General features: G+C 38.9%; 1 protein-coding gene, 1 long non-coding RNA gene and 1 other non-coding gene across 7 annotated transcripts; all 3 read right to left on the bottom strand.

The window, feature by feature from the left end:
- Positions 1-17,828: 17,828 nt before the first annotated feature.
- Positions 17,829-19,301, bottom strand: LOC104087477 (uncharacterized). The gene is made up of 2 exons (XR_011411776.1): positions 18,344-19,301; positions 17,829-18,263 (listed from the first exon to the last, which is right to left on the bottom strand). It is a non-coding gene; the product is annotated as an uncharacterized lncRNA (long non-coding RNA).
- A 28,639-nt stretch (positions 19,302-47,940) lies between these two features.
- Positions 47,941-59,706, bottom strand: LOC104106911 (mRNA export factor GLE1-like). Of its 5 annotated transcripts, none has more exons than XM_009615573.4 (8): positions 59,115-59,706; positions 58,642-58,809; positions 58,382-58,537; positions 57,868-57,988; positions 57,591-57,739; positions 56,669-56,840; positions 50,344-50,521; positions 47,941-48,446 (listed from the first exon to the last, which is right to left on the bottom strand). In XM_009615573.4, coding segments are annotated over exons 1-7 (900 nt in total). In that variant the 5' UTR covers positions 59,117-59,706; the 3' UTR covers positions 47,941-48,446; positions 50,344-50,389. The 5 variants fall into 5 exon arrangements, with proteins under 5 accessions (XP_009613868.2, XP_018629900.2, XP_009613864.2 ...); XM_018774384.3 differs by having other exon boundaries at positions 47,941-48,531; positions 50,344-50,527; positions 59,115-59,703; XM_009615569.4 differs by having other exon boundaries at positions 50,344-50,527; positions 59,115-59,703.
- On the bottom strand, positions 50,108-50,211 carry LOC117279343 (U6 spliceosomal RNA). The gene has a single exon (XR_004509756.1). It is a non-coding gene; the product is annotated as a U6 spliceosomal RNA (small nuclear RNA).
- Positions 59,707-72,089: the final 12,383 nt, after the last annotated feature.

Raw genomic sequence — 72,089 nt, 5'->3', positions numbered from 1 at the left:
GGCTTCAACCTAAGCATAGTAACTTAAAGAAGAAATGGTCTTGTAAAAGCAGTCTCACTACAACATTGTATGCACTCCATAAGGAAGTGGAACCTATCGTGGCTAATGAGCGGGAAGCAAACCAAAGATAATATTCGAGATCATATGAGTTGCACAAACATTCTGGCATACGTGGGAACTAAGATAAAGCCAGCTAAAAGAGTACCAGCATCATAAGAAGTTAGTATAAAGCTCCCACCGGATTGTGTATGCACCAGAAGTACAAGTATTACAGTGGAGCTTCAATTTGTGGATGTGAAGTATGCCTATGAGGAAGGGGGATTATGAAAGAGATAGAAGATACGACGTGAGATTTAAAGGTAAGTAAGGTAAAGGTGAACAACGTATGAGATACTCAGGTACAGAAGGTTGTGAATAATCCATACTTCCGATAGAGGTCTAGAAGAGCTGGGATTCAGTATCAAGGAATTATTGCGGTGTCATTAGTGGACATATCTTCTAGCCTATGGTTTCTAGGTATCGAAATGTCTAGTTAAGAGAATAAAGAAGAGTTTGAGATGATGTGATGTCTCGCTTGATGTTCCAAAATAACATAGGGAAATCTATGGTGCAAGCAAATTAAAGGAAGGTTGGGAGTAGTATAAATAGATATATGTAGGTCGTAAGCTAAAGTATGGTAGAGCGACAAGGTTTTAGGAAGACATGAGTAAGGATAAGGAAAGGCGAGTTAGAAGGTGACGAGAATGGATAAGTCTGCGGGATTAAGCCCATGAAAACAAGAGAGCTGATGGTTTCTCTAAGTTATAGAAAACTCAGTATAGCCTGAATGAACTCAAAGGAGTCTAAGACTTATAGCATTTAGAAGAGATGGAATGCTACTCTGGTAGTAGAATAAGGGTGTAATTATGATAGATAAAGGATGACGTTTGGGCCTTCGATTGAGTAATGATTTGAAAAAAAAAAGGATTTCATGGACGGCGCGAGATTAGAATACCCCCCCCCCAATAAGATGAATCACGTTGGGATGCTATGGAATATGGTTATTGAAGTATAGTGTCGCCCCTAGGTGGATCAGTCTAATCACTTCAAATGTTCATCGATGAGACTTGAGCCCTAGCGGCATTATTACATAGGAGGTCAAGTTATTAGTGGTAGATTATAGATCAACATTAAGGTGAATCAACAATAGATGGATAAAAGTTCAACAGTATAAGATGAGATCAGAGTACTGTCATTCTTAAGATGAACAGTAATAAGGAAGCATTAAAGGACTGAGATTTATACACATATGATAAGCAGCGAGAGAGAAACCTGGAGTTGGGTAGCAGACCTCGATAATAATAAATTGAAGTAAGAGTTAGGATATAGTATGACCTACCTAGATGTAGTAAATCTATAAGGATAGATAACCAAGGCTATGAAACAAGATATAGAAATAGTCGTAAATTCGACAAAGTACCGAGTAAAGAACATCAGTACAACCATAGACGCCCAGAGGGACAGATTTTCATAATTTTGTATATGTTTATAAAGTGAGGCCTGGAGATTGGCTAAAATCTATAAGAAAAAGGAGAGAAGAGTCGCATAGGTGCACTTACAAGGTCAGAGTCGTACAGGCTGCATGATAGAAGGTAGCAACAGTTACGAGATTGGAAGGATTCCGACCACAAGTCGTGGTGTAAGAAAGAGGCCTAAAGGGGGGATTGCCCTGGCCTTTGGATTTATTCACAGAACAGCTGCCTAAATGGCAAGGACAGTATTAAAACCATTCGTAAGAGCTATCCAGTTATGAGACCGATAAGTGCATCAGTCAACATTCGAGGATGGATGTTCCAAAGGGGGGCATGATGTTACACCTCACAATATTACATCGATGTTACGCTCCGCAGTATTTCGACGATGTTACACCCCGTAGTATTGTACGTTGGATTTGTCATAAGATAATTGACATCAGTTCAAGGATGAGATTATTTTTGAGGTTATAAGTATTTATGATATTTTTAACAGGTGATAAGTAAGTACCGTGAAGGTTAGAGGGTAAACAAATCAAAGAAAATAAGATTCGTTAAAGATTGTCAATTTGGGATAAAATATGGTCCAAGCTATAATACCCCGTATTTATGGACTAGTACCATACAAGGTACCACATGACCATGATAGTAAGGTATATAAAGTGTGTTAAAAGTGATTAGTATTTTAAGTAAATTAGGATATTAGTTAATTATGGGAAAAATTGGTTAATTATTGGTTTAATGGGAGATTAACCATGTAATTGGAAATTGGTGGAAAAGTTTGGAGGAAACATAACCCCCAACGTGGCTGCAAGGGATTTAATTGCTAAGACTAAGCAATGACTCTTGGTTCATAAGACTAGGTGGCATATTTAGGAAACTTTTTGGCTAAGTCATCACAATAGTGGGGCCCACAACCCATAATTTTATGAGACCTTCCTATATCATTACGAAGGAGATGTATGTTGCTAAGTAACGTATGTAGTCTCAAAAATGAATTCGTATGAAACTTCATAATACTATAGCAACCTAAGATTTGCGATTCTAAGGAAGTACAGTGCAATCTTTCTCAAGAATATCATAAGGATTTTTCCCTATTTCGATCTCGTCGTTATGTGTTTCATAGCGATTGGCGTGTGTTAGAGGGATTATCAAGAGAATTGGCTCAGGTATGTTAAGGCTATCCCTTCTTTATTTTTGGCATGATCCATATGATACAAATAAAACGACTAAACGCACAACTTTCATAAATGTCTCTATTCGTAGAAGCACTGGGGTGCCTATGTTCTTGATTCTCCATATGTCTTATTATTATATCTTCTGTTCATGGGTCTCAGAAAAATACGTAGTTGATAAAGTTTATCCGAAGGCATGTTGATCTTATGACATTCCCAGAAATCTTATTAACTTACTTTTTATGCATTTCATTCATTTATGCATGTATATTGACCCATGACCAGATGGCGTTATATACGCATATATTATATGTATATGGGATATGGGGAAAGGTTACGACGTTATATACGCATCACCACCTGATCAGTTGGTATCCGTTGATGATTTTGCCCATAGTGGCCGAGATGATATGATGGGATGCCCTTAGAGGTTTGATGATATAATGTACGCATATACCTATACATGGTATGACATTTATACACATATGCTTGACATTATAAATAATTCATGATTCACAGAGTTATTCATACTTACAAGTTGAGTCCTTTACTGCATGTTTCTTTCATGTTTATTGTATACGGTTTTTCCTGCCTTACATACTCGGTACTTTATTTGTACTGACGTCCCTTTTGCCTGGGGATGCTTTGTTTCATGCCCGCAGGTCCCGATAGATAGGTTGAGAGTCCTCCAAGTAGGCTATTAGCTGAGCGGATGGTGGTTGTGCGCTCCATTTGCTCCGGAGTTGCTCATTTGGTCAGTATGATTTGGACATGTATTGATTGGTATGGCAGGGCCCTGTCCCGACCTTTATGGTATTTATCTACTCTTAGAGGCTTGTAGACATATGTCATGTATATGGATACTTGTATGGCCTTGTCGGCCTATGTTTTGAGTATTTAAAGGATCATGATGGCCTTATAGGCCCGTATGTCATATGTATAAGTCGGTATATCATGTTAGGTCATCCTATGTCTAGTATTTCCCTCATGTTTTATTTTAGTTATCTCACGATAGCCTTTTCGGCTCATTTACCAATGATAGTATGATATGATAGATATGTTACGTTGGTACTCAGTTTAGTTAGGCACTGGGTGCCCGTCACGGCCCATTGGTTTGGGTCGTGACAAAAGTGGTATCAGAGCAGTTCTGTCCTAGGGAGTCTACAAGTCGTGTCTAGTAGAGTCTTGTTTATGGGTGTGCTGTGCACCATACTTATAAGCAGGAGGCTATAGGGCATTTAGGACTGTCACTCTTTCTTCTTACTCTAGATCGTGTGGTAGAGCTCACTTGTAAGAATTCAAACTCCTAAATTCTATTTTATTCATAATAAGACAATACCTACATCCAAAAGACAGTTGGTAAGAGATTGCATGTGGTTGTGGAAGAGTTGAGATAGAGAAACTAGATTTTGCATCATTCTTACGATGGATAAATGTGAGGTCTTCAGCAGAATATGTATGTACTAAGACGTGTAAGCTTCTTGATAATGAGCCTTAAGGCAAGAATATCTATCCACCCATATGGTGAAAAGCAATGAGAGATTCAAAAGATAGATACAAGTTTCAAAAATAAAAAGAAGCAAGGTGAAGAAGGGTACGAGGTGCCCAGTTAACTAGTTAATGAATATTATCACTATTTACAATTCAGGTAGAGAGATATAAGCATTTTGAGTTACCTTCAACAATAACAGATGTATGTACAATCGGACACACCTATCTCAGTTATGACTTATGGGAGCTAACAGATATAGTTTAAGTGAAGGACGGGATATCAGGATCCGACTGGGGTTAGAGTAACCCAAAATGGTGGATAGATTGTCTGTGTTAGTTCACATTTTCGAAGGATATTGTGAATGCGCTAATAGATCTCCTTGTGAGATACCCAGATGGTGCACTCTAGAATAGTATAGCTAGATATGCAAAGATAGGCACCGGAAGCCTGGAAGGGATAAATATTACCTTAGTGTGGCTCCCGTCCCTAGTAGAGAGAGAAAGTTAGGCAACCCAAAGAGCCAGTGGATGGAGCAAGGGGAGCTAAAAGGAAAAGAATGTCTTGTTGAAGTTTTCAGAATAAAATGATAGACAGAAATATTAGCAGGGAAATAAGAAGAGAGATAATGAAGCATTATGAGTAAGATGTGATACATGAATGACAACGGTAGATCAAAAAAATGATAGTATTACAGAGTCTATAGTCAAGTAAAGGAAAGATGAGAGGTGACAGGCCTTGAGACAACAAAAGAGTATAGGCCATCAACTTATATCCTCATTTCGAGAAATAAGTTCGTGACTCCAACGCGACTACCCGGACAAAAAGTTAGACACCAGAGTAATAGGAATCAGTATGGGCTGGTGAACAAGATAAACTAAACATGAATTAGGGACTGAGTGATTTGAAAATAGTCGGCATCATGAGAATTTCAGAGATTGCGTTCCGGCGATAATAGAATGAACGACAGAAGAATAACCTTTAAAGGTCATTCAAGTAAACGCTTCCCAAGAGCAAGCAATGTGAACAAAGTTAAGCTTAAGGGACTATGTGTGCCAATTACACTAGGTGTCTCCCTCGTGAGTAAGGAATTGCGTTATCCTTGGTACAGAAGGATTATCGCAAGGCGAGTAAGGGTCATCGATGATGTGAAAAGATGCTAAAGATGAAGAGGTAAAACATCTATAGGTAGATCGTCGCATCACTAAATCTTAGTACTCTCCTAAAGGGGGGGAATATGGAGTTATATGGCATTAAGTCAGAGTTAAGTGGTTTTAATAACTATGGAATGATAAAGAAAGAATGCGATAAAAATGAGAAAGGGAGGAGATTGCACTTATTCAAATCCTACAGATATGCTACGATTCAAGAACATTATGCAAACACGACGTCAAGGAGAGGAAGTAAGGGTTACTGCCCGAGATGTTATTGATAAATAAGGAGCCAGTGCGAGAGGTAAGTTAAGACAAATGAAATAACCTAAGAAAGATTACGCGGAATATTGATATGAGAATGGGCCAACGAGTAGTTAGTAGTTAATTCAGGAAGAGCCTATTTCTGGCTAGACAAGAGGATACAGACAAATCCGCAAATCGTGCAAGATAAACATAGTGAACCCCGACATAATGAATTCAGCCTTTCAGTTATGACATTGTAATCCTTGAGATATATTCAGATAGGAGTTGGGGTAGTTAAAGGTACTGTATGAGTGTAACGGAAATAAAAGACAGTGCCATTGGGAAGACAATCAAATTATCAGCTCAGAAACAACCCTACAAGCACAAGGGTGTGGAGGTAAGTAACTATGGACAATTATAGGCGAGGAAGAACATCAAAAAAAAATCCATCGAGTATACGCTGTGATAAGCTCGCAGCTTTACCAGAGTCAGAGGGTCCTCCCCCAAGTAATACAACAAAAGATTAGCTAAGGAAATAAAGGAAGAAGGCTTCAACCTAAGCATAGTAACTTGAAGAAGGAATGGTCTTGTAACAGCAGTCTCACAATAATATCGTATGCACTCCATAAGGAAGTGACACCTATCGTGGCTAATGAGCGGGAAGTGAAACCAAAGATAATATTCGAGACCATATGAGTTGCACAAAAATTCCGGCATGCGTGGGAAGTAAGATAAAGCCGGTTAAAAGAGTACCAGCCTCATAAGAAGTCAGTATATAGCTCCAACCGGATTGTGTATGCACCAGAAGTGCAAGTATTACAGTGGAGCATCAAGTTGTGGATGTGAATTATACCTATGTGGAAGGGGATTATGAAAGAGATAGAAGATACGATGTGAGATTTAAAGGTAAGTAAGGTAAAGGTGAACAACGTATGAGATACTCAGGTGCAGAAGGTTGTGAATAATCCATACTTCTGATAGAGGGCTAGAAATGCTGGGATTCAGTATCCAGGAATTATAGCGGTGTCATTAGTGGACATATCTTCCAGCCTATGGTTTCTAAGTACCGAGAAGTCCAGTTAAGAGAATAAAGAAGAGTTAGAGACGATGTGATGTCTCGCTTGATGTTCCAAAATAACATAGGGAAATCTATGGTGCAAGCAAATTGAAGGAAGGTTGCGAGCAGTATAAATATATATATGTAGGTCGTAAGCGAAAGTATGGCAGAGCGACAAGGTTTTAGGAAGACATGAGTAAGGATAAGGAAAGACGAGTGAGAAGGGGATAAGAATGGATAAGTCTGCGAGATTAAGCCCATGAAAATAAGAGAGCTGATGGTTTCTCTAAGTTATAGAATACTCAGTATAACCTGAATGAATTCAAAGGAGTCTAAGACTAATAGCATTTAGAAGAGATGAAATGTTGCCCTGGTAGTAGAATAAGGGTGTAAATGTGATAGATAAAGGATGACATTTAGGCCTTCGATTGAGTAGTGATTTGAAAAAAAAAAGGATTTCATGGACTCCACGGGATTAGAATACCCCCCCCCCCATAAGATGAATCACATTGGGATGCTATGAAATATGGTTATTTAAGTATAGTATCGCCCCTGGGTGGATCAGTCTAATCACTTCAGATGTTCCCCGATGAGACGTGAGCCCTAGCGGCAGTATTACATAGGAGGTCAAGTTATCAGTGGTAGATTATAGATCATCATTAAGGTGAATCAATAATAGATGGATAAACGTTCAACAGTATGAGATAAGATCAGACTGTCATTCTTAAGATGAACAGTAATGAGGAAGCATTAAAGGTACTTAGATTTATACACATATGCTAAGCAGCGAGAGAGTAACCTGGAGTTGGCTAGCAAACCTCGATAATAATAAATTGAAGTAAGAGTTAGGATATAGTATGACCTACCTAGATGTAGTAAATCTATAAGGATAGATAACCAAGGCTATGAAACAAGATATAGCAATAGTAGTAATTTCGACAAAGTACCGAGCAAAGAACTTCAGTACAACCATAGACTCCCAGAGGGATAGCTTTTCATAATTTTATAAATGTTTACAAAGTGAGGCCTGGAGATTGGCTAAAAGCTAAAGGAAAAAAGAGAGAAGAGTCGCATAGGCGTACTTACAAGGTCAGAGTCGTACAGGCTGCATGATAGAAGGTAGCAACATTTACGAGATTGGAAGGATTTCGACCACAAGTCGTGGTGTGAGAAAGAGGACTAAAGGGGGGATTGCCCTAGCCTTTGGATATATTCACAGAACAGTTGCCTAAATGGCAAGGATAGTATTAAAACCATTCGTAAGGGCTATCCAGTTATGAGACCGATAAATACATCAGCCAACATTAGAGGACAAATGTTCCAAAGGGGGGAATGATGTTACACCTCACAATATTACGTCGATATTACGCTCCGCAGTATTTCGACGATGTTACACCCCGTAGTATTGTATGTTGGATTTGTCATAAGATAATTGACATTAGTTCAAGGATGATATTATTTTTGAGTTTATAAGTATTTGTGCTATTTTTAACAAGTGATAAGTAAGTACCGTGAAGGTTAGAGGGTAAACAAATCATAGAAAATAAGATTCGTTAAAGATTGTCAATTTGGGATAAAATACGGTCCAAGCTATAATACCCCGTATTTATGGACTAGTGCCATACAAGGTACCATATGACATGACCATGATAGCTAAGTTACCAAGGCAATTCAATTTGTGTAAGATAATCAGTATTATGAACTAGAGATAGATTCATAGTATTTAAGCAATCAAGGGTTTTCAAACAAGCAATCAAAATATTTACACTTAAGAATCAATCAGGTACTTTCTTGTCAAACAGTTTTCTTCTTAAGCATTTTCTTATTACGCTCTTGACTTAGGGAATTATAAACTCAACTTAACTTAAAAAAACTATCCAACTTTTTTTCTCAACAACCTCGCATAGTTAACTCTTGGGAATCTATAATTTAAGCGGCTCAACATGTTAACCCAAATTATTCATTAATCCAATTACTTCATCAAAATCTCTTTTAGCTATTTAGGGCTCATGGTTGCTTCTACCCATGTTGCCCATCAATTCGTACATTCTATAGTCATAATATATCGTAAAGATCTAATTTTAATATTAAAAGTAACAGGAATTACCTTTTTGGAAAAATCCTAATTTTCACCTCTTGAATTCTTGAAGATAATCTAAGAATTTTAAGATGAAATCTTGTTAAAATCTATGTTGTGGAGCACTAATCCAACATCAATCATGTTAAAATCTCCCTTTAGGCATTGAAAAATGATCTTGGGTCAATACCTCCCTGAATAGAACAAATCCTAACTACTTGTGATGTTTCGAATGAGAAAAGAAACACATTTTTGGACCTTTTATAGGCCTAGGGTAAACTGTTTCCACCGTTTGGATCCGTGGCCACGGGTGGCCTGGTCCCTTAGGCCTTCCTTCGAAGCTACAAGCTGTAGTTCGCCATGGTTCAACCATGGCCACATTCGGCCTCCATTGTTTGAACCATTGGTTACTGTTGGCGCGAGGGTCAGGTTACTACTCTGCTGCCCTTCAGCAAAAAGGCCATAACCTTTTGTAGGAATGTCGGAATGACGAACAATTTAAAGTTTTCAAAACTAGACTCAGAGAGCTTTCATTTGGTATATGGCTAACGCACCAATAATAGTCATGAGCCTCTATGTACTAAAACTAAGAATAATATCTTCGGTGCATCCCCATGGAATGAAGTAAATGAAAGTTAAAAAATAGTCAACTACCGTTGGAAGGAATGAACGGAGTCTACCTATTGGATCTACAAGAAGTTAGAAATCTAGCCACAAGCTTTGTCACCTGCACACTCAACGCCTATCACACGATGTAGAAAGCGAAGGGCTAAGTACCTCCAAAGATACCCAATATGTCTTATTGACAACCCCGAAGGAGTGGACAAGACTGGCATGGGCTATACGTATGTATAATAAAAATGCAATAAGTATAGCAGACAATTCACATAACTACTATCAAATAATATGAAATCTGAAACTGATTCTGAGAACAAAACTTAAAACTAAAAGCTATAATTGAAACTAATTCATGAAATCTGAGGTATGCATTGAATCTGAATTTAGCTAAATTTAATTATTTCGAAGATCATGTCTGACCAAGAGTTGCACCTTCAAGTGTGAGGATGTTGTCACATACCTCAGCACTAGCGACCTTTACACTTGAAGAGGTTGGTCACTATTCCCAAATAGATAAATATAAACAATCAATGAAACCTGCAAGTGTGAGGATGGATGTCCCATTCCCTGGCCCTGGAAGCTTTTAAACTCGAGAAGGTTAACCATATTTTTCCTTTCTTAATCTGGATCTAAATGTGGAGCACATGTGAGTGTAAGGTACTTAACCCTGGCAACTACGCAACTCACACCCAAGAAGGTTGGCTACTTCTCACATACAGTATGTGATCACATTTATCTAAGCTGCAACTAAATGAAACAAGCAATGACATAACAATAATCAAATCATACAAGAGGTTCAATCACTTATGATACTCTGAGCTAGCTAAGTTACCAAGGTAATTCAATTTGTGTAAGATAATCAGTATTATGAACTAGAGATGGATTCATAGTATTTAAGCAATCAAGGATTTTCAAACAAGCAATCAAAATATTTACACTTAAGAATCAATCAGGTACTTTGTTGTCAAACAATTTTCTTCTTTAGCATTTTCTTATTAAGCTCTTAACTTAAAGAATTATAAACTCAACTTACCTTAAAATAACTATCCAACTTTTTTTATCAACAACCTTGCATAGTTAACTTTTCGGAATCTACAATTTAAGCGGCTAAACATGTTAACCCAAACTATTCATTAATCCAATTCCTTCATCAAAATCTCTTTTAGCTATTTAGGGCTTATGGTTGCTTCTACCCATGATGTCCATCAATTCGTACATTCTATAGTCATAATATATCGTAAAGATCTAATTTTAATATTAAAAGTAACGGGAATTACCTTTTTGGAAAAATCCTAGTTCTTTACCTCTTGAATTCTTGAAGATAATCTAAGAATTTCAAGATGAAATCTTGTTAAAATCTATGTTGTGGAGCACTAATCCAACATCAATCATGTTAAAATCTCCCTTTTGGCATTGAAAAATGATCTTGGGTCAATACCTCCCTGAATATAACAAATCCTAACTACTTGTGGTGTTACGAATGAGAAAATAAACACGTTTTTGGAACTTTTATAGGCCTAGGGTAAGTCGTTGCCACAGTTTGGATTTGTGGCCATTGTTGGCTTGGTCCCTTAGGCCTTCCTTCAAATCCACAAGCTGAAGTTCGCCACGGTTCAACAATAGCCACGATCGGCCACCATGGTTTGAACTGTTGGTCACTATTGGCTCGAGGTTCAGGTTACTACTCTGCTGTCCGTCAGATAAAAGGCCATAACCTTTTGTAGGAATTTCGGAATGATGAACAATTTGAAGTTTTCAAAACTAGACTCAAAGGTCTTTTATTTTGTATATGTATAACCCACCAATGATAGTCATGAGCCTCTAAGTACTAAAACTAAGAATAATATCTTCGGTGCATCCCCATGCAATGAAATAAATGAAAGTCAAAAAATAATCAACTATCGTTGGAAGGAATGAACGGAGTCTATCTATTGGATCTACAAGAAGTTTGAAATCCAGCCACGAGCTTTGTCACCTGCACACTGAACGCCTATCACACGATGTGGGAAGCGAAGGGCTAAGTACCTCCAAGGATACCCAATAAGTCTTATTGACAACCCCTAAGGAGTGGACAAGACTGGCATGGGCTATACATAAGTATAATAAAAATGCAATAAGTATAGCAGACAATTCACATAAATACTATTAAATAATATGAAATATGAAACATATTCTGAGAACAAAACTTAAAACTGAAAGCTATAATTGAAACTAATTCATGAAATCTGAGGTGTGCATTGAATCTGAATGTAGCTTAATTTAATTATTTTGAAGATCATGTCTGACCAAGAGTTGCACCTTCAAGTGTGAGGATGTTGTCACATACCTCAGCACTAGCAATTTTTACACTCGGAGAGGTTGGTCACTTTTCCCAAATAGATAAATCTGAACAATCAATGAAACCTACAAGTGTGAGGATGGATGTCTCATTCTCCGGCCCTGGAAGCTTTTAAACTCGAGAAGGTTAACCATATTTTTCCTTTCTTAATCTGGATCTAAACGTGGAGCACATGTGAGTGTAGGGTACTTAACCCTGTCAACTACGCAACTCACACCCAAGAAGGTTGGCTACTTCTCACATACAGTATGTGATCAAATTTATCTAAGCTGCAACTAAATGAATACAAGCAATGACATAACAATAATCAAATCATACAAACGTTTCAATCACTTATGATACTCTAAGCTAGCTAAGTTACCAAGGCAATTCAATTTGTGTAAGATAATTAGTATTATGAACTTGAGATAGATTCATAGTATTTAAGCAATCAAGGGTTTTCAAACAAGCAATCAAAATATTTACACTTAAGAATCAATCAGGTACTTTCTTGTCAAACAGTTTTCTTCTTAAGCACTTTCTTATTAAGCTATTGACTTAGGGAATTATAAACTCAACTTACCTTAAAATAACTATGCAACTTTTTTTCTCAACAACCTCGCATAGTTAACTCTTCGGAATCTATAATTTAAGCGGCTAAACATGTTAACCCAAACTATTCATTAATCCAATTCCTTCATCAAAATCTCTTTTAGCTATTTACGGCTTATGGTTGCTTCTACCCATGATGACCATCAATTCGTACATTCTATAGTCATAATATATCGTAAAGATCTAAATTTAATATTAAAAGTAACAAGAATTACCTTTTTGGAAAAATCCTAGTTCTTCACCTCTTGAATTCTTGAAGATAATCTAAGAATTTCAAGATGAAATCTTGTTAAAATCTATGTTGTGGAGCACTAATCCAACATCAATCACGTTAAAAGCTCCCTTTAGGCATTGAAAAATGATCTTGGGTCGATACCTCCTTGAATAGAATAAATCCTAACTAATTGTGGTGTTACGAATGAGAAATAAAACACGTTTTTGGATCTGTGGCCACTGTTCGCCTGGTCCCTTAGGCCTTCCTTCGAAGCCATAAGCTGAAGTTCGCCACGGTTCAACAATGGCCACGGTCGGCCATCATGGTTTGAACTGTTGGCCACTGATGGCTCAAGGTTCAGGTTACTACTCTGCTGTCCGTCAGCAAAAAGGCCATAACTTTTTGTAAGAATGTCGGAATGATGAACAATTTGAAGTTTTCAAAACTAGACTCAGAGAGCTTTCATTTTGTATATGGATAACCCCATCAATGATAGTCATGAGCCTCTAAGTACTAAAACTATGAATAATGTCTTTGTTGCATTCCCATGGAATGAAATAAATGAAAGTCAAAAAATAGTCAACTACCGCTGGAAGGAATGAACGGAGTCTATCTATTGGATTTACAAGAAGTTTGAAATCTGACCACGAACTTTGTCACTTGCACACTCAACGCCTATCACATGATGTGGGAAGCGAAGGGCTAAGTACCTCCAAGGATACCCAATAAGTCTTATTGACAACCCCTAAGGAGTGGACAAGACTGGCATAGGCTATACATAATTATAATAAAAATGCAATATGTATAGCAGACAATTCACATAACTACTATTAAATAATCTAAAATCTGAAGCTGATTCTGAGAACTAAACTTAAAACTGAATGCTACAATTGAAAGTAATTCATGAAATCTGAGGTATGCATTAAATCTGAATTTAGCTAAATTTAATTATTTTGAAGATCATGTCTGACCAAGAGTTGCACCTGCAAGTGTGAGGATGTTGTCCCATACCTCGGCACTAGCGACTTTTACACTCGGAGAGGTTTGTCACTTTTGCCAAATAGATAAATCTGAACAATCAATGAAAGCTGCAAGTGTGAGGATGTATGTCCCATTCCCTGGCCCTGGAAGCTTTTAAACTCGAGAAGGTTAATCATATTTTTCCTTTCTTAATCTGGATCTAAACTTGGAGCACATGTGAGTGTAGGGTACTTAACCCTGGCAACTGCGCAACTCACACCCAAGAAGGTTGGCTACTTCTCACATACAGTATGTGATCACATTTATCTAAGCTGCAACTAAATAAATACAAGCAATGACATAGCAAAAATTAAATCATACAAGAGGCTCAATCACTTATGATACTCTGAGCTAGCTAAGTTACCAAGGCAATTCAATTTGTGTAAGATAATCAGTATTACGAACTAGAGAGGGATTCATAGTATTTAAGCAATCAAGGGTTTTCAAACAAGCAATCAAAATATTTACACTTAAGAATCAATGAGGTACTTTCTTGTCAAACAGTTTTCTTCTTAAGCATTTTCTTATTAAGCTCTTGACTTAGGGAATTTAAACTCAACTTACCTTAAAATAACTATCCAAGTTTTTTCTCAACAACCTCACATAGTTAACTCTTCGGAATCTATAATTTAAGCGGCTAAACATGTTAACCCAAACAATTCATTAATCCAATTCCTTCATCAAAATCTCATTTAGCTATTTAGGGCTTATGGTTGCTTCTACCCTTGATGTCCATCAATTCGTACATTCTATAGTCATAATATATCATAAAGATCTAATTTTAATATTAAAAGTAATATGAATTACCTTTTGGGAAAAATCCTAGTTCTTCACCTCTTGAATTCTTGAAGATAATCTAAGAATTTCAAGATGAAATCTTGTTAAAATCTATGTTGTGGAGCACTAATCCAACATCAATCAATGTTAAAAGCTCCCTTTAGGCATTAAAAATGATCTTGGGTCAATACCTTCCTGGATAGAACAAATCCTAACTACTTGTGGTGTTACGAATGAGAAATAAAATACGTTTTTGGACCTTTTATAGGCCTAGGGTAAGTCGTTGCCACAGTTTGGATCTGTGGCCACTGTTCGCTTGGTCCCTTAGGCCTTCCTTCGAAGCCACAAGCTGAAGTTCGCCACGGTTCAACAATGGCCACGGTCGGCCACCATGGTTTGAACTGTTGGCCACTGTTGGCTCGAGGTTCAGGTTACTACTCTGTTGTCCGTCAGCAAAAAGGCCATAATCTTTTGTAGGAATTTCGGAATGACGAACAATTTGAAGTTTTTAAAACTAGACTCAGAGTGATTTCATTTGGTAACCAATGATAGTCATGAGCTTCTATGTTCTAAAACTAAGAATTATGTCTCTGGTGCATCCCCATGGAATGAAATAAATGAAAGTCCAAAAAATAACCAACTACCGCTGGAAGGAATGAACGGAGTCTATCTATTGGATCTACAAGAAGTTTGAAATCTAGCCACGTGCTTTGTCACCTGCACACTCAATGCCTATCACACGATGTGGCAAGCTAAGGGCTAAGTACCTCCAAGAATACCCAATAAGTCTTATTGACAACCCCTAAGTAGAGGACAAGACGGACATGCGTTATACATAAGTATAATAAAAAATGCAATAAGTAGAGCAGACAATTCACATAACTACTATTAAATAATCTGAAAGCCGAAACGGATTCTGAGAACTAAACTTAAAACTGAAACCTATAATTGAAACTAATTCATGAAATCTGAGGTGTGCATTAAATCTGAATTTAGCTGAATTTAATTATTTCGAAGATCATGTCTGACCAAGAGTTGCACCAGCAAGTGTGAGGATGTTGTCCCATATCTCAATACTAGCGAATTTTACACTTTGAGAGGTTGGTCATTTTTCCCAAATAGATAAATCTGAACAATCAATGAAACCTGCAAGTGTGAGGATGGATGTCCAATTCCCCGACCCTGATAGCTTTTAAACTCGAGAAGGTTAACGATATTTTTTCTATCTTAATCTGGATCTAAATGTGGAGCACATGTGAGTGTAGGGTAGTTAACCTTGGCAACTACGCAACTCACACCCAGGAAGGTTGCTTACTTCTCACATAGAGTATGTGATGACATTTATCTAAGTTGCAACTAAATGAATACAAGCAATGGCATAACAATAATCAAATCAAACAAGAGGTTCAATCACTTATGATACTCCAAGCTAGCTAAGTTAGCAAGGCAATTCAATTTGTAAGATAATCAGTATTATGAACTATAGATGGATTCATAGTATTTAAGCAATCAAGGGTTTTCAAACAAGCAATTTAAACATTTACATTTATGAATCAATCAAGTACTTTCTTGTCAAACAGTTTCCTTCTTATGCATTTTCTTATTAAGCTCTTGACTTAGGGAATTATAAACTCAACTTACCTTAAAATAACTATCCAAGTTTTTTCTCAACAACCTTGCATAGTTGACTCTTCGAAATCTACAATTTAAGCGGCTAAACATGTTAACCCAAACTATTCATTAATCTAATTCCTTCATCAAAATCTCATTTAGCCATTTAGGGCTTATGTTTACTTATACCCTTGATTTTCATCAATTCGTACATTCTATAGTCATAATATATCGTAAAGATCTAATTTTATTATTAAAAGTGACGGGAATTACCTTTTTGAAAAAATTCTAGTTCTTCACCTCTTGAGTTCTTGAAGATAATCTAAGGATTTCAAGATGAAATCTTGTTAAAATCTATGTTGGAGAGCACTAATCCAACTCAATCACGTTAAAAGATCCCTTTAGGCATTGAAAAATGATCTTGGATCGATACCTCCTTGAATAGAACAAATCCTAACTACTTGTGGTGTTACGAATGAGAAAAAAATATGTTTTTGGATCTTTTATAGGCCTAGGGTAAACCATTGCCACAATTTGGATATGTGGCCACAGTTGGCCTGGTCCCTTAGGCCTTCCTTTGAAGCCACAATCTAAAGTTCGTCATGGTTCAACCATGGCCACGGTCGGCTGCCATGGTTGGTCACTGTTGGCTCGAGGGTCAAGTTACTACTCTGCTGCCCTTCAGCAAAAAAGCCCTAACACTTTGTAGGAATGTCGGAATGACGAACAATTTGAAGTTTTCAAAACTAGACTCAGAGAGATTTTATTTGGTATATGGATCATAGTTCAATTCATTACACATTAGAATATATGATCCTTTAAAGTTGGGACATGTGCGATCATGTTCGCTTTCTTCTCTTGAACAAGTTCCAATTTATTTCATGATACCTCTTAGCTCTTCCAAACATTCATACTACCTTCCAAACTTAGATATTATACATCTTAAAAAATTTCTGAATACCCTTGTGTCCAACTTAAAGCTTGAACAAGAACGTAGCTAAAACAATTCTGATTCAAACTAAAAATGCTTTTAACTCAAAGGGGATAAAGTTACCACTCTTACTTCACATGTCTTCTTAATCGTTCATCAGGACTAACCAAGTCATTTACTCCATCACATGCAATTTGGATATTATTCAGTATTATCAAGGCCGTCCAAGGTAATACCTTTCAGTATCAAAATGAAAATCTGAATGAAGAAAAATAATTGACTCAAACAAAACATTTAGGACCCGTTTGGCCATAGATTTTGCCAAAATAAATTTAGATTTTATTTGGCAAACACGTGTTTGGACATAGATTTTACCTACATTTTGGCAAAATCCCAAATCCCAAATCTCAAATCCCAAAACCAGCTCAATAGCTGATTTTGGGACAAAATATCACTATTACATTTTTTTAAAATTGCCCAAACTTTTATATTTTATAAAAGAGCCCACCATTTATTATTTTGTAACAATGTTACTTCATCTTCTCGGTTACCTGATAGTGTATCATGTAGTTCATTATAAAAATGATAATTTTGTATCAAATATTTTTATGTTCAAGACTATGGTTTGCGATAATATAATGAATGTTATGGATAATGATATTGTTGGGTATTTGTGATAATTTTTAAAACTTGTGGGTATAAGTCATGTTTCATGTTTTTCCAAAATAAATTTGGGAAATATATTTTGAAAACTGATGTGTAAACACATTTTCATCTTCAAACCAAACTCCACCCAAATCAGATTTTTCAGAACAAATTTGGGAATCTATGGCCAAACGCTAGCTTAGTCTTTCTATCACCGCAGAAGGAAATGCAAAGAGCTTGATTATTAGTAAAACTTTATATAATAATCTTAAGTTAACTCTTATATCAACCAATCATAATTCTATGTTTTCCCTTACAGTGACTTGCCCTTGGCCTAAGATTCTATGGAGTGAAAAATGGAAGTGTAGAAATAGCGGTACAAAACTTCCTTTTACAATCGTTAACGATATACAAATGATACAGGAGTTACATATTCAAATTATGGGAACATAGCATCTTAATGATATCATTAGACTTGAAACAAATTTTCAGTAACTGAAGGAAAAGAAGAAGGGACCAAAGTTTTCTACAGTACGGAACTAGCAATAGTATCTATTCTGTTGGTAACCATACTGCTGTTGATGAGCCGACTCTGGAGTGAAATTGTGTGATTCCAAGTTACTCCTGAGGCGCCCGCCTTCAGGTTCCTTCAGGAACTGATTTGACTCTATATAGTTCCGGATATTCACAATCACCTTGTTCAACTTTGCATCACCTCGATCTTTCAATGCAGTTAGAAAATCTTTAGCAATGATATCCAATATCTTTCTGAATTGTGTCTTATATCTTTTGTGTAGAGCAAAACCTGCCATCTGGGTAACCAAGACATTTTCTTTTAACTCCAACCCCATTTCATTTACATAAAAAGAACTGAGAAAGAGCTTCAACTTACTTCAAGAAAATCCTGCAAGGCAGCTGCAGTATATAAATTTGTTGGGAGAACATTTAAGAATCTTGCTATCCATGCCCAACCTTCTCCGACGCCATGCAAGTTTTGGCAGCCTTCAACTTCAGTCTGCCACAAAATGCAGTTTACTACTAAATCAGTTACTATACGAATGAAGTAAGGGAAAAAAAATAATTTTGGTCCCTGTATTATTTGGCTGAGCACATCTGACCTCCAATTAAACAAAATGTGCAGTTTTAGTATCACAAAATAAATATAACATGATCGCATAGTCAACTAACAAATATTAGTTTGGAATTCTGTCACTTCTCCATCAAACTCAGGCCAAAGGAGCTCTGCACCAAGAACTCCCTCAACAAAATTCCTATACGTGGAATAACAAATATTAGTTTGGGCAAGCACAAACATATGGCTTTGATAATTTCTGGCAGCTTACTGCTTGGTTCACAACCTGTAGTACTGGTAACTAATATTGCAAAATGGACATCTTGTCTAGAATGTTTCCAACTCTGCTGATGAAATTGGTTCTGTTTGTGGACAATGATTCAGATACTGAACTGAATGCTAAACCATTTGAAATATTATTTTGTCAAACTGAAGGATTTCGACTAACCTGATGAGATAGTGGCTTTGCTGCTGTAACCTCGGATAAAATTCAGCACTTTCTATCATACAAAGCCCTTTTACTGGGTCGGAGAGCACCATATGTACTTCCCCAACCTAACATGAAGGCCGCTTCTGCACTAAAGGCTCTTGTTTGGATGAAGCACTAAATATTAAAAAGTTATTGTCAAAACTTTTACTACTTTTTATACAGTCAACTGGATGATATCCTTTTATCAAATAGTGTATGATACGCCAACCTCCAAGTGGCAAGATGAAACATTTAGATATTGTTTTTCTTTCTATTTCTAGTGCTTGTAAATATATGCGTAGATTTCAAGTTTGCAATTTTGGATATATCAGAAAATACAATCAGGGCGTCAGAAAATGCTCAAAAGCTGGAGGAGAAAAGATTGATGATTTACAATGAAATAGCTTCACAGAATGAAGCACTAGGATCGGGTTCTAACAAGGTAACCTTGCAAAACAATATTTGAAATTTCATTGCAGATTTATCAGATTATTATGCTTCTTGCTGCATAAAGTTAAGTGTTCTTTGCAGAGGCTCGGGAATGGGGTTTCCTAAACAGTTACTCCCTCTATCCTAATTTATGTGGCTTTCTTCCATTTGGATATCCCAAATGTTTGACACCATTTTATTAATATTGCTATTCTATTTGACTTGCACAGTTGCTAGAGTTAAAAGCCATTGAACTATATACATTGATGTGTTTTTGCTATATCAGACTAATTAGTTTTCATATTTTTCTTTCACCACTACTAATATATTAAAAAAAGTCAAAATAACATCTTAAACTCCGTGGTCGGTGAATAAAGTAGTCTCACATTTCATGTTACAGTGGAAGTATTGACTTTTAAAAGTTAACTCTTTCCCTACAAACATTATCATTTACCCATCCATTTGTGTTATAGGAGTTGCAGTTCCAAGTTATTGAAACTGCTTATATTTAACTATGCTATCCTTGCATGTTTGAAAAAGTTAGTGAGACATTTTGATAAGTTCATTTGAGTCTTCTTCTAGCTGAAATAAACAACAAAAACAACTATGTCTCAGTCCGAAACAAGTTGAGGTTGGCTATATGAATCCTCGTGACCATGTTTCTCCATTTAATCTCATCTCATGTCATCTTCATACCAAATAAAAATAAAAGTAAAAAATAAGTTAGGTATATATAAATAATAGTAATAATTATATTTTTACTGTTTTTGTTTTTTGGAAAGATAAGGTAGTGTTGTATATAAACAACCACAAAAGATGTGTTGCAACAGGTGAACAGTATTTACAGAAGCAAAAACAGCAAAAGTTTGCCCCTTCTAATCCTTTAAGGCTTCTAAAATTTGTAGGACTGATTCTGCATCATTTACATTCTCCATTCTACACCATGTGCAAAACAAAATAATACATCTGTATTTTATCCTAATGATAGAATTAGCAAGAGTCTTCAAAGAATCTTCTATTCCTTTCGGTCCAAATAATGCAGCAAATACAAGGTATCGTGTTACACCATCTAAGTTTGCCATTACTAAGGCCAATTATGTTCCAGCAGCTAAGCAAATCAGTTGTTGAACTAGGCATTACCCACTGCAGACCAATTATGTTCATAAAAGCTACCACAGTTGGACAGTAACTTGGCAATGCAAAACCAAATGACGAATACTCTAGAGTTGTTTCCCGCATAGGAAGCAATTACTGCATAGAGCCGACCCTCTTTTTTGTAAATTCTCGTAAGTAAGACAAGCTTCTTTGCTCACTATCCAGGTAAAACAAGCTACCCTGAGAGGGGCTTTTGTATTCCAGATTTGCTTCCCAGAAGACACAGTAAACATTCCATTACTGTTGTGATGCCATCTTCTGAATCAGTAAGTTGTTTGAATGTGCTTAAGTGGTTGTAAAATTTTGTAGCCCTGTCGATCTCCTTGTCATTGAACCTCTTTCTGAAGATTGTATTCCAAGTCCCATTTTCTCTATTTTCTGCCACAAAAGATAAAACGTTTGCTGCCAATAAAGATAGATCAAGAAATAAGTCTAATAAAGGCTCATTTCCAATCGTCATTGGAAATTCTGTCTCTCACTTGGTTATCTACTACACCGAGTACCGCTAAAAATGCTCCCAGACACAGATCCAGAGATCTTTCTCTCTCCTACTTTCTAGGACTATAGAACAACCTTTTCCGGTAGATTCTTTCACCGAAAATTAACTTTTTCTTCTTAAAATTCTTCCTATACTAGTCTTCACCCACTGTGAAGACTACTACTCCAACACCCTTTATTGTTCTTATAGCAAGAAATAAGACTTGTAATGGGGGAAAGCAGAATCTATTTTAATGCTGGTTTCAAATCCTTTGACATTACCAAATGGTATTCCAACAAAGACACATGGTTTGACTGGGTGGAGAGAAGTCGGAACAATGATGAAACGATCAACTATGAGCAAAAAGATTATGGAATGGATGTGTTTTGTACTCAAAGAGGCATCGAAAGACCAAAGAATATGGTAAGGAGATGGAAAACAAAAGACAGGATTTCAGAATACTTCTGTACCAGGAAGTACAATGAACACAGAAGGTATATGAGCATCTTGTCACTACAAGGGGTAGCTAGATCAGTTATTATCATACCTGAGTCAGTCATAAATGCGGGATGGAAGGATGTAGCATTCAAGATAGAAAGTTTTATTAAATGTGATTCTCAATTGAATATCCCAGTACCACCCAGAGTTACTGAAATAAACTACCCATATGCCAAAGCAGTCCAAGAGAGTAAATGGAAGTACAACACTCCTTGTGGAGTAAATGAAAACTCATTAAATGGAGTTATAAAGATTGCAGAAATATCTGGAGTGAAGGACACTGGACTTTTGAAAAGATGTATCATTGGATATTTTAGGAAGGAAGTCAAGGAGAGACCCACTTTAGCAGATATCAGGAAATGGGTCTCTGCCTCATGGAGCAAAGTCTTTGGGGTGAATATGTACGACATGACTGGAAATTCGAATCTTTTCGAATTCTCAAACAGGAACATGGCTGAACAGATCATCCAAGGAGAATGGAGATGGAAGAAACATAGGTTTTACCTGGAATGGTGGAACCCCATTGCTGAATGTATACCCAACTCCCTTTCAGTCAAGACCACCTGGATCAGAGCAATGGGAGTACCTCTGCATTTGTGGAAACAAAAGATCTTCAGAGAAATTAGAGAACTATACGGTGGGTAGATAGCTACAGAGGAAGAGACAGAACTTAAGAATCATCTGAAATGGGCTAGGATTGAAATAGCAGGCGATGGACGGAATATACCATCTGAGGTTACCATTGAGAGAGATGGGGTAAAATATTTTATCCCAATCTGGGCGGAAAAACAAACTCGTTTTGAATTAGGGTTGCCGAAGAAGACGAAGTTGTCGAAGATGCTGAAGACCAACGGAGAATACAATGGGTCGAAGATTCTTAAAAACCATAGGGCAAAGACTTCCTACGTAGTAGGGGAGCAGGACAGTCAGACAGCTGTGGACCACGTGGGGTGTAATGACATTTATTTTAAAATAAATGAGAAGGCATGTGCTAGGCATGCAGATGGATTGGGGGAAGGGAAATTATTGGGCTCCTTTAGTGAAACGAACGTTGGCTTTGTAACTCTAATTGGGCCAGATTTTTCGGCCCAAGTCATTTTTTATGACTTTCAACTAAGGCCCACAGAAGATAAAATGATTGACTCATGTTTAGAAGAACTGGGCAACTTCTTACTCGAACTAGAAGGAATATCTAAACAGTTTAACCACTAAACTTCGAGACAATCGAAAGAATTGGTAGTTACGCTGTGAATTCAATAATTTGCATGAGGCCAGAAGAAGAAATTAGGACAGGGATACAGGGAAAAAAGGCAGAAGATGCTATGGCCATAATCAAAGTGGGGGAAGACCAGCCAAGGGACGAACTTGGGCAACAACAACAATTGAGCCAATTCAACTCGGAGATTAATGGTGAAGATTAGAGAGTCGAAGTTGTTATTCCTATCTCAGTTCAGCATCACAATTCATTCCCTCAAAAGAGATGAATGCAATACTTTGGGTACACCAGAATTTACTCAGGTTGAGTAAGATGTTTGGGGTGGATTTTCAGGGTCATGAAGAAGAAGCTTTGGAGCTTCTTTTGCAAATCGATAGCTGCAAACAAATTAGAAGGATGGAACCGGAATCAGAAGTCAAAAAGACTAGATTCAAAGGTAAGAAAGAGTTGAAAGATTTAGTTTCTTTTGATGTCAAGTTCAAAAGTAATAGAAAAAGAAGAGTAGGGGGAACAATCTGCCAGCTATTGAATTATGACGATCAATTTAGTATCATGGAATGTTAGGAATTTGAACGATTTGGCTAAGAGGAAAATTATAAAAAGTTTAGTACTGGAGTGGAAGACAGATATTATTTGCTTTCAGGAAACAAAATTAGAGGGGGATATAAAGAAGGTTATTAGCCAGATTTGGGGAGGGAGACGAGTATGAATGCTTGGAAGCTAGTGGCACCAGATCGGGTATTGCAATGCTATGGAATTGTAGAGTTTGGAGAAGAGAGGTGCTACAGATAGGAGCCTATACTCTGACATGTAAATTTAAGGCTCTTTTGCATAATTTCACATGTCATGTCACAGGAGTATATGCTCCTAATTGCAACATTGAAATGAGAGCTGTTTGGGAGGAAATAGGAGCAGTAAGAGGATTAATGGAAGGGCCTTGGGATGTATGTGGTGATTTCAATGTCACTACGTTTCCTTTTGAAAAAAGGAATTGTAACAGAAGATCTAGAGCTATGGTGGAGTTCTCAAATTTTATAGAAGACATGGAGCTTATTGATCTCCAATTAGAAGGGGGGGCCTTTACTTGGTTCAAAGGAGACAATCAGGTCATTGACAGAATCCTAATTTCAGAAGATTGGGATGACAGATTCAGGAGCATAAAACAAGTTCTCCTCCAAAGACCGATATCATATCATGTTCCAGTCTCATTACAATGTGGTTCTTAGGAGCAAACCAAATCCTACTTTAAATTTGATAATTGATGGTTGCTGAACACTGAAGGGTTTGTAGACAGGATCAGAGAATGGTGGACATCATTTGAATTTTATGAGAGGCCAGACTATATATTAGCATGCAAATATAAAGCTCTAAAGCGCAAGCTCATAGAATGGAGCAGAAGTAGCCAGGGAAATTTGGGGGTACAAAATCCAACCTGCTAAAATAACTGGAAGCCTTTGATTCTACACAAGAAACAAGAGCATTGACAGAGGAGGAATCTGTGAGGAAGACATCTATACTCATGGATTATGAGGAACACCTGAAAAATGAAGAAATTGCACGGAGGCAAAGATTTTGGGCTCTTTGGCTTAAGGAAGGAGACAGAAACACTAAATTCGTTCACCAAACTGCTAATGCTCATAAGAGATGCAAAAACATTGATCAATTAGTGGTGAATGATGAAACAATTGAGGAACCAGGGAGAATCAAGTCTGAGATCATTGAATTCTACAAGAATCTTTATACAGAGGCTATGGAATGGAGACCTGAAGTTAACTTTGACAACAGTCCCACAATATCAGAAGAAAAAAAATGAGCTTTTACAAAGCAACTTTGAGGAACAAGAAGTTTTGACATGTCTGAAGCTATGTGCAGTAGATAAGGCTCCAAAGCCTGATGGCTACACAATGGGTTTCTTTATCAAATGCTGGAATGTTTTGAAGCAAGATATTATGGAGGCTTTTTATAATTTCCACTCTCAAGAATTGTTTGAAAGGAGTTTCAATGCAACATATATTGCTTTAATTCCTAAGAATATTTGAGCTAAGGAATTAAGGAATTTTAGGCCTATAAGTTTAATAGGCAGTTTTTATAAGCTGCCTTCAAAGGTTCTAACAGAGAAACTCAAAAGGGTGATAGATAAAATGGTGGATGCACAGCAAATGGTTTTTATCAAAGGAAGACAAATAATGGATATTGTTCTAATAGCTAATGAATCAGTAGATTCAAGAAACAAACTAAAAAAGGCAGGAATTATGTGCAAACTAGAAATTGAGAAGGCATACGATCATGTCAATTGGAGATTCTAGCTGAAAATGTTGGAACTAATGAGTTTTGGGAAGAAATGGATCAACTGGGTGAGTGCTTGTATAACTTCAGTTAAATTCTCTTTTCTCATTAATGGGTCCCCTGAAGGCTTCTTCCCTGCACACAGAGAGAGGTTTAAGACAAGGAGATCCTTTATTTCCTTTTCTTTTTATAATAGTTATGGAGGGTCTGAACAATATGGTCAAAACTGCAAAAACCAATGGATGGATCAAAGGCTTTGAAGTAACAAGAATTGGAAACAACAACCTGGAGATTACACATCTTCAATATGCTGATGACACCCTAATTTTTTGTGATGCAAAAGAGGAGCAGTTGAGGTATTTGAGAGTTATACCGGTTTTGTTTGAAGGTATCTCAGAACTCCACATCAATTGGAAAAAGAGCCACATTTTCCTAATTAATGTAGTACCTAAGATGGAGCAACTGTCACTAATACTGGGAGGTGCAGTAGGATCTCTTCCTGCTATCTATCTTGGCATGCCTCTAGGTGTTAAGTCTAAGTCCAGGAGATATGAAACACAGTCATTGAAAAATGTGAGAAGAAGTTATCCAGATGGAAAGCACGGTATCTATTTATGGGAGAATGACTGATTCTGATCAATTCAGTACTTGACTCACTTCCTACTTATATGATATCACTCTTTTACATCCCTGAAAGTGTCATTCAGAGATTGGATAGACTCAGAAGATCTTTCTTTTGGCAAGGAAAAAAAGAAAAAAAAGGGTTTCACTTAGTGAAATGGAAATCTCTCCTTATTGGCAAAGACAAATGTGGGCTAGGCATCAGAAATTTGAAGAATCAACGCAAGGCCCTTAAGATGAAGTGGTTATGGAGATTCTCTCAAGAACCTCAAACCCTATGGATTGATGTCATTAAGGCTAAATTTGGAGAAGAAAACAACTGGGTTTCAAAGGAAGTCAACACAGTATATGGGGTTAGCTTATGGAGATCTATCAGAACACTTTGGCCTACAGTGAAGAGCCAATCCTACATCAAAGTGGAAAATGGCACCAAAACTTCCTTCTGGAAGGATAATTGGTTGGGATCTGGAAGTTTGATGGAACTATTCCCTGATATGTATGGCTTAGCTCAACACCAACAAAAGACAATAGCTGAAATGTGGACTCCTTAAGGTTGGGATCTGATACTTAGCAGAATGCTGAATGATTGGGAACGGACTATAATGAATGAGTTGTACAAGCAACTGGATGTCTTCAAAGGCCTTCAGAATGGAAGGGATTCACTATGGTGCAAGGGCCACAACAGAGGCATCTATAAGGTAAATGTTGCATACAAGATGCTTAATTACATTAACCTACAGATTATTAATTGACCATGGAAGCATATCTGGAAAGTCAAGATACCTTATAAGGTATCTTATTTCACTTGGTTACTAGCAAAGGAGGCGGTTCTGACCCAGGATAGTCTCATAAAAAGAAGGATCCCACTATGCTCTAGGTGCTTTCTATGTGGGGAAACATCTAAGATACTTAGCCATCTATTTTTACACTGCAGGATTACAGATCAACTATGGAAGATATTCATTAATCTCAGAGGTATCTCATGGACAATGCCCTCTAAGATTACTGAGGTTCTCACTAGTTGAGATGAAACTAGAATTGGAGCTAGAAACAAAGATAGATGGAGGACTGCCCCTGCATGTATATGGTGGACAATCTAGAAGGAGAGGAACTTTAGATATTTTGAGGACAGTAGTAATTCAGTGTAGAAGATCAAAATGAATTGTGACCTTTTTTATTTTTGGTGTAAACAGAAGTGGCCAAAAGATACTGTATCAATCCTAGAAGTTTTAGAATACTGCTAGGACTGTAGTTCAGTAGTCTTTCCTTTTGTTCTCTTGTAAATATGGTTTCAGAACAACCTATGTACTGTTATATATTAATACACATAAATGTTACCTTCTCAAAAAAAAAAAGGCTCATTTCCAATCCACATATCCTTCCAAAAGGATATCCTCATCCCATTGCCCACCTTGAACCCTATTCTAGATGTGAAACAAGACCAGTGAGCTCGAATTATTCTCCAAATTGAGACTCTATATGCAGCTTTTACTTCTCTGCTACACCATTGATTCTCAACTCCATTTTTGTTTTTAATCACACCAACTCAAAGGGCATCAACCTCCGAATTATATCTCCATAGCCACTTCATCAACAAGCTTTTATTGTGTTTTTTGAGGTTTTAATCCTCAGTCCACTATTTTCCTTAGCCTCGATAGGTTTTATTCAATAAAGTAATGAACCAGGAGGTCACGGGTTCGAGCCGTAGAAACAACCTCTTGCAGAAATGCAAGGTAAGACTGCGTACAATAGACCCTTGTGGTCCGACACTTATCCAGACCCCGCACATAGCAAGAGCTTAGTGTACCGGGTTGCCCTTAGTCTTTATTACCTTGCCAAATAAAGTTCCTTTGTAGCTTGTCAATTCTTTTCTCAATCTTAGTAGGCAAAGAGAAAAGAGACATCACATATATTGAGCCCAGCACACTGTTAACTAGTACCAATCTTCCTCCTTTGATAAATACTACTTCCATCTTACTAGCCTTCTTTCACATTTCTCCAAGACCGCATCCCATATACTATTAGCTCTATGCTTGGCCCGTAAAGGCAATCCCAAATAGACAGTTGGCCGAGTGCCAACCTGACATCCTAAAGTTCTAGTGGTTCTGCTGCAATTTGTGATGGCATTAACTGGATATGAAAAGCTTATTCTCTAGTTAACATGAAGACCATAAATTTCTTCAAAATATACAAATTTGAGCTGCAGATGCCTGAGTTTCTCAATCTCCATATCACACAACATAGTATCATCAGCTTACAATAAATGTGATATTTCAATGGCATTTTGGTTACTATTTTGACTCTAAATCCTCTTATCCCTCGATTCACATATGTAACAGATAGCATTTACTAAAACATTCCATCACTAGTAAAAAAGGAGAAAGAGGATCTCCTTGTCGTATACCTCTGTGAGCTGGAAACAAAAACCCCACTGGTTTCCCATTAAGAAGGACAGAATATCTAACTATACTGATGCAGGAAATCCACTCGATCCATCTTCTACCAAATCCCAAATCCTAAAGCATGTTCATCAGAAAGTTCCAGTTGACATATCATAAGCTTTCTCAATGTCTAACTTGTATAAATACACCGCTTGTTGCTTTTCTGTCTTGAATCTAAAACATTCATTAGTAATGAGAGTCGCGTCCATGATTTGCTTTCCTCTTATAGAAGCTTATGTCTCAAAATCCCTCAACTCGACAACATTATTTCTTACTGGCATAGAAATCTATGATAAGGTCAAAATACTCCTAGAAAAGCAATAGGTCCGAAATTGACGTACTAACAAAACTAAAACTTGTTCCAAGTAGTAAATATCACCTATATGGATTTTTTTCTTCCATTGTGTCCTATCTTTAGCCAACTCTTGATTGATTCCAGGTAATTGTAGGTCTTTTAAGACAACTTCCCTCCTTATATTTTAGGTCTACCTCCTCTTTTTAACACCTTCACTCCCCATAATTTCATACCTATGGACCGATGCATCTGTAGGTCGATGAAGGACACCACCGTACCATCTCAAGTGATCTTCTCTCATTTTACCCTAAATGCATGCTACTTGCACCTTCAGACTAATGTGGTCATTTTTTAATAAAAGAAACAGAAATAGTTACTTGTTTAGGTGGAATGTCATCAGATACATTTTGAATTCTTATATTCCATCTTAGCGTACAGAGGTCCATAGTTCTATTTGAGATCCTAAGGATGTTAATTTGGGTTAAGTAAGTTCTGATGTTTTTATACAACAACTACTACTACCACCCCACAATCCGGATTTGGGGTACTTCTGATATCCTATAGTAACACAAGTTTGTTCTTAACAGGCTTACCGAAAATATGAAATAGAAATAGCCAGACGAATCAGAACTATAACTGGTACAAAAGAAAATGTCAGGTACCTGGATACTCATCTCTTAGATTATTAGCCCTATCTCTTGTAGCTTTAATGATTTTTCTTGTTGAAACCATTTTCTACCTCCCATATTTAAGTCACGTATTTAGTTGCTTTGACCTATATTTTTGAACAGTTTTGGGAATAAACTTCAGGAGGTGCAAGAAATATATTGTTGTTTGATATATGTATGTTACTTTTCCTTGTGCGGAGTGAAAGCAGATGAATTAATTAAGCCTATCAGTGATTCAACATGTCCACAATCCATCAACATTGCCATGTTTGCACAGAAGGTAAAATCTTGAAGTACTTCAACTGGGATTCTTTCGGAGTCTCTTATGATGTCATTGTTTTTACTTCTTTCTCTTTTTCCTTTTCTCTTTCGGGAGGGGCATGGGTCGGGGGCTGATGTTGGGGGTTTGTATATGTTTATGCTTGTAGAAAATTGTGGGTTCTTGATGCAGCAGTTGATTAGTGCATATCACTATATTGATTATATTCTACTATTTGAGCTTTGCCCAAACATATAAGGATATTGACTGTGATTCTGGATTTCAATTTTATAAGTTGTGTCCCTGTGTGTGAACAAAACAGGAAGCTTTAACAGTGTCGTCTATGCATATGGTCGTGTAATTGTCCTTGTTACTTCAAAGGTAATTATGATATTGTTCTGGACTTCTGGTCCTCTTGCTATTATAGGTCAATATTAGTTCTTGTTATTTTATAATCAGGAGGTTGACGTCCATAACTGAAAAGAAAGCAGTTAAACCATTTTTGTTCCTTCACTAATCAGTAAAAAACCATTATGCTTTCATCTAAACCTAGCCATGCTCAGTCCCAGATTGAGTGTCACGTTATGACTTCACATTGAGGGTGCTTGTTTCTTATACCAAACTTTCTAACCTAAACTTGTTCCCACAACCAAACCAAATTGGGGTCTCAAATTGTCAGGATAGCCCCTCCGCCGCTAAAGTGGCTGGTGAAGTACTAGTTACATCTCCACTTTACACTTTAGACTCCCACTTTCTTTTTTCTTCAACAAAATATTTGTTGTTTCTCTTCAACCAATTCTTTTAATTTTCATCCATTTGAAGGCCTAAAAAATTGCTTAGGGATTTAGTGATATCTTTTACCAAAAGCCATATCCAAACACAAACCCGAAGTCAAATTTCCTAAAACCACCAAAAATAAATAGTTTTCTATCCAAACGCAATATCCAGATCTGAGCCCAAAAGGTGAATTGCTGGAAAAAATAGGGAATACCTTCGAATTTAAAATAGATGTCACGAATTTCTAACGAAGGGAAATCTAGAGGTTGTATTGATAGCACGAGAAGGGCTCTAGGATTGTTAAACAACATAAAAAGGTATAATTTAGGACAAGAGACTTTAGTGTTTGAAAAGGGATCATGAATATGATCAGAAACTACTAACTAATGTAGATTACCATTGTCATGACGACACGACCCAAATTCTCAACCAATCAGGTCGTGATGGTCCCTAACACCGCTCGCTAGGCAAGCCAACACAACAAATAATACGAAAAGAAAAGTAATAAATATCTGACTACTGATCAATAACATAATGTAAAGTCAGCTATGTGATAACATAATAAAGCTCTAAAACCAATAACTAACGTAAACCACCCCAAGATTTGGTGTCACAAGTACATGAACTTCTAGGTCAAACTAAAGACAAGGTTATGAAAGAAATGCAACACTGTCCAGATAAAGTGGAAACAGTATAATAGAGGTAAGATAATGACTCAAGGCCCGCGGACTGGATGTAGCTCTACCTCGAATCACCAACGTAGTATCTGCTAAGCACCTCTCGAGGCTCCGCTGGTACCGATGTCAGGATCCGAAGTACAGAAGTATAGTATGAGTACAACCGACCCAATGTACTCCGTAAGTGTCGAGCCTAACCTCGACGAATTAGTGACGAGGCTAAACAAGACACCTACAATAAACCTGTGCAGTTATATATATATATATATATATATATAAAGGAATAAGAAGTAAAAAGTCAAATGAAATAACGGGATAGGGGCAAGTATAGGGGACAATAGACGGTACAGCAAATAAAGAATCATAAAGTAAACCTCTTTCCAAAAGGAGCAACAAATCCCCAAGTCAAGATTCACATTACCAAAATATTTAGTAAAACAACGAATTCAACAAACTTGTACGGTATCACCATTCGTGCTTTTACTCTCATCCTCACCATATCAGATAAATACAAGTACACGACATCACCTTTCATGCTTTTACTTTCATCCTCATTTGATCATAATAAATAAGCATGTGCACGACATCATCCTTCGTGCTTTTTTCCTCATATTCACTCAATAAATGATATCAATATGCAAAATGAGGCATGGTAACACCCTTCGTGCTCTTCACTCTTCCTCACCAAGCAACAACAACACAAACTTCAAGCAAGGTGGGAAGCAAATTCACTTCAACAATAGTATTGAACTCCACTTGTCATACGAAAATCTTTCCACAATTAGAGCCAACAACAAATTACAAATTCCACATTCTCAACACCCAATATCGCAACAATTCAATATAAGAAATAACTTGAAAGCGAAAAGTCAAAGAATAAGCGATCTATCTAAAGCATAGTAAATAAAATAATATGGTGCAAATAAGGCAAATTCCACCCGCATGCTTATCCCATGACCAATACATATACACTCGTCACCTTGCATATACGCCGCCCCAACACATAGTTCATATAGCAAATAGGCTCGTTTCTACCTTAATTCTCTCAAATCAAGGTTAACCACGACACTTACCTCCTTCCGCAATAAAATCAACAATCAACCACGGCTTATTTCTTTCGAACAAACCTCTAATCCAACTGAATCTAGCCAATTATCAATCAAACAATCCAAAATAATCTTTAAACATTACCCACAAATGAAAAGGGTTCAATTTTGATCATATTTGAAAAGGTCAACAAAAATCAACCTCGGGCTCTCTTGGTCGAAATACAAGATTCGGATCAAATTCCGATTACCCAATCACTCCAGCCCAGTTGTGTGATTTGTTTCAAAATTCGACCTCAATTCGAGGTCTAAATCTCAATTTTACCAAATTCCTAAATTTTATCCAAAACCATAATTTCTACCTTGAAATTCATAGATTTGATATTAAAATTCATGAAAAAGTAATTGAAATTAATTGAAAACTAGTTAAAGTTGCTTACCAATGAATTTGGGAAGAAATTCCTCTTCAAAAATCACCTCGAGAGAGTTTAGGGTTGAAAAATAGTGTAAAATGAGCTAAGTCCCGAAATTCCCCACTTTTATCCAGCTGCAAGTAGTGCAATTGTTCGCAATTACGATGCTTGCAAATGTGAACAATCGTCCGAAAATGCGAACAGTGCCACAAATCCTCAGAAGTCGCAAATGCGACATAGACCTCGCATTTGCAAAGCTCCCAACCATCGCAAATGCGGTGCAATGCGAAGCACTCCAAGAATCCCAGTCATCGCAAAAGCGACAAAAATGGTCGCAAATGCAGACCATCTCCAAATCGCAAATGTGATGGCTTCTTCGCAAAAGCGAAGATCAGCCCCTAGCTCCCATTTTGCATTTGCGAGCCTGACATCGCAAATGCGAGGCTCGCAATTGCGATCAGGTCTTCACAAATGGGAGACCTGCAACTCATACCAGCAACAAACTTGCACCAACAGTTCCAAATCAACCAAAACTCATCTGAAACTCACACGAGCCCCTCGGGCTCCAATCCGAATATGCACAAGTTTAATAGCATCCTATAAACTTGCTCGCTCACTTAAATTATCAAAACAACATCGATTCAAAACTCAAGATTTCAACCTAGAAACTCAATTTTTGCCAACTTTCACGTAGTGCGCCGAAACGCCATCGGGTCACCCGTGACCCCAATCAAACATGTGTACAAGTCCAATATCATCATACGAACCTATCAGAATTATCAAAACATCGAACCCGGGTCGTTTACCAAAAATATCGACTGTGGTCAACTCTAGCCTCATTTTAAGCCAAATTAACATTTTCTTCAAAATTTAACATAAACGTTTTTTGAAAAACAATACGGATCACGCACGCAAGTCGTATAATATCAAATAAAGCTATGAGAAGTCTCGGATCACAGAAATAAAGGCTAGTACTCAAAACGATATATCGGGTCGTCACAACCATTCTAACATATTGGTTTGCTTTTCATCACAAGTCCCTCTTGCCATGGATATTCTCATAGGCGAGTTGAATAAAGTTTGCATTCACATAGTTCCTAAGTACATTATTTACTCAGAGGTACTTCTTATTACCTTAGTTGTACCGGCGCTCAACCAAGTAAACCCGACTGAGCAAGCCTGTTAGATTTTATTATACCCAAATTCATCCCTGAATAAAGAGGAGATGTACTCCATTAATCAAACTTTCAAAAGATTTCATTAGCAACTCCCATTTCATTCCCATTAACAACATCATTCAATATTTCCAAAATAGTATGAGTTTATAGATTTAATGAAAAATATGTTGCCAAATATCAACAGTTCTAATCCAATTCCCAACATCAAATACCACCCACAACCTGTCTACGGAGCCTCTAAGTACAACTGAAAAGTAATATGAAAATGCCGGCAACAAGGCCCCAGCTATACCTCAACCACAAAGTACATGAGAAACAAAAGATGCATGACCTCGAAATGAAGTGGGGCTCACCGAATCAGCTGAAAAGAGTGTACTGCTATCACTAATCAATGCCACCTGTTGTAGAACCACCTGCATCCATTAAAGATGCAACGCCCCCGGCAAAAGGGACGTTAGAACTGTCGAATAGCACTAGTATGTATAGCTAGAAATCCTCTTTCAAAATAGAATGCCCATATGATCTATACGTGAAACACATAATATAATGTAATTGAAACCACATGTACAAACAAGGACAACGAAAGTGGCACCTATTGTCTGCATTAATAGTGGGTCTCATTAGACCGTTCTTAGTGTTCACATATCATATTATATACTTATGTGTTTCATAGACCGTCCATAGTGTTTATTCATTCCATACACCTAAACTTCTCATACGCAATGCACCTATGCGTTTCATAGATCGTCCACAAGATTTCATAAGACAATATACATATACGTTTCATAGACCGTCCACAGGATTTCATATCACAATATACCTATGTGTTTCATAGACCGTCCATAGGGTTTCATAACACAATATTACTATGTGTTTCATAGACCGTCCATAGGGTTTCATAACACAATATTCCTATGCGTTCTATAGACCGTCCATAGGGTTTCATATACAATGCACCTATGCGTTTCATAGACCGTTCATAGGATTTCATATACAATGCACCTATGTGTTTCATAGACCGTTCATAAGCTTTTAGACAATTATATTGTCGAAGTCAATTTTGGAATAGTTGAGTTAAAACTCATTTCATAATCTTTCTCACATTATTTCATTTTATTGGCACCATTGGCCACAAGTATAACTTTCACTATTGGCACGTTGGCCATACTTTATATCCCCAATTCACTGATTTCACTTCCAACCATCTTTATAGGTTATCAACAATAAGACATTGCTAATCAAGACTTTAGGTACACATATGAGCAATTAAGAGTCTTAAGAATATTGAGATTTTCTCACACAATTTGGCATACTAGCTTTCATTTGAAATACGATTCAAAGCCACAATATTTTAATACGCAACCCATACTTTGAACATCTATCTTTCGATATAAGGCTCATTCGGGATAATCAAATTTATAGGGAATAACCCGGAATATAGAAGTTAGGAATCTTGAGCCAATCATACTTGATCTTACGGAAACATTATGGAATTCGATTCTAAGAGAGAAAGTTTAGCCAACATACATCGCTTTGAGCTTTCCTTAAATTACTACAACGTTCCGAAAATTCTATCAATCCCAATCTATTTTGAGACATAACAAAATTGAACACAAATTAGGAAGATATTCATGGTTTCAGCTCATTTGAGCATTTTATTAAATACCTAGTAGGCATGAATATATACATCTCTTAACCATAGAATTAGTTCATCCAAATACTACCATTTACCAATAATTTATCCCACCATCATTCTTAAACAATTCTTAACTTCCAACATCACATACATGACCATCCATCCACACCCAACCAACAAAATTCCATCGAATAATCACCTTTCAATCTCTACAATGTTTATGTATTTAAATTGAGAACTTATGGCTTCCAATCACCATACCCTACATTATAACAAATATTCCATACATAAATACTTCCCATAGATTAGTTAGAGATGGTAGACATACCTCTTGTAGTGAGACTCATAAAAACCCCCAACTTGTAGTGTTCTTGACCAATTTGGGGATTTAAATGGAAATCTATGGATCTTCAAGATTAATCCTTGTTAATACAAGTGTTTAGGAGTAGTAATAAACTCAAAATTATTCCAAAAACATTACCTTGGTTCATGGGAGGGAGGTGTTGGGCGGATTCCCCTTGATATACAAGCCCTAGCTCAAAAAAAATGACTTATATCTCTCTCTACCCGGTCTTGAGGGTATTTAATGGGTTCCTACGTGCGCGGCCGCGCATTGGCCGCGCACCTGAGGCAGAAACTCTCAAATATGCGCGGACGCGCATCTCGGCGTGCATATGACACAGGTCCAGTAAAATGGCCATAACTTTCTGTATACATATCCAAATGACGAATGGTTTAATGAGTTAGAAACCAGATTCAAAGGGCTTTAATTTGATAGGTATATCACCACCTAAGTCATTATATTGAGGGAGTTCTATTCATTTGAAGTTGGGTCTTATGCTAATTGAGACATCCTTTCCACTTAATGTGTCCAATTTGTTCCACACAAGTTCTTGCCATTCCCAAAACTTCTTAGTATATTCCAACACACCTTAAACATAACACCTTAAACATTACACCTTAAACATACATTATCAATTCAACATGATGTGGTTCTATCCTATAGATCTCCTTTAATACTCAAATAAGTTATTCCCAAATACCGTTGGCGCACTTTAAAAACTTAAATCATTAGGAAATATTTACGGGGCCTTACATTAGTATTACCTGTGTAGCATCTACACATCTCATTATTTTCTTTTGTGGGATTCTTTTCACTTGATTGTCTTGGAGCATGATATTTCTTCAATTAAGTGGTGAGGAAAGAACCTGTCGCACACATTAGTTAACCTTATTCACCCCATATTCACATCATATTATGCTACCTCCACGAAAATTAACTTTGATGTGTTCTTTTACTTCAGGCAGCATTTCAGACAAAAGAAGCTTAACAAAGCTATTGGCTATGCAGTGGAAGATGGGAAGATAGAAAGTACTGATAATTATGTGGATTGCTTAAGTGCATACATGAAATTATATGGTGCTCTTGTTCAGGTCAGTTGCTTAGACATTTGTTACTTTTATCCTCAAGAATCCTTAATGCTTGTGTTGTTGAAACTCTCGTCTATCTTACTCTTTCGGGAAAATAGTGGTTTTGGTCTCTGAGTTTTGCTTTATTCAGGTTTTAGTGTCTGCATTATTTGCATGAGTATATCTGACCTTCAATTTAACAAATGTGCGATTTTGGTCCAATCACTCATTGAAACTAACAGATGTTATCTTCTGTTGACGGACATCAATTTGGGTTCAGTTATTTCTCCATCAACCTGGCCATTCTTCCTCTCTCAGTTCGCACCAACATTATCAGTTTCTATGTTAACAACCCGGCCGGTCATTTTTGAGAATTTAAGTCCCGTTCGGCGGCATAAGGCCCTTAGCAGCTTTGTATTATGTGTATTGACTTGCGTACGTGGTTGAATTCAGTTACCGGATGATTCGGAGTGATTTGGGACACTTAGTCCCTAAAACGGAAGCTTAAGCCTTAGGATTTTGACCGTAGTCGAAAATATATGAAGACGACTCCGGAATGGAGTTTCGTCGGTTCCGTTAGCTCCGTTGGAGTTGGAGTAGGTCCGTAATGTTGCATATGACTTGTGTGCAAAATTTGGGGTCAATCGGATGTCATTTGATAGGTTTCGGCACGAGTTTTAGAAGTTGGAAGATTTGAAAGTTCATAAATTCGATTCATGGTGTGATTCATAGTTTTGACATTGTTTGATGATATTTGAAACCTCGAGCGAGTTCGTGTTAAGTTATGAAACTTGTTGGTATGTTTAAACGGGGACCCGGGGGCCTCGGGTGTGTTTCGGGTGGGCTATGGGTCCTTTCCCACTACTTTTAAACTGTTGTTCCTGATTTCTGGTGTCCTTCTTCGCGATCGCGAAGCGCCTTTCGCGTTCGTGAAGTGTTATTGCTGCCTACCTCGAGATCCTTCTTCACGTTCACGTTCGCGAAGGTTTGCTTTTCCCGTTCATCGCATACGCGATTAGCCACCCGCGTTCGCGAAGCTCTTCCTAGCAGCCTCATATTTCTTCTTCGCGTTCGCGTTCGCGTTCGCCGTCTCCCGTTCGCGTAGGTTCCGTCCCTTGCTCTTCGCGTTCACGCTCCTTCCCTCGAGTTCGCGAAGGGTTTTTCTGGACAGCCTTACTTTCCTTCTTCGCGAACGCGAGCCTTTCTATGCGTTCGCGATGTTTTCAGACTTGGGCAGAATATAAGTTTTCCAAATCGAGGGTTCGACCATTTTTCATCATATTTTGACTTGTGGAGCTCGGTTTTGAGCGATTCTTTGTGGGTTTTTCAAGCAAATCGATTGGGTAAGTATTCTTCACCTAGAATTTATTATATTGCATGATTTTATCTTTATTTTTATCATTTAATTAGTGTTTTGAGTTGAGGAAAATGGAGGTTTTTGAAGAAAAATTTCAAAATGCGAAATCATGATTTGAGGGACGAATTGGTATCGGAATTTGATAATTTTAGTATGGTTGAACTCGTATCGGAATGGGTGTTCGGGTTTTGTGAAATTTATCGGGTTCCAAGGTGCAGGCCTAGGGTCGATTTATAGATTTTGATAAAGATTGAGCCTTTATGATCCGGAATAGTTTCTTATGAGTTTTATTTGTGTTTTGAAGTTATTTTGGTTAGATTTGAGCCGTCTGGAGGTCATTTCACCCGAGAAGTTCATTTTAGAGTATCGGTTTGTCTTCTTTGAGGTAAGTATCTTGCCTAACTTCGTCTGGGGGAACTACCGCTTAGGATTTGAGTCTTCTATGCTAATTATAGTCCGTGTACGCGAGGTGACGAGTACGTGCTCGGACTTATTTATGGAAATTGGCCTTTTAGGATTCTTAGGCCCTTGTATTCACTGATTATGCAGTTGTTCTTATTATGATTACGCTTCTTAATTACCATTTTTACCTCTACCTGCTTAATTAGAATTAATTGCTTCATGATTCACTCTTATTGCTTATTTGATTCATATGTGCCTTAACTGAAATTGTTACCTTTCTATTGTCATGTTATCCTTTCCCTAAGTGCTTATTTTTAATTGAAACTATTACTATCTCTTCTGTAATTGTTCAGCCTTAATTGAGGTTATGGTTACCTTTCCGCTACTTTTTCTTAGCTGAATTTGTTGTATCTTTTTCCTAATTGCCCAACCTTAAATGAAGTTAGATATCCTATATTTTGGTTGACTTGTCCTTGTTTGGAATTATTCGACTTGTGTTAGCTTTCTCGTTGTCGAACTATATATTGTGGACCATTGTTACATAGTATTTCCTTTCTTGTTGGGATGTTCTTATTATGACTAGCATTACCCGATTGTGGCTACTCCTTGTGAATTAGTTCCTCCGATTCTTTAAGTTCTGGAATCTCTGAGTTGACTCATTTGTCGTACCCATGTATTATTGTCATTGTTGTTGTTGTACTTGTTGTTGTGATGCACGAGGTTTCTGTCGTGCGAGTGTCATTGGGTTGCACGAAGTTTTTGCCGTGCTACTGTTACTATTGATATTTGCACATGCGGCGTGACAAGGCGGGATATATATATATATATATGTGGGTTGCGCATGTGGATAGACTAAGGTGGGAACATTATTATGCACATCTAGAAAGACTAAGGCGGGCATTTATTTTACTATTGCACACGTGGCGAGACAAGGTGGGTTGTGTCAGGGATTGATTTGTGATGATTTGTAATGGCCTGGGGGCATTCTTGTTGTTGATACTTGTGTAGTGGTACACTTACCTGTGTGAGTTTTATCTTGTGGAAAGTTGTGTGAAAATATTCTACGAGATGTCCATTTCTTTTCCTGTACTTACTAGCTGGCATGAACGATGTTAGCACACTTGCACAAGCATACACATAGCTGAGCACTCTTACCGGTTAAGAAGTTTTCTTGATATTGTTGAGTATAGATGAACACCCTTGTTTACTTGCCTTCTATGTTAGAATGGCTCTATTTGGCATGTGAGTCATCAGTGCGATTATGAAGTGTAATGAGGGCATAGGATGCCAAGTGTTAGGGTTCAGGTATTGGAACCCGTGAGTTGTGAATAGTATGAGGTTCAGTACCTCGTAGAGTTTATTTACTAAAACCCGGTGTGAAAGCTGTCGTATTATTGAGTTGTTACTTGTCCTTTCTTTATATGTGATTATCGGACTTAGGATGTGTTTCTGTTCATTCTTCTATGTCATTATTATGGTGTTCCGCTGATAGTTGTTGTTTTCATTCCCTATTGCAATTACCGTATTAATTGCCACTTCACGTAGTATTTATGTAGATATCATACTCTGTTGGCTCTATACTTATACTTGTTCAGGTTACTTATTCCACTAGGTGTCTTGACTGTTCCTCGTCACTACTCAACTGAGGTTAGTCTTGATACTTGCTGGGTACCACCGTGGTGTACACATACTACACTTCTGCACATTTTTTGTGCAGATCCACATATTTCAAAGTCAGTTGATCATTAGCTAGCTGTGCGGACTTGTTGCCGTGGAGACTCAAGGTAAACCTATTGTTGCGTTCGCAGGCTTCGGAGTCACCTCCCTACTTTGTATTCATATTGTCTTACCTATTTCCAAATAGTTGTATTTAGAAATTAGTAGCAAACTCTATGAAGCTTATGACTTGTACTAACGGTTTTGGGAATTGTAAATTTTATATAGATTTCCTTTTCAAAAATTGTTAGATGTTATTTAATTGTTGTTGTTATTCAGTAAATGTTAGGGTTACCTAGTCCCTAAGATTAGGTGCCGTCACGATACCCAACGGAGGGAAAATTGGGTCGTGACAAGTTGGTATCAGAGCTCTAGGTTCATAGGTGCTACGAGTCATAAGCGAGTTTAGTAGAGTCTTGCGGATCGGTACGGAGACGTCTGTACTTATCTTCGAGAGGCTACGGAACTATTAGGACAATTTCACTTCCTTCATTCTTATCGTGCGATTTCATTGATCTCGAAGTTTGAACATTTTTTTCGTTACATTCTCTCACAGATGGTGAGGACACGAGTTTCATTTCCTGATGACGTTACCCCCGGAGCAGATGTCGCTACGGGCAGAGGCAGAGGCCGATGAGGAGCACATGCCGCAACTAGGGTACCTACCAGAGCAGCAGTTCAGGAGCCGCCAGTAGGTCCAGTTGGGGGGCAGGTACCGGAGGCGCGTGCTATTACCCTCGGACTTCAGGAGACCTTAGCACAATTCCTGAGCATGTTTCGTACATTGGCTCAGGCGGGGTTAATTCCGGTTGTACCAGCTATTTCACAGACCGGGGAAGGAGCTCAGACTCCCGCTGCCCACACTCCAGATAAGCGAGTTCATGTTGCCCAGGTTCCAGGTATCATGGCAACACAGCCCGTGGTCCTAGTTCAGCCCGTGGTTAGGGCAGCAACATCTGAGGAAGAACAGCTTAGACTTGAGAGGTACAAGAAGTACCACCCTCCTTCCTTCAGTGGATTGGCGACAGATGTGGCCCAGGGTTAGGAGTGTCACTGCATTCTCCGTGCTATGGGTATTGTGGAGACGAGCGGGGTTGCTTTTACTACGTTCCAGCTCAGGGGAGCGACTTATCAGTGGTGGCGGACGTATGAGTTAGGTAGCCCGGCCGAGTTAGCTTCAATTTTATGGGTTCAGTTTTCAGAGATGTTCCTGAGAGAGTTTGTACCTCAGTCCCTTCGAGATGCATGGCGCGCAAAGTTTGAGCAGCTGCGCTAGGGCACTATGTCAGTGTTAGAGTATGCCGTTAGATTCAGTGATTTGGCCAGACATGCACCTGCTTTGGTCGCTATAGCTAGAGAGCGTGTCCGTAGATTCATTGAGGGGCTCAAGCATGATATTCGGTTAAGCATAGCTCGGGAGTTAGAGTCGGATGTTTCATTTTAGCAGGTGGTAGGGATCACTCGCCGAGTAGAGGGCATGTGGAATCAGGAGAGAGGAGACAGACGGGGCCATGAGAGAGAGGATAGGCGAGGTCAGGAGAGAGAGCACGGGTAGGTGAGGAGGCCTCGTAGACCGGAGAGATCTGCTGGTCCTTATTTTGAATGTAGGGTACGACATGGTAGAGGTTTTGTGGGTCAGCCAGTTCAGTTTGCACTTCAAGCTTCGCATAGTGTTTCAGGTGCTCATGGGTCTCAGAGTACCTGTACCGCACAGTTCCCACAGCCACATCAGCAGATAGGTTGCTTTGAGTGTGGAGATACCAGCCACAGGGTGAGAGATTGTCCTAGACTCCGGACAGGTGTGTCACAGCAGAGTATTCAGGCGAGTAGAGGGCGCCCAAAAGGGGAAGGCCCAGCCCGTTGATGTGTTTCATATAGTAGGCTTGAGGCCGCTGCGCCAGATAATGCCATACAGGTATGCTTTTGATTTGTTACACAGAGGCACCATTCGTATTTTGTTTCAACTCTGCTTATCGGGGTGAGTCCCTTATTTGTTGTCCCACATATGGGTGAGTTCATGACCTAGTATTATGTTTATGTATTTTCCCCTGTTGGGAGATTCTATGAGTGATAGTTGTGTCTATCGCTGTTTTAATTCATTATTGAAAGTTACGATATTAGAAGTGAATTCATGTTGTCTATTATGGCAGGTTTGATGTGATTCCTGAGTAATTTGGTTATGATTTGTGATTTGATACTCTACCGGGGTGAGAGTTCAGTAAGTGTTGTGATTTTATTGGCAGAATTAAATTAGTGGAAGATTTCAATTGGTATTATGTGTAGTCGACTTGTGATTCAGAGTTGAGGGTGAGACCCTCGCGATTTCATGTGATTTGATATGTTTGAGTCGGGCTGCGTGCCGCGGTGGAGGTTATATCAGGATGAGATCCTTGTGATTTGTTCATATACTTTGATTTTTCCTTTTAAATTGATTCGTAGGATGGTACTGATAGAGAGTTGTGCATGTCGGGCATGTTTGATATTTCTCTTATGTGTTTCTCTTTACATAATCAGTCATTTTCGTCTTGTGCTTATTTGAGTTTAGCTTACGGGGTGTGTGCCCGGTGGCGTTAGATGTGACTTGTTGATTCCAGGTATATAGTTATGAGGTCTTCGTTCATCTTGCATCATTGTCAGCATTGTGGAGGTTTGAAACGGGTCTCTAACGGATATCAGGCTAATTGTCGGTGCTGGTTTTGATTACGGGCAGCTATTATGATCAGAAATGTTATTATGGGCCTATGTGTGGTGTGTCATATTGGGTGGTCGTACCTTGTGGGTTTAGGCATGAGTTGTTACAGGTGGTTAAGACTGATACCAGGTATGGATTTAGAATCGAGTCTTTTGGAGATGAATGGAAGGTGAGAATTTCAACTCTAAGGCTTATCGGTGTTGGTAGAAAGGGTGAATTACAGTTGAGATGGTTTCGTCAGGTTTATGTGGATTGGGGTGACATGGGGTCACCCGCGGGTGTATGTTAGATATGCGCTTTCAGTGATTTGAAGACTTCGAGGCAATTCTTGGCACGTTCGAGGACGAATGTTTGATTAAGAGGGGAAAGATGTAATGACCCGACCGGTTATTTTGAGAATTTAAGTCCCGCTCGGTGGCATAAGGCCCTGAGTAGCTTCGTATTATGTGTATTGACTTTCGTGTGTGGTTGAATTCAGTTACCGGATGATTCGAAGTGATTTGGGACACTTAGTCCTAAAAGGGAAGCTTAAGCCTAAGGATATTGACCGTAGTCGGAACTATGTGAAAATGACTCCGGAATGGAGTTTCGTCGGTTTCATTAGCTCCGTTGGGTAATTTTGGACTTAGAGGCGTGTACGGATTGTGTTTTGGAGGTCTGTAGCTCATTTAGGCTTGAAATGGCGAAAGTCAAATTTTTGGAGATAGTGGACTTTTTGATATCGGGGTCGGAATCTGATTCCGGAGGTTGGAGTAGGTTTGTAATGTTGAATATGACTTGTGTGCAAAATTTGGGGTCGATCGGAGGTGATTTGATAGGTTTCGGCATGAGTTTTAGAAGTTGAAAGATTTGAAAGTTCACAAGTTCTATTCATGGTGCGATTCGTAGTTTCGACGTTGTTTGATGAGATTTGAGACCTCGAGCGAGTCCGTGTTAAGTTATGAAACTTGTTGGTATGTTTAGACGTGGTCCCGGGGGCTTTGGGTGTGTTTCGGGTGGGCTACGGGTCCTTTTCCCCTATTTTCGAACTGTTGTTCCTATTTTCTGATGTCCTTCTTCGCGATCGCGAAGCGCCTTCCGCGTCCGCGAAGTGTTACTGTTGACCACCTCGAGATCCTTCTTCGCATTCGCGTTCGCGAAGGTTTGCTTTTCCCCTTCATCGCGTTCGCGAAGCTCTTCCTGGCAGCCTCATATTTCTTCTTCGCGTTCACGTAGGTTTCGTCCCTTGTTCTTCGCGTTCGCGCTCCTTTCCTCGTGTTCGCGAAGGGTTTTTCTGGATAGTCTTACTTTCCTTCTTCGTGAACGCGAGCCTTTCTCCGCGTTCGCGATGCTTTCAGACCTGGACAGAATATAAGTTTTCCAAATCGATGGTTAGGCCATTTTTCATCATATTTTGACTTGTGGAGCTTGGTTTTAAGCGATTCTTTGTGGTTTTTTCAAGAAAATCGATTGGGTAAGTGTTCTTCACCTAGAATTTATTATATTCCATGATTTTATTTTTATTTTTATCATTTAATTTGTGTTTTGAGTTGAGGAAGATGGAGGTTTTTGAAGAAAAATTTCAAAATGAGAAATCATGATTTGAGGGACGAATTGGTATCGGAATTTGATAAGTTTAGTATGGTTGAACTCGTATCGGAATAGGTGTTCTGGTTTTGTGAAATTTGTCGGGTTCCAAGGTGCGGGCCCGGGGGTCGATTTTTAGATTTGGATAAAGATTGAGCTGAACCTTTATGATCCGGAATAGTTTCTAATGAGTTTTATTTGTGCTTTGAAGTTATTTTGGTTAGATTTGAGTCGTCGGGAGGTCATTTCACTCGAGAAGTTCATTTTAGAGTATCGGTTTGTCTTTTTTGAGGTAAGTATCTTGCCTAACTTCGTGTGGGGGAACTACCCCTTAGGATTTGAGTCTTCTATGCTAATTATAGTCCGTGTACGCGAGGTGACGAGTACGTACTCGGACTTATTTATGGAAAATTGGCCTTTTAGGATTCTTAGGCCCTTGTATTCACTGATTATGCAGTTGTTCTTGTTATGATTACGCTTCTTAATTACCAGTTTCACCTCTACCTGCTTAATTAGAATTAATTGCTTCATGATTCACTCTTATTGCTTATTTGATTCATATGTGCCTTAACTGAAATTGTTACCTTTCTATTGCCATGTTATCCTTTCCCTAAGTGCTTATTTTTAATTGAAATTATTACTATCTCTTTTGTAATTGTTCAGCCTTAATTGAGGTTATGGTTACCTTTCCGCTGCTTCTTCCTAGCTGAATTTGTTGTATCTCTTTCCTAATTGCCCAACCTTAAAAGAAGTTAGATATCCTATATTTTGGTTGACTTGTCCTTATTTGGAATTATTCGACTTGTGTTAGCTTTCTCGTTGTCGAACTGTATATTGTGGACCATTGTTACATAATATTTCCTTTCTTGTTGAGATGTTCTTATTATGACTAGTATTACCCGATTGTGGCTACTCTTTGTGAATTAGTTCCTCTGTTTCTATAAGTTCTGGAATCTCTTAGTTGACTTATTTGTCGTACCCTTGTATTATTGTCATTGTTGATGTTGTACGTTTTGTTGTGATGCACGAGGTTTCTGCTGTGCGAGTGTCATTGGGTTGCACGAGATTTCTGTTGTGCTACTGTTACTATTGATATTTGCACATGCGGCGTGACAAGGCGGGATATATATATGTGGGTTGCGCATATAGAGAGACAAGGTGGGAACATTATTATGCACGTGTGGCGAGACAAGGCGGGCATTTATTTTACTATTGCACACGTGGCGAGATAATGTGGGTTGTGTCAGGGATTGATTTGTGATGACTTGTGATGGCTTAGGGGCATTCTTGTTGTTGATACTTGTGTAGTGGTACACTTACCTGTGTGAGCTTTATCTTGTGAAAAGTTGTATGAAAACATTTTACATGTTGTCCATTTATTTTCCTGTACTTACTAGCTGGCATGAACCATGTTAGGACACTTGCACAAGCATACACGTAGCTGAGCACTCTTATCGGTTAAGAAGTTTTTTTGATATTGTTGAGTATAGATGAACACCCTTGTTTACTTGCCTTCTATGTGAGAATTGCTCTATTTGGCACGTGAGTCGTCAGTACGGTTATGAAGTATAACGAGGGCACAAGATGCCAAGTGTTAGGGTTCAGGTAATAGAACCCGTGAGTTGTCAATAGTATGAGGTTCGGTACCTCGTGGAGTTTATTGACTAAAACCCGGTGTGAAAGCTGTCGTATTGTTGAGTTGTTACTTGTCCTTTCTTTATTTATGATTATCGGACTTAGGCTGTGTTTCCGTTCTTTCTTCTATGTCATTATTATGGTGTTCCGCTGATAGTTGTTGTTTTCCTTCCCTATTGCAATTACCGTATTAATTGCCATTTCACGTAGTCTTTATGTAGATATCATACTCTGTTGGTTCTATACTTATACTTGTTATGGTTATTTGGTCCAGTAGGTGTCTTGACTGTTCCTCATCACTACTCAACTGAGGTTAGTCTTGATACTTGCTGGGTACCACCGTGGTGTACTCTTACTACGCTTCCGCACATTTTTTGTGCAGATTCAGGTATTTCGAAGTCAGTTGACCATTAGCTAGATGTGCGAACTTGTTGGTGTGGAGACTCAAGGAAAACCTGCTGCTGCGTTCGCAGGCTTCGGAGTCACTTCCTACTTTGTATTCACACTGTTTTACCTATTTCTAAATAGTTGTACTTAGAAATTTGTAGCAAACTCTGTAAAGCTTATGACTTGTACTACCGGTTTTAGGAATTGTAAATTTGATAGAGATTTCCATTTCAAAAATTGTTAGATGTTATTTAATTGTTGTTGTTATTCAGTAAATTTTAGGCTTACCTAGTCCCTAAGACTAGGTGCCATCACGATACCCAACGAAGAGAAAATTGGATCGTGACACTATGCATTGATGATTTCAACTTGAAAATAAAGGGAATACCAAGTATACATATAATCATCATAATTCGTGCCCATCATCTTTTTGAGTTGTGGTTTACTTCAACTTCTTGCTAGGTTCCCTTTAAAAAGGGCAGTCGCATAAATCATCTTGCATTCACGCAGGGTCCGGTGAAGAGCCGCACCTCAAGGGGTGTGATGTAGACAAGCTACCCTAATGCAAACATTAGTGGCTGCTTCTACGACTTGAACCTGTGACTTATAGGTCACACGGAGACAACTTTACCGTTGCTCCAAGGTTCCCCTTCTAATGTTCGCTTTAGGTTCCCTTTAAAGCCTCCAAATAGAGATCCAATTGTCTTAGAGAATATGTCTTCCCTTCAAAATGGAAATTATGTTGGCATTTCCACCTACACGATATTTGGAGTGGATCAGTACTTAATTGATACTCTACGTTCAATAAGAAGCCATCGCCAGTGTGATGAACTCATCTTCGTCACTCACTCCCAGGTATAAGGAACATAGAATTGAGCATGACAAATATAAGTTAGGGACTTTTGTATGCATGTCTGGTGTATCTTACTAGTTAACATTGATTGCGATTTGCGATGGGGTGCAATAAATGAAGCCCTAAGGGCTAAAGAGCTCTGCGAGAAGAAAATGCAGAATAATGACTTTGAAGGGACTCGAGGTTGCGTTGAAATCTGAAGGACTTTACCCTCAACTATAGAACATATCTCAACTACTTGTCTCCAATGTTCATTTTCTAGCTCAAAGCAGTGGAGTGGGATTAAAAATAATTACAATGGATCCCTCAAGTTGATAAAGTCACCATTAGACATCAATATTGGAGACTTGTAGACTATAAAGAAAAAAACCAGAATAGTCCTTTAAATATAGAGGTTGCTCTAACTTGGTCTTTTGTATATTTCATTGAGCATGAACACTCCTTTATCTTTGTAATTAGTGAGCACCTTTAGTCCAGATTAGTCTCAAGACCATTCACTATTAGAAAAGATTCACCTAAGGCTAAAAAAACTAACGAGACTAATGGAACTAATGGGAGAAGAGACAACACTAATGGAACAGAAAGAAACCGCAAGTATTAGCTTATGGAAATTTGCTTACCAGTAGACGAAATTATCAAGCTAGTGAATTATGTTTCTCTGTTCTATCTAACCAAATCATGTCTAATTCTAAGCAAAGCATATCTATTAGAAAATTATGACTAGTGCATGCATATTAAATGTTTGTCTCAGTCTACTATTATTATTGATGGTAGAAAAAACTTTTCCAAGCAAAGAAAGAGATGGACTCTTGCCTAATCAAATTTGAACTCAGAAATATTCGATCCGAGGAGGAAACTATTGAAGTTGGATTCTTGATATTTCTTTCATTAATGGTGCTTCTTTTGTTTATGAAATTTTCTCTATAAAAATGCGTGTTAATGCATGCATGGTATACACGTCTAATAAATATCTGGCATCTAATACACAATCTAAACCAGATTCTTTAATTTGAAAAAGGGGTGCCAAGGGGAGATTCAAGGTTAGAGCTTGCCATCAGCTTTTAAGGTCTTCTGTTGGCAGCATACCCAAGTCGCCATGGAAATGCGTCTGGAGAAATAAAGCAACCCTAAAGGTGGAATATTTCACATGGTTGGTAGCACATGGTGGATACCTAACTCATGAGAATCTCCAGAAAAGAGGACTTCATATATGCAAAGGGTGCCCATTGTGCGAGAGAGAAATGAGGATGTTAACCACCTCTCCATTAATTGCTCATTCACCATGCAGATCTGGAATATCATTCTTAACATAGTAGGGATCAGCTGGACAATGCCTGAGACAACCATAGAGCTACTGCATAGCCTGTATATGGAAGGGATGGAAAAGAATAAGCTGAACACTAGAACTCACTGCCTTCAGTGGTGGATCATTTGGAAGGAAAAGACCACTTGAATTTTTTAAAGCAAAAAAAAGAATCTGTAATTAATATTAAGTATAAATGCATTTCTTTACTGTTCTTTTGGTATAATATGGCAAGTGCAGATGAACAACAAACATGATTGACTTTTTGAGCTCATTACACAATATGTAATATGGCTGTTCCTAGTAAATATTTTGCAGTACTTTGCTGCCAATTAGCGTTTACCAATCAAAAAAATAACCAATGTTTTACTTTTTCTTTTTCTCATCCTTCACTTAAGTCTTTCCCGATTATTCTTCTATTTTGATTGGTTAGTTTGTCCATACTAATCCCCCCACCCCACCCCCACCCCCTCTCTCTCTTTGGCATTTAGATTCTTGGATATTTGAACGGTACAAACGAGAAAACTAGTAGGAGGTAAATTTCCAAGAAAGGAGTTTGTGGGAGCCTGGTGATAACATTGACAGGCAGCTTTTCTTTGAAGAAAGAAGACCGTGAACAGAATCACAGATATATTTTGCATAAAGATGAAGACATGAACATATTTACTAGTCAAGTGATCGGGTTACTAGTAAGAATATTTTCTCTTTTTTTGGATACCTTTATGCTTTACTCAACCTAAAAACTAAGGGAAATTCGTCTTCTAAGTGTATTTTTCTCAAAAGTGCTTTTCAAAAATGTGCTAACGAGGAGAAGCTACTTTTTTCTGCTTCTCAAAAACTACTTCTACTCAAAAGAATTTTTGTTCCTTCTAAAAGTTTGGTCAATTACCTTAACTTTGGGAAAAAACACTTTTGGCCCCAAAAAAAGCTTGGCCAAACAGGCTATTATTTAGTCTATTGTTCAGAATAAAGACTGACATTTTGCTCTGAAAGATAAAATAACAGACGAGAAAGGCAACACCAGTGAAATGATATCCATGTTTCTCCCTTCAAACTGATTTATTAGACTTGCTGACGAACAATAGCAACAACAGTAGTTCTACATCAAATCAAGTTTCCTCTCTGCTTCATCATGCACTTCATCGGCATTGGTTCTCATAAACTGGTACACCGCAATTGCATGGTCCTTGGCCCCAAAGAAGTTTCGCAGCTTTGAAGGTGACTTGTAAAAAGCCAATGGTTTGTCAGACACATATATATTGATCAGTCACCCGCTTAATATTTAGGTAGTTCTCAAGACTCCATTCCCCACGTTCGCCGCTAAAACCACTATGTTTTGTTACCACCCCACATCCCCCTAATGGATGCTGTCAAAAGCATGGTTGTGAATAGTTGACCCGGATAATCCCAGGTAAGAATATTTTCATTAGTATATTTTCCAGGAATATTTCTTGGAGAGAGTTTTATTTTCAGAGTTAGTCTCTTTTCCAAAGGCCTAGTTCCCAGCTTTTAAATATTGTTATCTTTTGCGTCAGTGAATAGCCTGCAATCTAGCGCTAGATCAAAAGGGCTAACTTTTTACAAAGATACAGGATTGTTTATGTCCAACTTTAAATATAAGGGATCAAAACAAATCTACCTTTAGGGCATATATTCCTTTTAGGATTTTTTCTCTTAGATTATGATGCACAGAGCATTTTTTTGATAAGGTAAGGTAGTTTAAAAGGCAGGACCATTTCTCGATGTGCGTGTCATCCTTGCACAGGGGCCATCATGCTAATCTTCTCTGTGTCGTTCTAATTTTATCGGATGTCCCCAAAGGGACATGCACAGAGAATTTTATTTTAAGTTATTATTTATTTGAAATGAAATGCCTAGAATATAAAAAGAAGAGGAGTAGGAGGAAGGTCAAATCTCCATTTTCACTCCCTCACTAAGATTACACAGTGAGACATACCTGCTGAATGTTTATGACTAGTGACTTCCTTTGGAACCTTGTTAGCCTACGAAGGAACATTCATCAATGACTCTGATGCCTTCTTCTCCGCAGCAGCTGCAGCTTCTTTTGCTGCTTTCCTCTCAGCTTCCAGAGCTACGGCTTTTTCCTTTTCAACTCTTTCAGCTTCCAGCCTAGCCTGCACCTGATGAAAAAAAACTTATTATTACCCACAAGGAGAAAATTCAATCACAAACAACAATTTTGTAATAGATGCAGCATGAGGGGAGACAAATAGACAGCTAGATTTCATAGGAAAGCAGGGATGCTAGAACCAGGGAATGTGAGCATTAGCACTTGCAGAAGTATGCCACAGAGAAGAAAAAAAAAGCAGTTTCAATAAACATTAAGTTACTAAATTAACACAAGCAGTAGTCTTTTGATCGGAATTAACATATCAGTGGAAATGGATGACAATGCAATTTACTTTACTGTAGGTTCCAGATCATACGACATAATCAGGGAGGAAAATAGAGCAGAGACATGGTATAACTGGACAGAACGAGGTTATAACGTGTTCATGAGGACTTTCTTCAGCCAGAAGACGATGGAATAGTTATGCTATGAACTAACAGAAGCTTCGAAAGGGAGGGGTAATTCAGTGAGAAGATGGAAGTCCCAAGACCACTTCTCTGAGTTCTTCTGCTCGAAAAACTTCAACAAATATGGTCGCTACATAAGTATTATAAACATGCAAAAGAGAAGGAGATCTGTTATTATTATACCTGAATTGGCATCTAATATAGGGTGGTTGGACATTGCACTTAAAATATCAAGATTCATTAATGGCAGAGCCCAAAGGGCAGTTACAATTGTCCCTATGAATACAGAGGAAGGACTCCTTCATTCAGACACAATTAGAAGAAACAAATGGACAACCAGAGAAATGGAAAAGGCCTCTGTGCATGAAAAAGAGGGCATCATCAAAATCTCTAGAGGAATCAGCATTGTCCAAAATGAACTCCTTTCCAGGAGTGTGGTGGGTAGCCTTCCAGTTGGGATTTCTGACATCCCCTACCCTCTCGGAGATCCGGCGGTGGGCCAGCAGCACTTGGAAGCAAGCTCATGGGGTAAACATCTATGAGATGTTCCAAAATCACTTTCTGTTTGAGTTTTCCTCGAAAACAACTGCTGCACATATGCTAAAGGGGAACTGGAGCTGGAAGTTTCATAAGTTTCATCTTCAATGGTGGTCGCCGACAGTGGGATCTATATCACAAATTGAGAAGATAGAACATTTTTGGATCAGACTTGTTAGACTCCCACTTCATCTCTGGTCCCAGAAAGTCTTCAAAGAGGTTGGAGATCACTGTGGAGGTTGAGTTCAAACTGAGGAAGAAACGGAACTCAAAAATCACCTAAAATGGGCCAGATTGAAGGTGAGAGGAGATGGGGATTTTATCCCGAGGGCAGTAATCATTGAAAATAAAGGAATTACTTACACGATCCAAGTCTGGTGTGAGTCACCGGTAAGATTTTCCTCCGGTGAAGGAAGATAGATGAAGGTCATGGACCAGCGGGTAATCGTAGACTCTATGTTGGCAGTGGGAGGGGCTCAAGAATATGGAGATGGGACGGGGCACGTGGGTTGCTCAAAAGCCTTACAGCCTAGGTTTTCTGAAGATACACGTGACCGTGTGAGGGGGCATTTAAATTAAATGACCCGATACAAATAAGGTCCATGTTACATAATAAGCAATCTTTGGACCCAGATATCATGGCCTAAGTCATTTCAGAAGACAAGCCCAATTTGGAACACTCTAGTAAATACAGACCAGACCCACTAATTGAAGAAATATCAGCAATCTCTCTGCCTCCTAATATTTTGCATGCTGCAAACATCGAACCAGAGTCAAACCTGATCGAAGAAAGGGCAACATTAGAGGAAGAAGAACGAAAATAAGAAGCCCAACTAGACCCAGTTGACAAGAAAAGTGCCATGATCATTGCGGAAGAACCAGAATGCTCTCCACTAGGTTTCCAACCCTTGTAAAACACATAAGGGGAGGAAACTACTGAGTGGGCAATTGAAAAGGTTGAACCCTTGAATTCACACACCCAAGAGCCTGAGAAGGACCCTGACTTTTAATATACCTATCTGGGTGCACCAAAACATCATCAAGAATTTGGGGTTGATTTCCAAGGTTGCGAAAAAGAGGCTTTACAGCTTTTCATGAAGATTGATCAAAAATACAAACACATATGGGTATTGCAGGAACAATAGTGACAATAACTCCTAAAACTAAGGGTTCTAAAGAACTGAAGAACCTGGACATCGGGAGCAATTTCAAAAGCAATAGTACCAGAAGTAGAGGGGGCTACCACATCAATCAAGATCAATGAAAGTCAACATTGTATCATGGAATGTGAGGGGATTGAACAAGGCAAGGAAGAGGAGACTAATCAATAACTGCATTAACATTTGGAAAGCAGATGTCTACTGCTTTCAGGAGACCAAAATTGAAGAAGATATCACAAGAATTGTGAGAGAATTATGGGCCAATAGATGGTGCACATTTGCACAACTAGATGCTAGCGGTACAAGGGGAGGCATTTTACTGATGTGGGACGGTAAGGTATGGGAAGGTGAGACAACCAGCTTGGCTTCCTACTCTATCACATGTAAGTTCACTGGAAAAACACAGGACTTATCTTGGCACTAAACAAGTAATTATGCTCCTAACGACATGGCAGAGAGAGAAGAAGTTTGGTGGGAAATTGGTATAACAAGAGCCTTGTTCTCGGGTCCCTGGGTGGTATGTGGGGACTTTAATAAAGTTAGATTTCCTTCAGAGAAGAAAAACTGTAACAGAATCTCCAGATCGATGATTGATTTCTCTGAATTCATCAAGGATATGGAGTTGGTAGATCTACAACTACTAGGAAGTAAGTTCACTTGGAGGAAAAGAGACAGACATGACATTGCAGCTAGACTAGACAGATTTCTTATTTAAGAAATCTGAAGATGGGGATGACGGCTTCAGGAGTATCAAACAATCAACCTTGCATAGAGTGACTTCTGATCACACGCCTCTGTTACTTCAATGTGGAAATTGGGAGCCTATCAAATCCAATTTCAAATTAGAAAATTGGTGGCTGTAGACAGAGGGTTTCAAAGAGAGAGTCAAAGAATGGTGGGACTCTTTCAACTGTGAAGGAAGACCTGACTATACTCTAGCTTTCAAATTGAAGGCTCTGAAAGGAAAACTCAGAGAATGGAGCAAAACTATTCAGGGAAATCTAGAAATGCAGAAGCTTAATATTCTCTCTCAATTAAGTTAATTGGATGAGATTCAAGACCTCAGGAATATAAATGAAGATGAAATACTCTCAAAAGCAACATTAACAGTGAAATTTGAGGAGATCGCAAGAAAAGAAGAAGTCGCATGGAGACAGAGATCAAGAGCTCTTTGGTTGAAACAATGAGATAACAATACGAAGTTCTTCCATAGAACTGCCAATGCTCGTAAGAGGAACAACAACATTGACATGTTAGAAGTTGAAGGTGAACCTATCAGAAAACTTGCAGATATCAAGATGGAAATCATCTCATTCTATCAAAACCTCTACGCTGAGTCACAATAATAGAGGCCCCATGAAAACCTCAGAGTTTGTCCTATGATCACTCCAGAAGAAAACCAGATACTACAGAGTCCGTTTGAAGCCCAAGAGGTATGGAGCAGTGTTCAAGCATGTGCTGGGGATAAAGCTCCTGGCCCTGATGGCTATACCATGTCCTTCTTCACTCACTTTTGGGAGGTAGTCAATGTTGATGTTATGATAGAGGTGTTTTTGAAAAAAAGCTTCAATGCCACCTATGTGGCTTTGATTCCTAAGAAAATGGGTGCCAAGGAATGAAAAGACTTTAGACACATCAGCCTAACAGGTAGCATCTACAAAATCATATCGAAGTTGTTGACTGAGAGACTCAAGAAAGTGGTACATAAATTGGTGGATGCTCAATAAATGGTCTTTATCAAAGGGAGATAGATAATGGATGCCATACTTATAGCAAATGAATGTGTAAACACAAGGATCAAAAGCAAACTCCTAGGCATCCTATGTAAGTTGGACATTCAGAAGGCTTTTAATCATTTGAACTGAAGTTATCTGCTTGGAATTTTGGAGAAGATGGGGTTTGGAGGCAGATAGATCTCCTGGATCAAATTATGCATAAGCACTATCAAATTTTCCATCCTTATCAATGGCTCCCCAGCTGGCTTCTTCTCATCCCAAGGAGGACCGGGACAAGGTGATCCCTTATCCCCTTCTTGTTTATCATTGCTATGGAAGGTCGTAATGACATGTTGAAAACTGCTCAGGGTAACACCTGGATCAAGAGATTCAATGTATCTACTAGGGCTATCAACAATCTAGAAATCACACCCCTTCAGTATGCCGACGACACACTAGTTTTTTGTGAAGCTGATAGAGATCAACTGAGAATTCTGAGGGTGATATTTATTCTATTTGAAGCCATATCTGGGTTGCACATTAATTGGAGCAAGAGTCATCTATATCCAATCAATGAGGTCCCTGATATCCAATACTTACCTAACATTCTGGGAGGGAGAATTGGAGAACTTCCTTCAGTGTATCTTGGAATGACTCTGGGAGCAAAGAGCAAGTCAAAAGAAATTTGGAATGGTGTACTAGAGAGTGTGAAAAGAAATTAGTTCACCGGAAAAGCCAATATCTTTTTTCCCTAGGGGGCAGACTAGTTCTAATCAATAGTGTACTGGATGCCTTGCCCACTTACATGATTTCTCTATTTCCTATCCCGGCAAATGTAGTCAAAAGAATAGATGCATTGAGAAGGAACTTTCTTTGGCAAGGCAACAGTGACAAAGGCAAAATTCACCTGGTCAATTGGGATTCACTTGTAACCAGCAAGAAGGAAGGGGGGCTCGGCATTAGGAACCTAGGAATTCAGAACCACAGCCTAATGATGAAATAGCTCTAGAGATTTACTTCGAGTGAACGCTCACTATGGAAAGATGTCATTAGAGTGAAGTATGGAATGGAAAGTAATTAGACTACCAACTCTACAACTAGTCCTTATGGTGTCAGTCTATTGAGATCAATTAGGAACTTGTGGCCAAAGTATAAAAATAAATCTAGATTCAAGGTGGGCAATGGAATGAAAACTTCTTTCTGGGATGACACCTGGCTAGGTCAATGTCCTTTGAAACAGACTTTCCTAGACATTTATAGCCTGAACCAGCAGCAAGGAGCAACTGTGGGAGATGTATGGCCAAACCAAAGATGGAACCTTAGGTATAGAAGATTATTCAACGACTGGGAGATCGTTAGGCTAACAGAATTCTACAACACCTTGGATCAATTCAAAGGGATATTCACTCCTGAAGATTGTATGTTCTGGCAAAGGGATAAGCAAGGTAAATTCTCAGTCAAGTCTACCTACAAGGAATACAACACCTTTAATAATCAGATTGGAAGTTGGCCTTGGAAACTAATTTGGAAAGTCAAAATTCCATACAAAGTTGCTTGCTTCACGTGGTTGCTAGCCAGAAAAGCGATCTTAACTCGGGATAATCTTATCAAGAGGGGCCTCCACATATGCTCCAGATGCTACTTATGTGGAGAAGAGGCAGAGAAAATCAACCATCTTTTTTTGCACTGCAGGATAATAGAACAAAGTTGGAGGATTTTCATTAACTTGAAAGGAATTATGTGGGTAATGCCAAGGAGTGTTATTGAACTTCTAGAATGCTGGAACAGACTTAGTAGCTCCCCTAATCAGAATGAGAGATGGAAGATTGTCCCAACTTGCGTTTAGTGGACTGTTTGGAAAGAGAGAAACCTAAGATGTTTTGAAGATAGACATAGTACTATCTAGAGAATGAAAATGCATTGTTTAGCTCTTTTTAATTTTTGGTGTAAGCAAGAGTACATGGAAGATCCAGAATCTTTTGTTGATGTTTTAGAATCCTTGTAAGGACTAGATAATCTTCCTGTACCACCCTTTGTAATTATGGTTAACTTACATATTTTGATACAGTTAATATATATGCAACAAATGTTACCTTCTCAAAAAAAAATTAACACAAGCACAATTACTTCCTCGTTTGATGATTCTCACAAATAGCTAACTTTGTAAAATCTATAAAAATCACAAAACGGCGGGCGACCAGAAATGCAATTGGATAAATATAGCTTTCTAAACTTTTTTTTCCTTAAAGAAACTCTTCTACTAAGCATATGAGAGAATTTCCAATAAGCATATCAAATTTTGTGTCTCTCTCGATAGGAGTAAAACACATACATTGGCTTCTGCTCTGATCATTTTTTGCCGGGCTTTTTCTTCTTGAAGAGCTTTTTCTTTCCTCTTGGCTTCTTCACGAGCTGCATCATCTCTTATTATCATTTCTTCAATCTGGGATCTGTGTTCGTGATCCCTTTGCACAGCAGTTAGGTGATCATCAAGTGCTTCTGCACTACAGTAATACAATTGAAGTCAAAAGAATATTTTTATTAAAATTAAACTGTAGGAACATGCAAATGGTGATTAAACTTCAAATTCTGGGTACTCCAAGCATGTATAGAGTGAACAAGAAACATTAACAAAAATTTAATATTTATCAATCGCAAAGTTTTTTTTATAGAGACCAAGGGCATGCATGTGTTTGAATCAGAAAATAGTCACTTGCAATCAAAGTGACATGACTTCCTGTTGGTGTCCCTTCTATACAGTAACTCGGCTCGCTGCCCATACCCCTGAATCTGTTTTACACCTTCATCTGTAATTCATGTCAACAAGAAATGATGAACAAATCACCCTATTCACTTTCATTCCCAACCTAAACAACATTAGTGGTTTGTGATGTAAATCAAACATCCTTAGTGAATTTTTTTGTAAGTAAATTCCTCACAAACCAGCTCTCATTTAAGTAATTGAGATTTGATTGGCATGTCTTTGGCAAATATATTATTTCCATTGGTCCTAGAGTAGCAGCAGCAGCAGTTGAAGTGAAGTCCACAGTACGGATAAAACAAATACCCTGGTCTTTAGCAACTAAATAGATAATGTTTTCATCAGTTCCAGCAGACCACCATTGGACCAAAACCCACTGAAGAACATCTACCTTGTTATACATCATTGAACAAAGAAAAAACTATTAACTAGATGACAAACTTAATGCAAAAATAAGTTTTTTTTCTCACAAAACCAGAGTAATACGCCTGACATTTTACGCTGGTACTGCATGTCAAATTTTCTGTTCATTTCCCTTTGAGCTTCAGTATTTCTCTCAACCCGTTCAAGTGTGGAGGCAAGCTTCTGATTTTCATCCATTAACTCAGCTTCAATTGCTGATAGTTGATCTCTCATTTCCTCCTGTTGTAAGGTAATAAGAGAAAGAGATTCGGTTTAATATATTCATCCCTTATTTTCTTTTTCTAAGTGAATCAAGGCGGGGACATGGTCAGAGAAAGTTAAGGAAGCATAAAAGTGAAGTTACAAACCGCAATAGTAAGCTGGTGCTCATGAGCTAATTCAGATAAAGCACTTTCCACTAATCCCACTTTATCCATTAGATCATGTTGAAGTTCAATGCCCATGCCTTCTTCAGAATGGTCGCTATCACTGAAACAACATGAGAAATATTGCACTAAGTATTAATCAAGAATGAAACGAAAGTTTATTATTAATAAAACGGAAGTTAATAGGAATAACTTCATGATGCACCTCGAAAATAAACTATGAGGTAATATTAAGTGCTTAAGCACCCCCTCCCCCCATCCCACCCCATCCTAGCCACACACACACCTATCCTCCTTATTTGGCTAAGACTCTTGGCTCAATAAGTAAATGCTATAAACATGTAATGCCTTAAACAATTATAGAGCCAAGCAATTATGAGATGTTTAACATGGGGAAGGGCATTTGTAGTAACATATTTCATAGCTTGTTTCTCTGTTCTAATAGACCTCCTCGCATTCTTACACTCTATAATGTTTGCAATTGTTGAGTACTCACCTCAGATACATTTCATCACAGGAAAAATGTTTTCCCCCCAGAACAAAATGATCACCAACTTCATCCTTAGTGTCTCTTTCCACATCCTCCACGTCGTCATCAGACACTTGCATAATAAAGCCTCTCCAAGAATTATTCTTTGAAGTCGAGAGTACTCTGAGTAAAGACAGATTAGACAATAACACAGAAAATTTACTATCCAAATGAAACTAAAATGCTTGATGTGATTTTCACTAAGAAACCTTGTTAAAATAACATACCGAGATTCTGCTTTAGTAAAAGGTAATGGAAATTTCGATGATCCATTGAGCTCCTTCTCTATCGAGTTGAGCTCGACCAGTAAAGCATCAAAGCTCCAATCAGGGTTTGGATCCAGGGTCATTCCATTAACATTTTTACGCAACGGCAGTTGCAGTTTAACAGTACCCCTGAGGAAAATAACCATAACTCAGCACAAACCAAGCAACAAGTTGAATATTATAGTTACAGATCTTATAAAAAAAAGTTATAGTTCCAGAATTTCAATAAACTTGTTGCAATAAAGGAAAACCTGACATGTGATGTTGTTATCACTACAACTATGAGAAAGGTATTTTGTCAAACATATGCATAGAGGTCACATGAACCAACCCCTCCCTAAAAGAAAACTAAAAAATGGCATTAATTTTTCGTGGACTACTACAAATAGAGAAAGAGATGAAAAAATGGATATAGGAAAAAAGTACTAACTTACATTATTCTTTTCCAGCCTTAAGAACACCTTTAAATAAAGTTGTGTACAACCTTCACACACTTGAGTCTTGAAATTTGACATATAATTAATTACATGTAACAATTGAAAAGCAAAAGTTACAAACAGAAAATGTAAAAGATCATAACATGAACACTCATAAGGGAAATTTGAAAGCTAAACCCTGATATTACTAATACAGACAAGAGTATGAATAGATGGGGGAAAGATAGCACAAAAAGGGATAAAGAGGGCGCTGATTTGAGATTAAAGTTTCATTATTTATATTAATTTCCTCCAAGATTTACTCAACAAAAGGCTCTGCTCTCTGTGAAGCGTCTACTTTTGAAATTTTCTTGGATTTGCAGTTGTGGTTTCTTGAAATAATAGCTATAGAAAATTCAATAAAATCAAATGGATTTTTTACTATTCCGAATTGGATAGATCATAAGCTGAGGGTATGAATTTTGAGGAATTGCGGTGAAGGGAGGGAGAAAAGGAAGCTTAACGTGAAAGAGAAAATGAAGGTGCTAAAAAGTAAAAAATGAATGTACTACGCTGATGTAGCTAATAGGTATTCCTTTAGCTAAAAAGTAACTCGATCACATCCATATCTATCATTCATATATCTTTAAATTTAAATTATATGAGAAGCACCATTAATAGAAATTCAGTAATCGATAAATCAATTATTGGCTCAATTCTAAATCGTTTAGGACAGCCTAACATTCAAGTCAATCTCAATGCATAACTAAATAAGATAAACAATAACTTCTCAAAAAGTTTCAATTTATCTTTATATGGAGAACTATGTCTAATCTCAACTTTATTTATTTGCATCTTGTACTTTCATTGTATTTTATCTTAGCTAAATCTTCATTAATTTTGGAAACTTTAGATATCTTGAAAAGATATTTTTTGTTATAACAATATATTCATTTGAAATATTAATTTTAGCTATTAAAGTAAGACCTAAATTAATCCAAAAATATTTAAAATTTAATATGTTAAATTAACACTAAGTCAATCATAAAATGATGGAACATAAAAATAGGTAAATACCGTTCATATTAGATGTTAGATGTATCATATAGGCGACTCATTTATGACGAATTAATGTTCTATGACAAAAATGTGATTGTCTTGAAAAGTACATTGTAATCTAATTAATTGTTACATCTTTCTCTTCTCTCTTGAATTCCTTCCACTTGTTTGGAAGCGAAGAAAATTTTAGGCTATTTTTCCTAGCTTATTTGATAGCTTTACTAATGGAATTGCCTTAACTGGCCTAACTTTACCATCTCGGATCTCTAATATATGTACATGGTCGAAATACATTTCGGTCTTCCTACGTTCGATTGAGTTCAAGTGGTAAGAAATCGGAGTGGGACTTTGGAAATGATCTCCAAAGACAGTACTAACGAGCCTCGAGTCCGAAGGCTGCTCGAGGAGTCGGCTCGATAATCCTATCGAGCCTGTTACCAAATCGATCCGCAAGGCATTGCTTCGAGGTTGGAAAGGCGCGACGCTCATCCCGAAGGTCGAACTCAAGCTAAGACCAAAGAGCTCGACCCAATAACGAGTTCGGGTCAGTATCGAGCTCACAGATAATAGCCGTTGCAACCGCATCAAGAGAGAGAAACTTTGCGGGAATCAAGAAAGGGACAAATCATCATGGGTCATCCACTATATGTTTTATTTTATTATTTTTTGTTATAAATAAGGTAATGACCCTCTACTATAAAAGGGGGGTCCTTGTAAGCTATGAGGGGGGGAAGGGTCCGATTGGAACAAAAAGATCATTTCTCATATACAAAGATATCTCCTTGTGCTTGTTTTACTTCATCTTATTCATTCTTTCTGTTCATCATTCTCATTCTCATAATCAAAATACTTATATTGTTATCTTTATATCAAAGGGTATTACGCATCCTTAGAACCATACATAAATTTAACATTATCCGATTTTTCGGGTAAATAGTTTGGTGCCCACCGTGAGGCTAAGGATAACAGTGATTGTTTGATATAAATATACAGTACACACCAGCTTACAACTTCAAATCAGCAATGGCTTTACATATCAACCACGAAGCCGGCCTTCAAGGTGAAACCAACAACTTGGCACTCGGGGCCGGAAGGCCACTTGACGATGGCACTGAGGCTCGAATCGAAGTACCCGAAATTCAAGCCGAAGTGCCATTGCATGTCAATTCACAAATAGCTCTGGAGGCGAATCAGCGTTCCAAACCGGAAAGAAGCATTCAAGGCGGTACGCGATCCGTAGCCCGAGACACCCATAACGCGGGAGAAATTGGGGCCAACTTACGTATGATCTTCGAGATGCTACAAGCCCAACAAGTAGCGATAGCTCAGTTGCAGAGCCAAACTCATATACAAAGCAAGCCGGATTCCAATCCGCTTCGAGAAATCACCCCCAGAACGGAACCCGCCATAATGAAATCAAACGAGCAGGAATCGGGGACCACTTCCGAAATTACTAAATTGCTCGAGGAACTCACAAAACGAGTCGAAGCCAACGACAAGAGAGTGGAAACATACAATGTCAGGGTCGATCAAATCCCAGGGGCTCCACCAATGATAGAAGGGCTTGATTCGAAAAAATTCATACAAAAGCCTTTTCCCTCGAGTGTGGCCCCAAAACCAATCCCCAAAGAATTCCGTATGCCCGAAATTCCCAAATATAACAGTACGACCGATCCTAACGAACATGTCACCTCTTACACATATGACATCAAAGGTAACGATTTGGAGGACGATGAGATTGAATCTGTGTTGTTGAAAAAGTTCGGGGAAACCCTCTCGAAGGGAGCAATGATCTGGTATCACAATTTACCACCAAATTCCATCGATTCTTTTGCCATGTTAGCAGATTCGTTCGTAAAAGAACATGCTAGTGCCATAAAGGTTGCAACAAGGAAATCAGACATCTTCAAAGTAAAGCAAAGGGGTAATGAAATGCTGAGGGAATTCGTATCCCGATTTCAAATGGAACACATGGAATTGCCACCGGTCACAGAAGATTGGGCCGTACAAGCTTTCACCCAAGGGTTGAACGAGCTAAGTTCGACAGCATCACGTCGGCTGAAACAAAATTTGATCGAGTATCCAGCAATAACTTGGGCAGATATACACAACCGATATCAATCGAAAATTAGGGTCGAGGATGATCAGTTGGGAGCTGCGTATGGACCCGTGCATCAGAACAGGACATCTACTAAAAATCAAAAGGAGATCGATAGAGAACAAAGGTCGAACAGAGACCGATATCAACTGTACGTCGCAGATCAGATGAACAACGGTTCAGCACGCAATACAGTTCGGAACAATCGAAGGATTGATCGAGGGCAAAATTCTCGGGGACTTATGAGCAAGAGTGGATTTGATAAATATGCCGATCCTATAGAAGCACCTTGATTATCAGAATATAACTTCAGCGTTGGTGCATCCGCCATCGTGTCAGCTATCGGACGCATCAAAGACACTAAATGGCCTTGACCGATGCAGACCGATCCTGCCCAAAGGAATCCTAATCAAATGTGCGAATATCATGGCACCTATGGCCACATAACGGAAGATTGCAGGCAACTAAGAGAGGAAGTAGCCCGCTTATTTAACAAAGGGCACCTTCGGGAATTTCTGAGTGATAGGGCGAAGAGCCATTTTAAAAACAGGGATTTCGGCAAGCAAAACGAGCAAGAAGAATCGCAGTACGTCATTCACATGATCATCGGCGATGTCGATACCCCTCAAGGACCAATGCTTAAACGCTCTAAAACATCGATTGTGAGGGAAAAGCGATCTCGGACTCAAGATTATGCACCCATATGGACTTTGTCTTTCGATGATGAAGATGCAGAAGGAGTCATCCAACCTTATAATGATGCACTGGTAATATCTGTACTCATGAATAAAACTAAATTTAAGCATGTGTTAATCGATCCAGGTAGCTCGGCCAACATCATCAGATTGAAGGTCGTGGAACAGCTCGGTCTGCAGGACCAGATCATACCCGCAACTCTGGTTCTAAACGGATTCAATATGACATGTGAAACCACCAAAGACGAGATAATCCTACCAATAAATGTGGTCGGAACCATTTAGGAAACAAAGTTTCACGTGATCGAAGGCGATATGAGATACAACGCCCTTTTCGGAAGGCCATGGATCCACAACATGAGAGTTGTACCTTCGACCCTACACCAGGTCCTCAAATTTCCAACATCGAGAGGTGTCAAAACAGTATACAGAGAACAACCGGCCGCAAAAAGAAATGTTCGTCGTCGAGGAAGCGAAATCAATATCCTCACCTTCGCCGATAAAGGGATCGGGCTCAGAAGGAGAACGGAACACCAAATAGCAATCACAAATGTCGGCTTCGACCTAGCCAGATAGCCAGAAGATTGAAGAAAATGATGGTCAGAGGATCCCTCGATCCTTCGTGATCCCCGATGATTTTGATGCGACCAAATCAACAATTGAGGAACTGGAGCAAGTCATACTAATCGAGCATTGGCCCGAACGAAAGGTATACCTGGGAATGGGGTTGAGCCTCGAACTCAGGAACAAAATTGTTCGATTTTTTATCGATAACATTGATTATTTTGCCTGGTCCCATTTAGATATAACGGGGATCCCACCGGACATAACGACGCATCGGCTAAGCTTGGACCCTAGGTTCAGACCGGTGAAGCAAAAAAGAAGTCCCCAGTCCGAGGAAAAGCACAACGAGGTAACCAAACTTCTCAAGATAGGGTCCATTCGGGAGGTGAAATATCCCGAATAGTTAGCCAACGTAGTTGTAGTGCCTAAAAAAGGGAACAAACTTAGAATGTGTGTGGACTATAAGGATTTGAACAAAGCATGCCCCAAAGATTCCTTTCCTCTTCCCAACATCGATCGCATGATCCATGCCACGGCCGGCCACGAGATCCTCACTTTTCTCGATGCCTATTCTGGGTATAATCAAATCCAGATGAACCCGGAGGACCAGGAAAAGACTTCATTTGTCACCAAATATGGAACATATTGTTATAATGTGATGCCCTTCGGGCTAAAAAATGCAGTGGCTACTTACCAATGCCTAGTAAATAAAATGTTCGAAAGACAAATGGGTAAATCAATGGAATTTTATATTGATGACATGCTAGTTAAATCCCTGCGCGCAGAGGACCATTAGACCCATTTACAGGAAACGTTCAAAATTTTGAGGAAATACAACATGAAGCTCAACCCCGAAAAATGTGCTTTCGGGGTCGGTTCGGGCAAGTTCCTCGGCTTCATGGTGTCAAATCGGGGAATTGAGATTAACCCCGATAAAATCAAAGCCATCGAATACATCGTCATCATGGACAGCGTGAAAGCTGTACAAAGGCTAACGGGACGAATTGCAGCCTTAGGCCGATTCATTTCGAGGTCATCAGATTGAAGTCACAAATTTTTCTCTATACTCAAAAAGAAGAACAATTTCGCTTGGACACCGGAATGACAACAAGCATTAGAGGAACTAAAACGATATCTATCGAGCCTACCACTACTTCACACTCCAAAAACAGACGAAAAACTTTACTTGTACTTGGCAGTATCGGAAATCGCGGTAAGCGGTATCCTAGTTCGAGAAGTGCAAGGTACGCAATTTTCCATTTATTATATAAGTCGGACCTTAGGAGAAATAGAAACTAGGTATCCGCACCTAGAAAAATTGGCACTTGCACTGATAAGCGCCTCTAAAAAGTTAAGACCGTACTTTCAATGTCACCCCATATGTCTATTAACCACCTACCCACTTCATAATATTTTGCACAAACCCGAACTATCAGGCCGATTGGCCAAATGGGTCGTCGAACTCAGTGGGTACGATATCGAATATCAACCCCATACGGCCATCAAGTCTCAAATTTTAGCAGACTTCGTGGCCGATTTCACGCCAACACCCGAAGTCGAAAAAGAACTCCTATTGAAATCGGGTACACCATTGGGGGTATGGATCCTTTTTACGGACGGGGCTTCGAACGTGAAGGGTTCCGGGCTAGGCATATTTTTGAAACCACCCACGGGTAACACTATTAGGCAATCTGTTAAAACTATCAGGTTAACTAACAACGAGGCCGAGTATGAAGCCATGATTGCAGGTCTCGAGTTAGCTAGAAACTTGGGAGCAGAAGTCATTGAAGCCAATTGTGACTCTTTGCTGGTGGTGAGTCAAGTAAACAAAACCTTCGAAGTTCGAGAAGGTAGAATGCAAAGGTATTTAGACAAACTGCTTGTCACTTTGCACCATTTCAAACAATGGACTTTACGGCATGTTCCACGAGAACAGAATAATGAGGCCGATGCACTTGTGAATTTGGTATCGTCGGTCGAGGTAGATGACTTGAGCTCGAGGACTGTCGTTCAACTTTTGAGATCGGTAATCGAAGAAAGTCACACTGAGATAAATTCTATAAGTTTGACCTGGGATTGGAGAAACAAGTATATTGAATACTTAAAGAGCGGAAAGCTCCCATCGGACCCTAAAGATTCTAGGGCCCTGCGGACTAAAGCTGCTCGATTCACGTTGGCTTCGGACGGAATACTATATCGAAGGACATTCGATGGACCGTTGGCAGTATGCTTGGGTCCGGGAGGTACCGATTACATCCTATGGGAAATACACGAGGGCACTTATGGGAATCACTCCGGTGCCGATACATTAGTTCGAAAAATAATCAGAGCAGGGTATTATTGGATCGATATGGGCAAAGATGCGAAGGAATTTATTCGTAAATGTGACAAATGTCAAAGGTTTGCGCCAATGATCCATCAACCCGGAGAGCAACTTCACTCAGTCCTATCCCCATGGCCGTTTATGAAATGGGGAATGGATATCGTCAGCCCTCTGCCATCGATCCCAGGTAAAGCCAATTTTATTTTATTTATGACTGACTATTTTTTAAAATGGGTTGAAGCACAGGCGTTCGAGAAAATAAGAGAGAAAGAAGTTATAGACTTTATTTGGGATCATATCATATGCCGAAGCGGGATACCCGCCGAAATAGTATGTGACAATGGGAAATAATTCTTTGGCAACAAATAACAAAATTCCTCAACGATCACAAAATAAGAAGGATACTATCAACACCATACCACCCCAGTGGGAACGGACAGGCCGGATCAGCGAACAAAACTATCATTCAAAACCTAAAGAAGAGGTTGAACGGCGCTAAAGGAAAATGGAGAGAAATCCTGCCCGAAGTCCTTTGGGAGTATCGAACAACGTCAAAATCTAGTACGGGAGCGACCCCATTCTCCTTAGTATATGGGTCCGAAGCATTGATACCAGTCGAAGTCGGTGAACCTAGTACTAGATTTTGATTCACGATGGAAGAATCAAATAACGAGGCTATGAATACCAGCCTCGAATTATCGGACGAAAGAAGAGAAGTTGCTCTCGTCCGATTGGCCGCCCAAAAGCAGCGAATTGAAAGATATTATAATCGAAGAACCAAGCTCCGCCATTTCAAGCCCGGGGACTTAGTGTTAAGAAAATTCACCATCAATACCCGAAATTCGAACGAAGGAAAACTAGGACAAAATTGGGAAGGACCATATCGGGTTCTCAAGAACATCGGAAAGGGATCGTACAGGCTCGGCATTATAAACGGCAAACAGCTATCAAGAAGCTGGAATGTGTTACATGTAAAACGATACTACTACTAAGGTACGACCCTTCCATATTCATTTATATTTCAAAACTGACCCTTGTAGAAGTCCGAACAAGACCTAAGATGGACCCATCACTTGAAAGCACGCGTTGCACTCTTTTTCCCTTAGACTGGTTTTTTTCCAAAATGGGTTTTTCGGTAAGGTTTTTAATGAGGAAACCAAAGATCGTGTTGCACTTACAACAAGTATCCGAGGCCTTCATACAATCGACCTCGAATACTGGGGGGCATTAGCCCTCAAATATATCAAGTTCTGATACAAGAAAGTTATTTCGCAAAAATGGGGTTCCAGTAGGAAAGGTTGTAAGAGACAAAATAGTCAAAACGAACCATGCTCATGTAGTTGGCCCGAACCCAGATGCGAAACATGAACACATGTATAACGACTTATATCCAAGAAAAATTCCTCTATTTGGAGATTTATTATGCAATCAGAATTAAGATAAACTCGACCATTATGCCCACGAGCTACATTACTTCGACTTCGAATCATTCACTCGACGACTAAAGCCTACAGGCTACTTTCATTTCGAGTTCGAGCAAGCACTCATTCGACCATTATTCCTACGGGCTACATTAATTCGAGTTCGAATCATTCACTCGACGACTAAAGCCTACGGGATACTTTCATTTCGAGTTCGAACAAGCACTCACTCGACCATTACGCCCACGGGCTACATTACTTCGAGTTCGAATCATTCACTCGATGACTAAAGCCTAAGGGATACTTCCATTTCGAGTTCGAGCAAGCACTCACTCGACCATTACGCCCACGGATTACATTACTTCGAGTTCGAATCATTCACTCGATGACTAAAGCCTACGGTCTATTTCCATTTCGAGTTCGAGCAAGCACTCACTCGACCATTATGCACACGGGCTACATTACTTTGAGTCCGAATCATTCACTCGACGACTAAAGCCTAAGGGCTACTTTCATTTCGAGTTCGAGCAAGCACTCACTCAACCATTATGCCCACGGGCTACATTACTTCGAGTTCGAATCATTCACTCGACGACTAAAGACTACGGGCTACTTTCATTTCGAGTTCGAGCAAGCACTCACTCGACCATTACGCCCATGGGCTACATTACTTCGAGTTCGAATCATTCACTCAACGACTAAAGCCTACGGGCTACTTCCATTTCGAGTTCGAGCAAGCACTCACTCGACCATTACGCCCACGGGCTACATTACTTCAAGTTCGAATCATTCACTCGATGAATAAAGCCTACGACTACTTCCATTTCGAGTTCAAGCAAGCACTCACTCGACTATTATGCCTACGGATTATATTTCTCCAAGTTCGAATCATTGACTCAACTAGTAAGCCTAAGGGCTACGTCACTTCGAACAATCAATCATAGAGACTACGAAGTCCAAATTTGATTGAATTGTTAAGATCCTTGTGAAAACATTTGTAAGGCACGTATAAAGTCTTCACAAATCGGCCAAGTTGTCTATATACAAAAATTTCTACATGATTGATTACAAACGTAAAAAATTATGAACTAAGCTTCCTGATCATCCTCATGGGCGTTTGCTTCTCAGTCAGGCTCTTCCCCATCCTCGGATCCTCTCCTGCTACCGTCATCATCATCATTATCATCGCCATTAGAAGCCAAGGCTTCAACTTCAGCTTCGAGCTCTTTAGCCTTTTTTATTTCATCAGTAAGGTCGAAACTTCGAGCGTGTATCTCCTCGAGGGTCTCCCTACGAGACCTACATTTAGCAAGTTCGGTAATCCAATGTGCTCGAGTGTCGGCAGTATCCGCCGCCTCTCGTGCCTCCATCTGAGCAGCCTCGGCATCAGCCCGATACACGGCAATGGACTTATCCGCCAAGATTTTCGACGACTCAACCTCCGCCTTGGCTCCAGCAAGCCGAGCTTCAAGCTCCTCGATCCTCTTAGCTTGAGCCGAACCCTTTTGCTTAACATTTCGAAGCTGAACATCGGCCGATAATAAGTTGGTCAAAATGGTCTCTTTTTTCGCAGCCAGGCGGTCGATAGTCTCCTTCCACCGATTACATTCAGCTTTGATTTGATCGACTTCTTCCCGAAGTGACCCGATCTTTTCAACCTTTTGCTGCAGCTGAGACAACGAAGGGTTAACTTCCACAGTCGAGTCAAACCCATACTTTAACAGAACGAGGCTCACCTGCTTATCAAGTTTGACCTCTTCTTCACGAGCCTTAGCCAAATCCACTTGGAGGTCCTTTATAGCCTCGTCCTTTTGGCTGCAAAGAAGCCACAGGGCGTCTCTCTCCCCCGAGACCTTCTGAAGCTCGGCCTCACACTGGCTAAGGTCGATTCAAAACCTACTAATGGCCTGCACAGTAGGGAAAGAACACGAGTCAAGTTCGGAAAAGAGCAAACAAACCAAGTATAGTAAAATCATTACCCGAGTAATGAAACGTTGGGCCTCTTATAGTAGAAGAGAAGCGTCCCCGATATCGGAAGCATCATCGACTCCAATAAAGCAATCCCGAAAGGGATCCCCTACACTAGAGCCTCTGCACATATCAGGGGTCTTCAATTCTCGAGCTTCCTTTAATGCCTCCTCAGAAAATGTAGGAAGGGAAGGCGAATGACCCACTGTCATATCCCCAAGCGAATCACTCTGGGCGTTCCGATCAAGACTCAAGATCCCGGGGCCAACCCCGACCGGAACAGCTGCCATCGGCTCAGGAGCTTTGGTGACCTCGATAGCTCTCGCAGATCGGATCACCAAAGCCGAGGCACCGCCTTCTTCTTCTTCTTCTTCTTCATCTTCTTCTTCTCTCAGTCGTTGGACCGAGTCAATCGGAAGAGCAATTTCCTTCCTCCTCACCCTTCGAGTTTTGGGCTTGGGGCCCTCTGACCGAGAGGCAGCTTTTCGCTTTTTATCTTTCCCCGATTTCGGGACCGGGGACTTGGTTCCTTCTTCATCTCTCAAAGACCTCAAATCGACGTCCTTGGTTACACCTGCATGAAAGGAAATCGGTAACGAATTTAGCACAAAGAACACTTCGAAGGAAACGAGAAGTAAAATCTTATCGTGGTTCTTGGCCTCCCATCTACCATTTGCCAAATCACGCCAAGCACCGTTCAGCATAAGAGGAAGTCGAGGCTAACTTCCGAACCCAGTCCTCGAGGTCGGGCATCGCTTGTGGCATCCAAGGGGCAGCTGTATATCGGAAAGAGACATCAGAAAAAATTGGGAAAGGATACGAAAAGTAACGTATTATGAGAACCACTTACGGTCGAAATTCCATTCCTCGGGGAACGACATCTTATCTTCCGAAATAAGGTCACGGGTCCTCACCCGAATATAACGCACAATCTAACCCCGATCCTTGTCTTCGTCGATGCTCGACATCAAAGTCTTCGATGCCCGATGATGAAGTCTGATTAATCCTCGAAAGATTTGAGGTCGATACAACCGTATGAGGTGATTCAGGGAAAAATCCAGCCTCGGCTACCGATCCTTGTCTTCGTAGGATTACTATACGCCATAGAGAGGGATGAATTTGACCAAGGGTGACCTGATATCTTTTGCAAAAATCAATGATCACCGGGTCGACCGGACCCAATATGAAGGCATAAGTGTAAACACTTAAAAACCCCTCCACATGGGTGATGACGCTCTCTTCGGGGGATGGAATTTGCAACACAACCTCGGAACCCCAGTTGCAGTCTTTTCTAGTGGCCTCAAGATGACCCTCTATTATAGAGCACATGTACATCGATACGTGCTCGCATCGACCTGGGATAGATGAAGGATTCTCAACCTTAAAATTGATCTTCAGAGTACACGGGCCGGGAACGTAGTCATAGGTGGACGGCTCCACCGGCGCCTTGTCGCCGGACGGCCGTGAAGAAGAATCTTTCTCCTTCTAAGGTACAATTTTCGAAGTTTTGGCCATTGATATGAGAGGAAGAAATACAAAGAAAAGTAAAAAATTGACGACACCAAAACTTTGGTGTAAATGGCTCTGCAAGCGACGAGATAGAAAGAAAAGATTAGAAAATTTGGGGGAGTGGATGCATAAAAGTGGTAAATTTTGGATGAAAGGGTTATTTATAGGCTCGCATCACGACGGTTCAATATCAGAGGTAGACGACCGCCATCTGACAAGCATTAAATACCTTGAAAGGTTAAATCGATGGGACAGCTATCACATACATCATAATCGATCCCTGTTAAAACGTCAACTCATAACCCGATCGAGCCGTCGAAAATCATATCGATTCTCACCGCATCCTTCGTGAGAAACGAGGGGACTATCTGTATATGGTCGAAATAGATTTCGGCCTTCCTACGTTCGATCGAGTTTAAGTGGTAAGAAGTCGGAGTGGAACTTTGGGAATGAGCTCCGAAGACAGTACTAACGAGCCTCGAGTCTGAAGGCTACTCGAGGAGTCGGCTCGATAACCCTATTGAGCCCATTACCAAATCGATCCGCAAGGCATTGCTTCTAGGTCGGAAAGACGCGATGCTCATCCCGAAGGTCGAACTCAAGCCAAGACCGAAGGGCTCGACCCAATAACGAGTTCGAGCCAATATCTAGCTGACAGACAATAGCCGTTGCAACCGCATCAAGAGAGAAAATCTTGGCAGGAATCAAGGAAGAGACAAATCATCATGGGTCCTCCACTATATGCTTTATTTTATTATTTTTTGTTATAAATAAAGTAATGACCCTCTACTATAAAAGGGGGGTCATATACAAAGATATCTCGTTGTGCTTGTTTTACTTCATCTTATTCATTCTTTCTGTTCATCATTCTCATTCTCATAATTAAAATACTTGTATTGTTATCTTTATATCAAAGGGTATTACGCATCCTTAAAATCATACATAAATTTAACATTATCCGATTTTTCGGGTAAACAATATCATATCCTTTCTCGGATTTTTCCATTGCTCAAAACCTTTCTTTTAGCTTTTCCACGATCGTTCTTGATTCTAGTTGAATCATCAGCTAATTAAAAAAAGTCAATTCGATATACTATCTTAAATGCAAAAATGGGAGCATATATTAGTAATTCTAAATTAGAACTGAAACTTTTATCCTTACTAGTTTAACATAAGTAAAAGTTTATTGATTCAAAGCTTACATCCACAAACTACTGTATTTGGCAGAATAAACTATATCCCTATATTCATGAAACTACAATCAAAATATAAGTTAACCTATGTAGGCATTCTTACATTAGAATCAAACAAATAAAGTCAACCAATGATGGTACCATGAGACGAAACGTCAATCAA

The sequence above is a fragment of the Nicotiana tomentosiformis genome, chromosome 10 (assembly GCF_000390325.3).
Source record: "Nicotiana tomentosiformis chromosome 10, ASM39032v3, whole genome shotgun sequence".
Lineage (NCBI taxonomy): Eukaryota > Viridiplantae > Streptophyta > Magnoliopsida > Solanales > Solanaceae > Nicotiana > Nicotiana tomentosiformis.
This window is presented reverse-complemented; position numbering and strand designations above follow the sequence as displayed.

Excerpts from the sequence above, each read along its gene's own strand:
- LOC104106911 (XM_018774384.3), bottom strand. Across the intron at positions 58,538-58,641 it reads TTTACTAAAGCAGAATCTCG|AGTACTCTCGACTTCAAAGA; the intron begins GTATGTTATTTT and ends GTCTTTACTCAG. Across the intron at positions 56,841-57,590 it reads ATGCAGTACCAGCGTAAAAT|TGCAGAAGCACTTGATGATC; the intron begins GTCAGGCGTATT and ends GTATTACTGTAG.